The 72089-nt window shown below is 42.0% G+C and overlaps 2 protein-coding genes and 1 pseudogene across 2 annotated transcripts; 1 reads left to right on the top strand and 2 right to left on the bottom strand.

Moving 5' to 3' along the window:
• On the top strand, positions 1318–14210 carry LOC109840457 (annotated as a pseudogene).
• LOC109840449 (pentatricopeptide repeat-containing protein At4g31850, chloroplastic-like) lies at positions 21613–39438 on the bottom strand. The gene is given in 12 exon segments (XM_020409110.1): positions 21613–22203; positions 22327–22380; positions 22469–22658; positions 22875–22949; positions 23063–23158; positions 23882–25204; positions 25207–26316; positions 26449–26514; positions 28104–28163; positions 37146–37603; positions 37700–37886; positions 38193–39438. Coding segments are annotated over 7 exon segments (4359 nt in total). The 3' UTR covers positions 21613–22203; positions 22327–22380; positions 22469–22658; positions 22875–22949; positions 23063–23158; positions 23882–23972.
• Positions 57733–60951, bottom strand: LOC109840443. The gene is made up of 4 exons (XM_020409096.1): positions 60372–60951; positions 60093–60182; positions 59052–59105; positions 57733–58874 (listed from the first exon to the last, which is right to left on the bottom strand). The coding sequence occupies exons 1-4, from the start codon at positions 60949–60951 to the stop codon at positions 57733–57735; spliced, it is 1866 nt and encodes a 621-aa protein (XP_020264685.1).

The following is a 72089-nucleotide window of genomic DNA, read 5'->3' as shown; positions in this document are numbered from 1 at the left end:
CTTGATCTCAGAGGGATCAGCTGCAGTCATGTTGACCATGAGGTTCTTGAATAAGTCTCCCACGTTGACGTCTGAATCCCACACCGAGGACGTCGATGACCGATCATCAGAATGGGCGTCGTCGGAGCCTTCGCCGAACTTGCAGCACAACTCTGACGAAGAGGAAGTGTAACCCAAGCCTCTCCGGGTCTTGCTAAAGTAGTTTAGGGGCCTTCCCTTAGGCACGTAGGCGGGTCGAACGATCATCTTTCTCCCTTTGCCGTAATTTAGGCGCTCTTCGCGAGTGAAGTCATAACCCATGCCTTTTCTTCCCATTCAGTTGTGTGAATAGGAGTAGGACCCATTCTTTGTTCTTTGATGGTCTCCGCAGGGTGCACAAAGTCCTTTTCTTCTTTCTCTTCTTGTCCAGAAGTTGCTCCAACATCTCCCTCATTGAATCGATGGCGGCCTGGTGCTCCTCGAATTTCTTAGTGATTGTTTGATCATCGGAGACTTCCACCATGTGTACCTTTGCATGTCTGCCCTGAATCGAGCTTGAGGCTTGAGATGTAGCCATTGCTGAGAATCCTCATCCTCATCGTCAGAAGGTGGCGCTAAGCGCGCGTAATTGAACGGGATGGAAACCCCCGTTTGAGTATGTGTGCGCAGGTAGACACCTTCATGCTCAACAAGGGGAGGTCTCGATCCCAGGGAAAATTCCGGGTCTGACGAATCTGAAGCCTTGGTTTTACCCTTCCATGCCATGTTAACCGTGGCGAATGGGAACTCTAAATCATCGACAACTCGTCTCCTTTGACGATTGCGTCTCCGGCGAGGAGGTCTCGATTGGGAATTGGTACTCATGTAAACCACCTTTCATTTTACATAAACCACCTTTCATTTTTAATTTATATGTAAACCACCTTTAAATTGTTCCAATCAACCACCTCTAAGTTAAAATTTTCACCAAACGCCCAAAAATACCCTTAAAAACTATCATTTAAGTGGATTTTTGTTCCAATCAACCACCTCCTGGCCAAATCTTCACTAAAAAACCAAAGATAACCTAAGAAAATGCAGGTTTAAGGAACGTGACATGTATTCTAACTTGATCGAAACATTAACAAAGTGAGTCACGTCTCTTAAATGTGAGTTTTTAATAGTATTTTTGGGTTTCGATGAAAATTTTGACTTAGAGGTGGTTGATTGGAACAATTTAAGATGGTTTACGTATGAATTGATGAAGAATATGCTATGCTTGTGAAATTCCCATTTAATCTTCTAATCATGAAAAACGAGTATTTTCTACTATATTGCTGCCTAATTATAGGCGCATAAATGATGGAAAGTAAACTATATATTTCTCGTCTTTTTATGTAACAGGAGGTTTCCGCCATGAAGTTTAACATACTCGTTACTACTTATGAGTTCGTGACGTATGACCGCTCAAAGCTGTGTAAAATTGATTGGAAATATATCATTATTGATGAAGCTCAACGCATGAAAGATAGAGAATCAGTTTTAGCTCGAGATCTCGATAGGTATCATTGCCAAAGAAGATTGCTACTCACTGGCACACCTTTACAGGTATGCTTTTTAGTTAAAAGCAGTGGATTAAGTTTTTGCTCAGCAAGGCATGCATATTTTCAACTATTTGTTATAAAAATGTATCTATATGAGAAAGAGTGAATCGTTCCTCCTAGTCTTTAACTTTTTGGTCTTTCTAAAGTAATTGTCTCATTTCTAGAATTTATCCCTCCAGAAATTCATAGATTTGAAGTATTGGGGGAGAAAAAGAGTGGGGATTAGGGTTTTGCTTTTAGGGCATAGATTTGGACTTAGAAGTCATATATCTTTAGATATGAGTTTAATAGCTTATGTTAGTTTTATCTACGGCTACATAATTAGAGTTGACTTATGCAGAATGATTTGAAGGAGCTCTGGTCTCTCTTAAATCTGCTTCTTCCTGAAGTATTTGATAACAAAAAGGCATTTCATGATTGGTTCTCTAAGCCCTTTCAGAAGGATGTACCTTCACATAGTGAAGAAGAGGATGACTGGCTTGAGACTGAAAAAAAGTGATCATAATCCACAGACTTCATCAGATTCTGGAGCCTTTCATGCTGAGGTGGCGTGTTGAAGATGTTGAAGGGTCACTCCCTCCAAAGGTCAGTATCTCCTTATTTTCATCCATTCATTGGCGTGTTGAAGATGTTGAAGGGTCACTCCCTCCAAAGGTCAGTATCTCCTTATTTTCATCCATTCATTTCTTTAGTTTTCTGGCAGTAATATTTTACTGGAATGCATGATTCAGGTCCCAATTGTTCTAAGGTGCAGAGTGTCAGCTATTCAGGGTGCCATTTACGATTGGATTAAATCTACTGGTACCATTAAAGTGGATCCTGAAGACGAGTTGCGCAGGGCACAGAAAAATCCAATGTACCAGGTCAAAACATATAAAAACTTGAATAATAGATGCATGGAGTTGCGGAAGGCCTGTAATCATCCATTGCTTAACTACCTTTATTTTAATGATTATTCAATAGACTTCCTTGTTCGATCTTGCGGGAAGCTTTGGATCCTTGATAGGATTCTTATAAAACTTCACAGAGCAGGACATCGTGTTCTTCTTTTTAGTACCATGACAAAGCTCCTTGATATACTAGAAGAATACTTGCAATGGCGTCGGCTGGTTTATAGACGAATTGATGGTACAACCAGCCTAGAAGATCGTGAGTCTGCAATTGTTGATTTCAATAGCCCAGATTCCGACTGTTTTATATTCTTGCTTAGTATTCGTGCTGCTGGTAGAGGCTTGAATCTCCAGACTGCAGATACCGTTGTCATATATGATCCTGATCCAAACCCTCAAAACGAAGAGCAAGCTGTAGCTAGGGCTCATCACATTGGACAGACAAGAGAGGTGAAAGTGATATATATGGAAGCTGTTGTTGACAAATATTCTAGTTATCAGAAAGAAGACAAGTTGAGGACTGGAGGTTCAGAAGAGCTGGAGGATGATCTTGTTAGGTTGGGGGTGGATACCAACCTCCGACGGCGGAGGAGCTCCGACGAGCTCAAGGAAGTCGCGGCGGCTTCAGGCGAAGTCGAAGACGCGCAGGTGAGCTCGAGAAGTTGAGCTCGAATTGGGAGAACGCGACCCTTAGCGAACGCGCACCTGACCATGACGTCCCAGCTTGACGACCCACGCGTTTGGGAGATGGCGACCCCCGCGTTCTTGGCGACGCTCGCGTCCAGTTTGAGCGCTGGCGACAGGCTGTCGCCAGCCCACCAAATCCAGCCTATATAAACCCTTGGGATCTAGGGTTTCGGTGCCGAAGTTTTTCCCCCTCTTCCGACTTTTCTTTCTGGCGGCGGAAACCCAAAACGTAGCTGCGTTTTCCCCTTTTAAATCACAGCAGTGATTTTAATTTTCATCTCCAGAAATCGCAGCAGCGATTTCCCTTTGTTCATCTCCAGCTTTCAACGACGGTTGAGGGAGATTAAGAAAAGGTTTAAGAGAGAGAGAGAGAGAACTAAGAGGGGTTTTATATTGTGGGGTTATTATTTAATCTCAAGTGAGATTTGAAAGGGATTATTCCCTTTAATTATTAACACTGTAGCTACAGTGTTCATTTGAGAAATCTCAGTTTAGGGATTTGCTCTTGACTTGTAATTTCTTGTTTGTTTAATAAGAAATTATCTGTGTGGCTCCCGAGGACGTAGGCAGTTGCCGAACCTCGTTAAAACTTGGTGTACTTTTTTCTATTCTGCGTTTCCGTTGCATTAGGGATTTCGGCGTTAAATTCCCAACAACTGGTATCAGAACGTGAAACGATCTAGAGGAAGTCAGATTCAAGTGGGACTCATGGCCGCAGATGAAGGAAAAATAAGACTTGAGAAGTTTGATGGAACAGATTTCGGATTCTGAAAAATACAGATAGAGGATTATCTGTATCAGAAAAATCTGTATTAACCACTATCGGGGAAGAAGCCGGATTCTATGAAGGAAGAAGAGTGGAACCTTCTAGATAGACAAGCCCTCGGAGTTATCAGATTGACGTTGACTCGCAATGTTGCGTTCAACATAGCGAAGGAGAAGACCACGGCAGGTCTTATGGCAGCACTCTCAAACATGTATGAGAAGCCATCAGCCGCGAACAAAGTTCATTTGATGCGGCGGTTATTCAATCTGAAAATGGCGGAAGGCGCGTCAGTAGCACAACACCTCAATGAACTTAATACGGTTACAACCCAATTGAGTTCAGTTGAGATTGAGTTTGATGAGGAAGTTCGGGCGTTGATACTTTTGTCTTCCCTACCAGAGAGTTGGAACGCTACAGTCACAGCTGTGAGTAGCTCGTCGGGAAAGAAAAAGTTGAAGTTCGGCGACGTTCGTGATTTGGTTCTCAGTGAGGAGATCCGACGGCGAGAGACTGGTGAAGCTACAACCTCTTCAGTATTGCATACAGAGTCAAGAGGTAGAAATTCAACCAGAGGAAACGGACGAGGAAAATCAAACTTCAGAGGTAGATCAAAGGACAGGAGGTCCAAATCAAGGAATCCAAGCAACAGCTCGAAGGCTATCGAGTGTTGGAATTGTGGAAAGACCGGGCATTACAAGAATCAGTGCAAGAGTGCACAGAAAGAGAAGGAGGCGAAGGCAGAGGTGAATGTCACCTCCACTTCAGGAGGAGACGACGCATTGATATGCTCTTTGGAGAGCAAGGAGGAATCTTGGGTGTTAGATTCAGGAGCGTCGTTCCATGCTACCTCTCAGAAAGAATTCTTCGAGAAGTATACCCCCGGAAATCTTGGATACGTATATCTTGGTGATGATCAACTATGTGCTATTGTGGGTAAAGGCATGGTAAAAATTAAGTTGAACGGGTCAGTATGGGAGCTGAAGGATGTCAGGCATATTCCCGACCTGAGAAAGAATTTAATATCCGTAGGCCAGTTGGCTAGCAAAGGATATACCACGACCTTCCATAGAGATGATTGGAAGATCTCAAAAGGCGCAATGACGATTGCCCGAGGCAGAAAGACTGGTACCCTATATATGACAACAGGTGCACGTTGTTTGATCTCAGTTGCAGCAGGCAATGAGACTTCAAAGCTGTGACACCAGAGACTCGGTCATATGAGTGAGAAGGGGATGAAAATCATGCACACAAAGGGAAAACTCCTAGGACTGCAGTCAGTGGAGATGGATATGTGTGAAGAATGTATACTTGGAAAGCAGAAGAGAGTCAGCTTTCAGACGAGTGGCAGAACCCCCAGGAAAGAGAAGCTAGAGCTCGTTCACTCAGATGTGTGGGGACCAACAACCACCACGTCCATTGGTGGAAAACACTACTTCGTGACTTTTATCGATGATCACTCTCGGAAAGTGTGGGTCTACTTTCTGAAGCATAAGTCAGAAGTATTTGAGGCTTTCAGGAGATGGAAAGCTATGATCGAGAATGAGACCGGTCTGAGAATAAAGAAGCTCAGGACCGACAATGGCGGTGAGTATGAAGACACCGGATTCAAGAAGTTCTGCTATGAGCACGGGATCAGAATGGAGAGAACCGTGCCCGACACGCCTCAGCAAAATGGTGTAGCTGAGCGGATGAACCGAACGTTGACAGAGAGAGCCAGAAACATTCAGGTACAATCAGGCCTACCGAAGAAGTTCTGGGCAGAAGCGGTCAACACAGCAGCTTACTTGATCAACCGAGGTCCGTCGGTTCCATTGGAGCACAGAATACCAGAGGAGGTATGGTGCGGAAAGGAGGTAAAACTCTCATATCTTAAATTTTTCGGTTGTGTAGCTTATGTGCATATTAGTGATCAAGGCAGGAATAAGCTTGATCCCAAGTCAAAGAAATACACTTTCATCGGCTATGGTGAAGATGAGTTCGGCTACCGTATTTGGGACAACGAAAACAAGAAGGTGATCAGGAGCAGAGATGTGATATTCAACGAGAAGGTGATGTACAAGGACATGCACAAGACAGATAACCCAGAGAGCGAGTCAATATTTATAGATGCAGATGATGTCCCGAGTAACCTCTCGGAAGAACCCAATGCAGAGGGTCCTCAGCAAGAAGAGCCTGTTGGACAAGATGGTGCGCAGGAGCCCGACGCACCAGCTCCGATATTAAGAAGATCTTCTCGTCCTCCTGTACCTAACAGGAGATACATGAACTATCTGTTGTTGACAGATGATGGGGAGCCTGAAAGCTTTGATGAAGCTTGTCAGTGTGGAAATGCGAGCAAGTGGGAGCTTACAATGAAAGATGAGATGAAGTCTCTCATATCAAACCAGACGTGAGAACTAGCTGAGTTGCCCATGGGTAAGAAGGCACTCCACAACAAATGGGTGTACCGGGTGAAAGAGGAGCAAGATGGTTCCAGAAGATATAAGGCCCGGCTAGTTGTCAAAGGTTTCCAGCAGAAGGAAGGAATTGACTATACCGATATTTTTGCTCCCGTGGTAAAGCTAAATACTATCAGGACCGTGATGAGTATTGTAGCGATTGAAGATCTTCATCTCGAGCAGTTAGACGTGAAGACGGCGTTTCTTCACGGAGATCTAGAAGAGGAGATATACATGCACCAGCCAGAAGGTTTCTCAGAAGAAAAGAAGAAGAACCTGGTGTGCAGACTCAAGAAGAGCTTGTATGGCCTGAAACAAGCCCCAAGACAGTGGTACAGAAAGTTTGACGGCTTTATGCACAAGGAAGGTTTCCAGAAGGGCAACGCCGACCACTGTTGCTACTTCAAAAGATATCAGTCCAGCTATATCATCCTACTGCTGTATGTTGATGATATGTTGGTTGCAGGAGCAGATATGGAGGATATCAAGAGTTTGAAGCAGCAGCTATCAAAGGAGTTTGACATGAAGGACTTGGGTCCAGCGAAGAAGATCCTTAGAATGCAAATCACGAGAGATAAGAAGAGAAGTCTCTTGCAGTTATCTCAGACGGAGTACATCAACCGTGTTTTGCAGAGATTCAACATGAGCGACGCCAAGCCTGTGAGCACACCCTTGACCAGCCATTTTCGTCTGTCGAAGGATCAGTCTCCTCAGTCAGAAGAAGAGAAAGAGAGTATGGCTTAGGTTCCTTACGCCTCAGCTATCGGAAGCTTGATGTACGCAATGGTCTGTACGAGACCAGACATTGGCCATGCAGTGGGAGTGGTCAGCCAGTTTATGTCGAATCCAGGAAAAGCTCATTGGGAAGCGGTCAAGTGGATTCTGAGATATCTACGAGGCACCACACAGAAGTGTTTGCACTTTGGTAAGGGAGAAGTGGAAGTGCAATGATACATAGATGCAGACTTCGGCGGTGAAGTTGATCACCGAACAAGCACCACCGGCTATGTATTCACCGTCGAAACTACAGCTGTTAGTTGGATGTCACAGATACAGAAGATTGTCACTCTGTCCACTACAGAAGCTGAGTATGTTGCAGTCTAAAATACAAATGGAGAGCATGTGAATGGAATCTACTGATGGATTGGGTTCAAGGTGAATATGTTGCAGTGACTGAAGCCAGTAAAGAGATGATATGGCTTCAAGGTTTGTTGACAGAGCTGGGATTCAAACAGGAGAAGAATGTTTTGCACAGTGACAGCCAGAGTGCGATACACTTGGCGAAGAATTCCACATTTCATTCTAGAACGAAGCATATTGCGCTTCGGTACCACTTCATCAGATCCCTGTTGAAAGATGACGTGCTAAAACTGGAAAAGATTCCAGGAAGTAAGAATCCAGCAGATATGTTAACAAAGACGGTGACAGTTCAGAAACTGGAGTTGTGCGCAACTTCAGCTGGCCTTCATGCATAGATGATGAAGGCGGAGCTACACAGGAGAGGAGCTTGATGGGATAGCCTGTTGACGTCGGTTTGGTCTCCAAGTGGGAGATTGTTAGGTTGGGGGTGGATACCAACCTCCGACGGCGGAGGAGCTCCGACGAGCTCAAGGAAGTCGCGACGGCTTCAGGCGAAGTCGAAGACGCGCAGGTGAGCTCGAGAAGTTAAGCTCGAATTGGGAGAACGCGACCCTCAGCGAACGCGCACCTGACCATGGCGTCCCAGCTCGACGACCCGCGCGTTTGGGAGATGGCGACCCCCGCGTTCTTGGCGACGCTCGCGTCCAGTTTGAGCGCTGGCGACAGGCTGTCGCCAGCCCACCAAATCCAGCCTGTAAAAAACCCCCTTTGGCCCTAGGGTTTTGGTCTGCTGAGCTTCCCCCTTTCCCGATTTTTTCCCTCTGGAGGCAGCAGTGAAAACCCCCCCTCAGAGCGCGGCTTCTCCTTCTCCGATTCTTCTCTGGTGGCGGCACAAAAATCGCAGCAGCGATTTCCCTTTGTTCATCTCCAGCTTTCAACGGCGGTTGAGGGAGATTAAGAAAAGGTTTAAGAGAGAGAGAGAGAGAACTAAGAGGGGTTTTATATTGTGGGGTTATTATTTAATCTCAAGTGAGATTTGAAAGGGATTATTCCCTTTAATTATTAACACTGTAGCTGCAGTGTTCATTTGAAAAATCTCAGTTTAGGGATTTGCTCTTGACTTGTAATTTCTTGTTTGTTTAATAAGAAATTATCTGTGTGGCTCCCGAGGACGTAGGCAGTTGCCGAACCTCGTTAAAACTTGATGTACTTTTTTCTATTCTGCGTTTCCGTTGCATTAGGGATTTCGGCGTTAAATTCCCAACAGATCTTGCTGGTAAAGATCGGGTATATGGGCTCCATTGAGAGCCTTATTCGTAGCAACATTCAACAATATAAGATTGAGATGGCTGATGGGTATATGGGCTCCATTGAGAGCCTTATTCGTAGCAACATTCAACAATATAAGATTGAGATGGCTGATGAAGTGATAAATGCTGGTCGCTTTGACCAAAGAACAACCCATGAAGAGAGGAGAATGACTTTGGAGACACTCTTACATGATGAAGAGAGATACCAAGAAACCGTGCATGATGTACCTTCTTTAGAGGAGGTCAACCGTATGATTGCTCGTAATGAAGAAGAGATTGAGCTTTTTGATCAAATGGATGAGGAGTTTGATTGGACTGAGGAGATGATAACCCACAATCAAGTTCCAAAGTGGCTCCGTGCTGGTTCTAGAGAATTGGATCTTGCTGTTGCTAAGTTATCTAAGAAGCCATCAAAGAATGTACTTGCTAGTAGTATAGAACTGGAAGCAAATGGGATATCTCCTAACAAGGCTGAAAGGAGGGGCCGAAGGTCTGCCCAAAAGAATTCTATCTACAGAGAATTGGATGAGGATGATTTTGAAGATTCTGAATCCAGCTCAGTTGAGGGAAATGCATCTTCTTTGCAGGAGGAAGAGAGAGAAGTAGGAGAATCTGAAGATGACCTCATTTGTGCTGTCGACATGCAACCTGGTAATGAAGATCAACTGGAAGAAGGTCTTGTTTGTGTTAGTGGTGGCCGTGAGTTCTCTCATGCAATGGTAGGCGACAGAAATGCACACCAGTTTGAGGAAGCTGCTGTTCGAGGGTCTTCTTCTGGAGCTCGAAGAGTAAATCAGTCTGCTACACCTTCCATCATGTCATCACGGAAGTTTGGTTCTCTTTCTGCTTTAGATGCCAAGCCAAATCGTCACTCAAAAGGAATCGTGAGTGCAAAATATTTTAATCTTCCTTTCTTGTATAATTGAACACATTTCCTTTGATCAGAGATAACTATATATCTGGTTTCCTTTCTGGCATATTCCAGGATGATGAACTAGAAGAAGGGCAAATCGCCGCATCTAGTGACTCTTATATGGATCATCAACTACCAGGAAGTTGGAATCATGAATGCAATAATGGCGATGATGAACAGGTTCTCCAATATGGATCATCAACTACCAGGAAGTTGGAATCATGAATGCAATAATGGCGATGATGAACAGGTTCTCCAATCAAAGATAAAGCGTAAAAGAAGTATGCGGATTCGCCCAAAACTTAATATAGAAAGACTGGAAGAAAAATTCAGAAACGAGAGAGGATCCTTGCATTGTGGATCGCAGTTAGCCATACAGGTAGACCTTCACTCTGATATGCAATCAAGGAATGATCCGGAATTTGATGAGCTCAGCAAGCCTGGTTTAGAGAGACATGATTTATCTAACCCCTTCTTAAATAGAAGACATGATTTTCCTTCAAGGAGTTCACACATCAATATACAAAAATCCAGCAGGTTGAGAGAAGATGCCATGAATAATTCTAGGGAAATTTGGAATTGCAAGGTCATTTATACTGATGGCACTAGCTCAACAGGATCAAAAATGTCAGATGGTAACCAGAGGAAGGTACAAAACCTTTTTTACATGCACTGTCATGAGTTGCTATCCTTATCAGCAGAATATCTATTTTATTTAGGACTAGAATTTAACTATCTAATGCTGTATACTTCTAACATTTCGTTCATGTCTAATGTATGAAGCATGACATGGCTGGTCAAGTATTTGTTTGCTTTCACAATATATCTCATACAGTCTGTTTTTGTGTTCTTTTTCTTTCCATATATTATGACCAATGTTGAAAATAACGAAAATAGGTTATGTAACACTTGGCCTCCTGTTAAGGGTTAAGGAAAAAATACAAAAAAAAAACATAACTCATAACATAAGTTATATTGTTTATTAATTATTTAGATATTTTATAAATACTAACAATTCATAATATAACTCATAACATAAGTTATATTGTTTATTAATTATTTAGATATTTTATAAATACTAACAATTCATAATAACTTTAATACTTAGAAATATTTTATAAATACTAACAATTCATAATAACTTTAATACTTAGAATCATCAAACTTTTCAAACATAACGTCACAATGCTCAAATATAAAAATATATTATTACAATTTTTTTTTTAAAAAGTTAGTCATATATGAGTAACAACCATTCCAAAAAGCATCATCAAATGATCAAATACATTAATGTCGTCAGGTTTAAGGCAATATGATTCCTAATCAAGTTCACTACATCAACCAAACTAAACATGATTACGTAACAACAATTAACCAACACAATTAACCCACTAATTAATCTCGGTACTCTAATTCTGTGGCATATCTTAAAAAATTATGTTAAAAGGTGAAGTAATGGAGCAACAAGTTCGATGCGATTTATGGTAAATTGACAATATAAAAGATTGGAATTTGGAAGGTAATTTCAGAGTTACTATTTATTTGAAGGATATAAACTGAGATGCTCGATGCATAACTGCATAACTGAAAAATAAAAAATTTACCTTAATGGAGTCATAGAGGCCGCCAATAGCTGGAAGAGTTTCAGAGAAGACAAAGAGCTAGGGTTTGGGTTAGAGAAGGCGAAGAGTCGCATATTCACATGAAGAGAATAGGGTGATCGGGACTAAAAGGGGTAGAGTTTAAATGATTTGGATGATGGAGATACATCAACGCGTCCTAATCTAAGATGCAATTTAACCTAAAAAACCCCATGTTAACTACTTATATAACATAAAGCACATTTAACGCAATATAACATGTTTTTTTCTGGGTTAAACTGTTTCAAGGTTAAATGAGTGTCTTACCTAACAAGAAGTACCTAACAAGAAGGCACCGTTAAAGTACAAAATGGGTTGTAACAATTTATGTAATGGGTTTTTTAAACACTGATGTGACTTATCGGCTTAATACTTTGCATCCAAATGGTGCATATAGTGCAAGCTCTCTTTCACTGAGATCCTAGGGAAAACGAAGAGTTCGACTGTTGAAATTTTATTAATTTGTTTCCATAAAATGCGGGTCATTGTACCTTTCGTCCTCCTATGATGTTAGTTTTTGAATTGTTGAAGGTATGAGACTCAGCTTGTTTCTGAGCAATGCAAGTATTTCAGCAACTGTTTCTATGGGTCAATAGATACAAACCCAGCGAACTTGTTGAATGATTGTATCACATGCTGATGCTGAGCATGTGAAGGTTATAAATGTTTCATTGAATTGACAAAAAGACAATTAATCTGTTGGTCAATAGATGTTATTTGTAGCCATTTCCTTGTGTCGCTACGTAGAAAATAACCCATTGGCATTCCAAGTCACTAGTCCACAAATCATAGGATATTGCTATGAGAGTTACTAATGTCACCTAGTCTGTGCCCTTGGAATGAGTTAAGGGTGATGAATGTTGTACTCTAGTCCTAGGAGATGTCATACTGGATAGCTACATTCCCTTTGGGGAAGACTGGATCTTTGAAATTAAAATTATATGAGCAAATATTTTGCCCAGCTAGGGAGGCTACTGAAGACTATACTGGCCAAAACTTTCCTTGTCTATATTTACTCTAAAATACCTGCTTGTGCTTCAGAGGAATTATATATTAACGACTCTTATTTCCTTAAATTATTGTAATGCATATAGTTGGCTGTCTCTGAAAGGTTTGTAAAATATCATGTTACTGCCATGAAAAGTATGCTAAAGGAAGATATATGTTGACTGATTCATTGTTTATGTCGCTTTCTCTTTATATGATTTTTTTTCTTTATCTTACTTATGAGTCTATTTTGTATTTGTCTTCCTTGTCGATAATTCCAGATAAAAAATCACTTTGAACTTCCTGATCTGCTGACGTGCATTTCTGGTTTCTTAGTTGGACACTGCTTGCGTAGTGTCTTAGTTGGACACTGCCGTATATAGTTGCTCAACTGTTTTCTTTGACTGAAACATTACCATTTTCTTGTTTACAGTGCAAGAACGTTATTAGTAAGCTGAAAAGGAAAATAAGCAAAGATGGGTATCAAACTGTACCTGTTCTATATGACTTGTGGAAGAGAAATGAAAGCTCTAGTCTGGCCAGCCCTTCTGTGACAGAAAACAACCCTTTAGATTTGCGGAGGATCAACCATTGTCTGGACAATTTAGAATATAGTGATCTGACAGACTTCATAGCTGACGTTCAGTTGATGTTGAGAAATGTGGTTCAGTACTGCAATTACTCGTACGAGGTACACAAGTTTCTTCCTTATCTTACTGCTTTCTCGACTGTTCTTATGGAAATATTTTAAATTGTAATACTGCTGCAAATCTACTGTATATACACCAAGTTTTTATATAACACCTTGTAGCCTGACTGTTTTGCTTCTATCTATTTTCCTGTCAATGAAAATCAAAATAATAATGTTTACCTCAATTGCCGTCACATAACTTTACAGTGAAGTCGCATACTTGCATATTCCCAACTGACAAAAATAAATACATAAATTAGTTTAGCATTAGTTTCAGCAGTGCATCCGAGGATTTTCCTCCTTTTTCGGACATATACTGTGTGGAACCATTTCTATTATCTACGGGATTGAGAGAATATTGATATGATCCATTTCTGCAACATCCAGCATGCTGACTGGAAAAAGAACCAACAACAGCTGACCAAAGGGAAAACAGAGAGGGAGCTAAAAATTATTTGTTGAAATTAACCATTTCTATTATCTACGGGATTGAGAGAATATTGATATGATCCATTTCTGCAACATCCAGCATGCTGACTGGAAAAAGAACCAACAACAGCTGACCAAAGGGAAAACAGAGAGGGAGCTAAAAATTATTTGTTGAAATTACAATTCAATGCTGATTAGTTTTGTATGTTATTTATTTATGCTAATTAGTTAAATAACATTCGGTGGTAAATCTTTCAAACTCTTATTTCCTTAATTTTTATTTCTTTAAGGACAACCTCGACAAGTTGCCAATTTGTAAATGCTGAGACGACTGCATATTCTTTTCTAATTTCTGAATCTTTCTCCAGGTGAAGCATGAAGCAAGAAAATTTCATGATATCTTCTTTGATATCATGAAGATAGCCTTTCCGGATACGGATCTCAGAGACTCCAGAAATTCGTTTACTTTTCCAACCTGCGGAGGATCTCCATCTGTTGCTGCTACTACCAACCAAAGCAAGCGCCAGAGAACAATCATCGACTTGGAGCCAAGCCTAATACCAGTGCCTCTGCAACTCCTGATGAAGAAGAAAGAATAACCTGGCCTCATGCCTCCAAGTTGAATGATGAGAGCCCCCTGGCTCATGCTGGTGATCTTGTTATTTGCAAGAAGAGGAGGCAAGATAGGAGGGTGGGGCCAGTATCTCCTTCCAGCCAAGGCCGAGCATCCCCGTTAAGTAGGGGTTCAGGTCAGCCGGCGACAAGGTGGACCCAGCAGCAGGGCAGTGGAGGAGCTGGTGGCTTTCACCAGGTGTGAAAGCTGTTAGTCTAAGTGTGTAGACCCAAAGCTGCAATCGAAAAGACGAAGAAAACAGTCAGAAGACTGTGCGGTCGACCGCAGTGGCAGAGCCGGTCGACCGCGTGCACTGCAGGAGACTGAGAAGAAGTTTTCGCTCTGGTCGGTCGACCGGCGTGGCCGCTGCGGTCGACCGCAAATGTGCACAGGACCCTGTAAACAGATTTTTCTCTGGCCGGTCGACCGGCCTTGGCACGGCGGTCGACCGCGAATCGCCCAGACAGTTTCCTGATCTGTTTAGGAATCTGTTTCAACCAGGATTCTATATATACCCCAAACGATTTTAGGGTTTGTAAGACATCAAAAAGAGAGCTTTTTGGCTGCAAAGAGAGAGAGAATCTCAGAGAGATTTACCCCTTGTTTGAGAGCTTGTATTTTCTTCTTCAATTAATAGAAAGATTGTGTGGTGTGGCTCCCGAGGACGTAGGCACGTTGCCGAACCTCGTTAAATCTGTGTGTTCGTCTCTTTTACTGTTTTTTACAAGGTTAGATCTTTATTTGTGGTTTATTCCTACTTTCCTACTTTCAACACAAGGTCCGGAAGGGCAAGGGTTCGATTGATTGTTTTGAATCCCCAACAACTGGTATCAGAGCTTCGTTCAGCAATTTGTGTGAAAGCCATGGCAGAGGAAAGCAAATCAAAGATTGAGAAGTTCGACGGATCGGATTTCGCCTACTGGAAGTCGCGGATGGAGGACTATCTGTACCATAAGGACTTGTATCGCCCACTTCTGGGCAAGGAAAAGGGAAAGAAGACGACGGAGTCAGATGGTGATTGGGAGGTACTGGATAGGAAGGCTCTAGGGCAAATCCGGTTGTCGCTCGCCAAATCAGTAGCCCACAATATTCTGAAGGAGAAGACGACGGTGGGGCTTATGGAAGCGCTCGCGAAGATGTACGAGCAACCGTCGGCAGCAAACAAGGTGCATCTAGTCAAAACTCTTTTCAACCTCAAGATGGCAGAAGGACGGTCCTTCACGATGCACCTCAGCGAGTTCAACACGATTGTTGATCAACTTATCTCCGTGGACATCACGTTCGATGACGAAGTGCAGGCCCTTCTACTACTATCGCAGTTGCCGGATAGTTGGGCAGGTTGTGTGACGGCAATCAGCAATTCGGCGGGGAAAGAGAAGTTGAAGCTGAATGAGGTTGTTAGCATGATTCTATCCGAGGAGGTTAGAAGAAAATCGTCCGAATCAGAAGGTTCAGGTTCAGCCCTAAGTTTCGAGCAGAGAGGCAGAAGCCAGAAGAAAGGGAACCAGAACAGGAATCGGTCGAAATCAGTGAAGAAGAGGCCGAACTCGAAGGTTAGGTCTATCAAAGGGAAGTGTTGGAACTGCGGCCAGGAGGGCCATATGTCTTCGGTCTGTAAAGCACCAAAGAAGGATGCGGGTGAGCAGGAGGCTCATATCGTGCAGGATGCCTTGATCCTTGCTATGGATAGCGATTCTGATTCTTGGGTCATCGACTCAGGAGCTTCTTTCCACGCCACTGCTAATAGGAAACTACTTCAGAACTATGTAGCAGGGGACTTTGGTAAAGTATACTTGGGGGATAATGAACCTTGCAATATTGTTGGAAAGGGCGACGTTCAGATACAGATAAAGGGCTCTAAGTGGAACTTGAAGAACGTGAGACACGTGCCGAAGCTGAAGAGGAATCTTGTTTCGGTGGGACAGCTTGGAGCAGAAGGCTACGTTTCGACATTCACCGGGGATTCGTGGAGGATCTCCAACGGTACGATGGTTGTTGCCAGAGGCAACAAAACGGGAACTCTCTACCTCACTTCACATGCGAGTGACACCCTCGCAATTGCAGCTGGCAAGGAGAGTACAGATCTGTGGCACAATAGGCTGGGGCACATGAGCGAGAAAGGGATGAAAATTCTACATTCACAAGGAAAGCTAACCGGGATCGACACCGTGGAAGTCGGGGTTTGTGAAGACTGCATCTTTGGGAAGCAGAAGAGGGTTAGTTTCCAGAAGGGTGGAAGGCCACCTAAGGCTCAGAAGCTAGAGTTGATTCATACAGATGTATGGGGCCCAGCCAGTGTGTCTTGGCTGTTCGAGATACTACGTCACCTTTATCGACGATCACTCGAGGAAGGTGTGGGTTTACTTCATGAAGCACAAGTCAGAGGTGTTCGAGATCTTCAAGAAGTGGAAGGCCATGGTCGAGAACGAGACAGAACTGAAGGTGAAGTGCTTGAGATCAGATAATGGTGGAGAATACGAGCTGGAGGAGTTCAAGAGGTTCTGTGCTACGAATGGGATTCGCTTAGAGAGGACTACTCCAGGGACGCCGCAGCAGAACGGCATTGCAGAGAGGATGAACAGGACCTTGACAGAGCGTGCGCGGAGCATGCGATTACATGCAGGTCTGCCTAAGACATTTTGGGCGGATGCGGTACATACAGCAGCTTACCTTATTAATCACGGGCCATCAGTTCCATTAGATTTTGGGATTCCAGAGGAGGTTTGGAGTGGAAAGAAGATAAATCTCTCACACTTGCGGGTATTTGGTTGCGTGGCTTATGTTCATATCAGTGACCATGTCAGGGACAAGCTAGAAGCTAAGTCACAGAAGTGCACATTCATTGGATACGGCATTGATGAGTTCGGGTATCGCCTTTGGGATGAGAAGAACAGGAAGATCATCAGGAGCCGGGATGTGATATTCAATGAGGAGGTGATGTACAAGGACAGGGACAATGCCAAGGATAGCCAAAGCAGTGGGAGCAGCACTACGGATACAGGTGGATCCGAGTACATGGATATAGAGGAACTTCCAGATAGGGGTGATGATGTTTGTTCTGACCGTAGAACAGGGGAGGCTCCAGGTGCAGAAGAAACTACCCAGGGCGTGGAGCTTAGGAGGTCATCCAGGGTACCCAAACCAAATCCCAAATACCTCTCGTCACTTGATTATCTACTCTTAACAGATAGCGGAGAGCCGGAGTGTTATGAAGAGGCAGTGCAAGTGAGTGAATCTCAGCAGTGGGAGCATGCGATGCAGGAGGAGATGGATTCTCTACTCACTAATGAGACATGGGAGTTAGCCCAGCTACCTGCGCAGAAGAAAGCCTTGCACAATAAATGGGTCTACCGGGTCAAGCAGGAGAGTGATGGAAGCAAGAGATTCAAGGCCAGATTAGTAGTGAAAGGGTTTCAACAGCGGGAAGGAGTGGACTACACGGAGATATTTTCCCCTGTTGTGAAACTCACAACCATCAGAGTGGTGTTGAGTTTGGTAGCTGCAGAAGACCTCTTCCTTGAGCAGTTAGATGTGAAGACTGCCTTTCTTCATGGTGACTTGGATGAAGAAATCTACATGAAGCAGCCTGTTGGCTTCATTGAAGAAGGAAAGGAAGAGATGGTGTGCAAGCTCAAGAAGAGCTTATATGGTTTGAAACAGGCTCCGAGACAGTGGTATAAGAAGTTTGATAACTTCATGCAGAACAATGGCTACAGAAGATGCAATTCGGATCATTGCTGTTATTTCAAAAGGTTCGAGTCCAGCTTCATTATTTTGTTATTATATGTTGATGACATGTTGGTAGCAGGACCGTGTTTAGAAGAGATAAACAGTTTGAAGAGGCAGCTAGCAAAGGAATTTGCAATGAAGGATCTGGGTGCAGCGAAGCAGATTCTAGGGATGCGAATCAGTAGGGATGAAGCTGAAGGGACATTGAGTTTGAGCCAAGCTGAATACATTGAGAAGGTACTTCAGAGGTTCAACATGCAGAATGCTAAAGTTGTTAGCACACCCCTTGGAAGTCAGTTCAAGTTATCTGAGGAGCAATCGCCTAAGACAGATGCAGATAGAGAGCATATGAGCAGGGTGCCCCCGACTATTTTAGCCTGCCCTTAGCTAAATAGTCGGGGTTGCCAACCCCGACATAACTAAATAGTCGGGGTTGGCAACCCCGACTATTTAGCGGCGTCATTTAAAAAAAAACCGACCCATTTCGTGGCCACGCTGCTGACGTGGCCCGAAATGGGTCGGTTTTGAGAATAAAATGTGGACTGGGTCGAATTTTTTAATAAAAAATTTAAAGGAGTTTAAATCGAAAATTTGTTCAATTAAGTAATTGTAGATTCATGTGAGATCAAGGACTAACTAATTAAGGATCAGCATTTCTTTTTTAAGAGGGAATTAAATCTATATCAATGGATCTGTAAGACTCTTGCAAGTGAACCACGAATCCAACAAGGTCAAGTCCTTGGTTTAGAAATTATAATTTTCCATAAAAAGAAGTGACATCAGTATATTACATCTTTTGTGACATCACTTTGATTTCAACTGCCAGAATTGTAACATTTTTCTTAATAAATTAAAAGCAGAAAACAATTTTTTTTCCCCCAAAAAATTCCATCTTATCCATCTACGCTATGGTCGGAAGTCAATATAACTAGTCGAATGTTGAATGCTAAATGCCTAGCTTTTTCTGTTAGTCTAAGTGTGTAGACCCGAAGCTGCAATCGAAAAGACGAAGAAAATAGTCAGAAGACTGTGCGGTCGACCGCAGTGGCAGAGCCGGTCGACCGCGTGCACTGCAGGAGACTGAGAAGAAGTTTTCGCTCTGGTCGGTCGACCGGCGTGGCCGCTGCGGTCGACCGCAAATGTGCACAGGACCCTGTAAACAGATTTTTCTCTGGCCGGTCGACCGGCCTTGGCACGGCGGTCGACCGCGAATCGCCCAGACAGTTTCCTGATCTGTTTAGGAATCTGTTTCAACCAGGATTCTATATATACCCCAAACGATTTTAGGGTTTGTAAGACATCAAAAGAGAGCTTTTTGGCTGCTAAGAGAGAGAGAATCTCAGAGAGATTTACCCCTTGTTTGAGAGCTTGTATTTTCTTCTTCAATTAATAGAAAGATTGTGTGGTGTGGCTCCCGAGGACGTAGGCACGTTGCCGAACCTCGTTAAATCTGTGTGTTCGTCTCTTTTACTGTTTTTTACAAGGTTAGATCTTTATTTGTGGTTTATTCCTACTTTCCTACTTTCAACACAAGGTCCGGAAGGGCAATGGTTCGATTGATTGTTTCGAATCCCCAACAAATGGTATCAGAGCTTCGTTCAGCTGGTGGGCTTTCACCAGGTGTGAAAGCGGAGGCCCAATGGGCCAAGCCTGTAAAGAGAATGAGAACAGACACTGGTAAAAGGAGGCATGGTCATATGTGATACAATTTCATATAATGTATGTGTGTGTATACCGTAATGTGACAGTATAGTTGCTAGTGCTTAGAAACTTAGAATCCAATTAAAGCTTATGCAAGGATGGGCTTTGCAAATGAATGCATCTTTTATCCATGCTTGTGTTCATACTGCAACTCATGATTGAAGCTTATACAGAAGGATCAACGATGAATTCTAAGTATTATCAATCATTATCAAACTTGTGCTGATATGCTTAACTGTTTTTTCTATCGGCTTGTTGTTGAGGGTCTGGCCATGTTTTTGATGTTCATACTTATTCGATGACAGTGAAGCTTCTTGTGTTGTTATGCTTAACTGTTTTTTCTATCGGCTTGTTGAGGGTCTGGCCATGTTTTCGATGTTCATACTTATTCGATGACAGTGAAGCTTCTAGATCAAGTTTAGGACTATTTATGGGATGTTTTAACTTCAAAATCCTCTTAATAACCCCTCTGTCGACCAGTTTGCTGTTATTTCTTGGTACAGTACATCTTCATCTCTGCTTCCCACCTAAAGTAACAATTCTTGTCCAAACCTCTTCTTGCTGAACTATGCAACCGTAGCACAGAAGTTAGCTGCGTTAAAATAGATTTAAGGACAAATTTTCAAAATCAACCTTTATGGCATTTTAAATAGCAAAACCGACCTCATATGACATTATTCAGCAAAACCGACCCTTTTCTTCTGAAAAGGGTCGGTTTTGCTGTTGTAAAAATTTTACGAAATACGCGGGACTGCTAGTCCCGTGTATTTCGACCCAGCTTTGAAAAACACGGGATTAGCAGTCCCGTGTTTTTTCGCAGAGACTTCGCCAGTTTTGAAAAAAAACACGGGACTAGCAGTCCCGTGTTTTTTTGCAGCTACAAAAACAAGTGCACGAAACTGCTAGTCCCGTGCACTTCCTGGGCACAATGAAATGCACGGGACTAGCAGTCCCGTGCATTTCTTGCACAAATTTGCACATATTTCTGCTGCGTTGTTGGAATTCCTTGTACAAACTCATATTTCAAATGCAAGTTTCATAAATTACACCATTTCATTTCATGTCAATTCCCTGTATAAACGCATATATCAAATCTAAAAATCATAAAATACACCACAAACTCATACAAATCCAACAAATCACGCCACAAACCCACTTACGATTCCAAATCCAACAAATCACGCCACAACTTACGAATCCAAATCCAACAAATCACGCCACAAACCCACTTACGAATCTAATAAGTCACACCACAGTCTCGGCTACAAATCCAAAAACCATCTATTGTCGCGAAATATGTTTATAATGTACATATCAAAATTGTCCAAACATTGTCAGCGCACGTGACAACTTAAAGTAACTGTCGTCAGTCTTGATACTTCAGTGAGACAAGTTCAGGGAGATTCTATGACTTATAAAGCTAGGGAGTTCTGTGCAGATATCTGCCAAAGCTCAGGGGGATTTTGTGAAATTTACCTTATTGACAATGTTTCTCAAATGAGTTTTGGAATCAGGAAGTAGTGTAAAACTGTGACATTTACCTGTATATAGAGTCTGTATTCTGACCCATGCAGCAAATTATGCTATTATCCCTAAAGTTTTTCGATATAGATTTCTCGAGTGCTTGCTGAAATTGATACGTTAAAGATACACGACCACCATAACCTTTCGCCAAAGTTTCGAGAATATTTTGTACGTCAACTTTAACACCATCAACTTTTTGTGAGACTAGATAAGCGCTTGTTTTTGTAGCTGCAAAAAAACACGGGGTTTTTTCAAAACTGCCGAAGACTCTTCAAAAAACACAGGACTGCTAGTCCCGTGTTTTTCAAAGCTGGGTCGAAATACCCGGGACTAGCAGTCCCGTGTATTTTGTAAAAATTTTATAGCAGCAAAACCAACCATTTAAAAAAAAGGATCAGTTTTGCTGAATAATATCATATGAGGTCGGTTTTGCTATTTAAAATACCATAAAGGTTGATTTTGAAAATTTGTCATGAATTTAAATAGAAGTATGACGCTCGTAAGGGATCTTTCAGAATAATTTGTGCCTTAGGAGATACCGGTGGACTCAATAGAAAGGGGATCTCCCAAGGAAAATATACATACAGTTGAAAAGATTTAAACTTTTAAACAGGTGATCTATGAAAGGAAGAAGTGGGTAATTTTCAAACGGTTGAACAAATCAGTCCAAAGATTCTTGTATGCTATAACATTAACTTTCCTCGTGTAAATTGGAATAATACTGGTGCACAATAAACATCAGAAATTCTTTCAGTCTCTAATTGTTTACAAGAAAAATATCACGTTGTAAACGTAAACTGATGCTCAATCAAAAGCAATTTCAAAATCACTGGGTAGTAACTCAAGCTCGAGCTTTCAAATTCATTAGATGTTGAAGGATGGGCGAGGTGGTCCATCAACTGGAGCTATGAATCTGAAGGATGGGCGAGGTGGTCCGCTAACTGGAGCTATGAATCTGTAAAACTCATCGAGGATGATATAAATATGAATTCCAAGGTTCATGCAGGAAATATCCAAATGATAGCTCCATCAGGACAATAGCTATGAAAGCTTATTCATACATATGGGACCAACACCAACAGAACGGAACAAAGCCTCCTTGCTGGTCCACCATAGAATCAACTTACCAGCTAGCAAGCCGCTCGATCTTTGATCTGCGTAGATTTTAGGATATGCTTAGACAACCGTTGCAGTGTTAGGTACCAATCTCAATGAATCATAACACGTCCTTGGGTATTACGACCTGCTAATACCATATTTTACATTGAATGCAACATGATACCTAACGATATAGATTAATTCAAAAGAGAAGAAGCTGATCTCCAAATAAAAGATAAAAACGCCAGAAGGCAGAAAGATGACATACCAAAGAACTGACTGACGAATGGCAGGTGGTCCAACTATAAAACTCTGACTTGATCTGCAGAGAGACGCACAAACAGCTAAAGAAAAATGCTTATCAAATAAAAAAGGAATCAAATCACAAGATCAGAGAGATGAAATCTCACCTCCATTGTTTTTACAATTTCACATTTTCATGCTTGAGATGCTTTTTCAATAAGGTGCATGTAGAACATTGATTAAAGATTCAGTGAAACATCCATGAACGGTACAAAATTCATGATGCACGGCAATCTGCATCAACTGAAACTGAAATTCAAGGAATAAGTTGAGCTATGGATGGGTAAAAGAGACCACCTGAAAAAAGAAAAAGTTTTATCAATTACTGGCAACATTTTGAATACTTGAATTTTCCATGTTATTCTCCAAGACTTAGTCAGATGCCTGCCCACTTGTTCAACATATGGTTCAAGTGGAATAAACTCCAAAGCACAGGAAAAGAAAAGAGTTGGCTACACTCTTGGTAAAGACAAATTTGTTTGGATCTGCTACTCTGAAAGAACAAGAATGCACCTAAGGAAGGATCGTTTCAATTGTCGCCTCGGATTACCACATGGTTCTGCACCTATTGAACTGAATGGCTGTTTCCTGGGCATTAGCATACAAAGTTTTTTTTTAAATTTAAATGAGTCTTTCAAAATAAAAACAAAATACAGCTAAATATTAATCTGGGGAAATGACCGACCGACAGGCAAAATTACCTCTCTTTCTCATCATCTTTCGTCGAAGACTACCCTCTTTCTTCTCCAAAAACTGCCTCGTACCCTTAGTTTCCCTCTCACTTATAGCTGCAAGAACTTAAAACAGAAAGAAAATATAAATGATATGTGGAATGATATCATTGTTTTTACAGAATCAAGTTCCAAAAATTCAATTTAAACAATATTTTAAAAATAAGTTGCAAGATAATGATCAATTTAAACAATATTTTAAAAATAAGTTGCAAGATAATGATCATAATAAGAGAAGATTGTGAGATGAACTTTATTTCTCAAGGGTGGAATTAAATATGGATTAAGGAATCTTGTCACTCCTAATTCATTGATTAGAACAAGAAGCTGGAACATTAATTTTTTTAAATTTCTATACACTATAACTAACCAGCAGTAAAGCAGCCGCAGAAATATGTTTCATCGAGAAACAGTAACTTAAGATGAGAATTAAAAAAAAGAATAATCATGTAAGAAAATCTTAAAATGCTCTTGGAAGAAAACAAAGCATAAACCTAAAGCAAATTATTTAACTTTAAACAAGCGAGGGTTACCATCTTATAAAGGCCATTTTTGTTTATATATCTCCATGCAAATTAATTTCTACTAGTCTAGTTGCATATAAACAGTTAGTATTGTAATATATTGTATTAGAATTGAATTTTGATTTTCAACAAAAACTCAGACAAATTATATTTTCACCTACATGACATTATAAAATTAGAAATAAGCAGCATCTCTCATGGTGTGTGGGTAGTCACCTATAAATTGTCAAAAAAGGTACATTTCATTGATGTAAACTTTGCTTACCGTAATGAACCAGTTGGATTTGAGTGCAAATTAGTACCATCTGATTCCAGACATATATGCTGAGGTGATTTAATTGTTGGTATTTTCCAGCCTACTGATGTAAAGATTCGGGAAGCTGCGTCAGCATAGATTTATGCAACTCAAAGGCCTTCTCAGAGTAACCCATCTTACGATATCCATGTATAAGAGTTGTATAATTTATTGCCTTAGGAGTGAATCCTACTATAATCATTTTAGCCAGCAGCAACTCTGCGACGCTCATCACTGACAACTTGCTACATCTCTCTATTAAACAAGTATACAAATACACATCTGGTACTAAACCACTTTCCACCATTCTATTGAACAATCGTACAGCCTTCTTAATATCATTGCACCTACAATAAGCAGCAATTATTGAAGTATGCATACTTCTGTCAAGTCTGAATTTATGTCTCTCCAATTTATAGAACAGTTCCAAAGCAATCTCCTTATTGTTGGACCTGCAATAACCTGCAATTATCGAACTGTACACAATGCCATCAGGTTCAAACCCATCTGTCTCCATTGAATTGACAAATTCCAGAGCTTTCTTCATATCCTCGCATCTGCAGCAACATGAAATCATCGTAGAATAAAGAACCCTGTCAGGCTTGAATCCCTTCCATTTCATTTCCTCAAATAAGCCCAAAGCTGTAGGAAGCATTCTAGCGCTGCATAGCCCATTGATGAGACTTGTATAAGTAAAAATGTTTGGATTTATACCCCTTTGAGACATCATTTCATAGATCATAAGAGCTTTCTCCAAGTCCAGTGTTTTGACTAAACCATTGATCAGGATGGTATATAGAACTACATCAGGAACAAGAGCTCGTTTTATCATAACTCCAAAAATCTCCCATGCACCACAAGAACTTCCAATTTTGTATAGCGCATCAATGATTGTAGTGTAAGTAAATATATTGGGATTGATACCCAGCTCCCCCATTTCATTTAAGAACCGAAAAGCTTCTATAAAACACCCTTCCTTGCATAACCCATCAATAATAATGGTGCAAGTAACAATATTGAGCGCCACACCATCATTAAGCATGATTTCAAACTGATCTGTAGCTTCCTGCAATTTTTGGTTTTGGCAATAGCTGTAAATTAGACTGGTATGGCAGAAAACATCTGGAGTGAACTTGTCTTGGATCATTTCATGCCATAGCTCACGTGCACCATCCATATCACCATGCTGACAACATCCGTCAATGAGAATGCTATAGGCCATAAGATCTCTCCCATAGCCCTTATCTCTGAACTCACGAAACAACTTTATTGCAATTTCCATTTCTCCTAGGTATACGTGATCACATTAGGCATTAATTCTCTTCTATGCATTTCCTCAAAGAGATTCCAAACTTCAGAAACATTGCCCTCCTTACAAAACCCATCGACCAAGATGCTATAGCTATGAACATCAGGTGATAAGCCACACTTCTTCATCTCATCCAATACTGTAAATGCTTTGTTCAACTCCCCTTTACGGCAAAAACCAAGAATGACAGCATTACAACAATAGTTATCATACTCAAGTCCTCTATGCTGAAAGTCCTTAAGAAATTCCCAAGCACTCTCAACCTTCCCTATCTTACAAAGCCCTCGAAGGTACATGCTATATGTTACTGCATTAGGCCTGACACCATGATTTTCCATCTCTACAAGAATCTTGTTAGCTTCATCTACATCCAGTGTATTGCCTTTAGTGTACAAGTCCATCATAGTAATATAAGTGTAAATGTTTGGTGATGGCCCCAGCACCTTCATATACTCAAACAAACTCCTGACAACCCCAACATTATTCCTCTCGACGAAACACTTGAGCAAAGAATTGCACAGAGGGACGCCCATTTCAAGCCCAATTTCCATAGCCTCCAAACAAAATTCTAGCGCATCCTCAATCATTGAATTGTCCACGAGAGCTTTTATCAGATTTCCATAGGCTTGCAACGGCGTAATTGAACCACTAGAAAATCTCACAACTTCAGAAAGCAATCCCTTGTCAAAAACCATCACATCAAGAAGCAAATGCCTGACTTCTCTACGCATTTTCACCAGCGAGAAAATCCCAACCAGCATTGAGAATGACTCTAATGCATGAGAAATGCCATATATATCCACCACATTTGCAAATTTCATCTCACAGAAAATATCATGATTCAAAGTTTTCACAGAGACAGCAATGTAAGGGAAAAGGGTCGGGCTTCTCACAGTGCAAAAGCTGAACTGGTTAACCTGTGAAGTTTTGCTAGTTCTCTCTACGGAATCGACCAACGGGTCATCTCGAATTGTCGAAAGAGCAGCAGAGGAGTACTTGTGAACTCTTCGAATGAGGTTCCGGCGCGAAAATCCCAATTGAGGCCGAATCATGGAGACGCTTAATCGAGGAAAAAAAAATCTGTTCCATAATAAACCTTTACTAAGAATAATACTTATTTCAAAGGATGAAATACGATTTTTAAAAGAAAATTAAGATAAATGACCAAATTTGAAGTTGGTACTTCCAAAAACTATACAAATGCATTGAGTATTTTGCTGTTACTAACCTCTGTGATCCTTGTTAGGAACATCCAGATAAGAATCAGGTAACACCCAAAGAACACCAGGTAATCCTGCCAGATTAAACAAATTGCGCATGTTTACCATAGTAAAATTCATATATAAGCAACATAAATTTAAATGATCATATATAAACTAAACAGCTTTAGGACAAAATTTAAGAACAACTTTAGGACAAAATTTAAGCTGAAAGCTGCGAGTGAAGAATGTAACTATATGACAAAAATGAGTATGATTATAATTGGCACAATAATGCTTCTTTGTATAGATGAGTGATATTTTCCTTACTTTATACTCGGAGCGTCAAGATGAGGCTGAGCGGGAGGCGGAGGCGGAGTGGGACGCGTAGGCGGAGAGGGACGCTCTTGCACCAGCTTAAGATGTGGAGAAGAACCAGCCAGCCCGGATCAGAGAGCGAAAAATCTGAGATGTAAACCCTAAGCCGACGGGAAATCTGAGATCCAAAAAATCTGAGATCAAGTAGGCGCGGCGTTGGAGCGGGACGCTGCGGAGGAGGCGAAGCGGGACTTGGCGTCAGCTTGGAGGCGGAGGCGGAGGCGGAGGCGGAGAGCGAGGGAGAGGCGCAGGGTCGCCAGAGTAGGAGGCGGCTCTTGGAGGTGGACTGGTGGAGGTGGTGGGATTTGGAGAGAGGAATTAGGGTTTGAGTTGATATTGGGTCGGATGCGGATAACATGAGTATATGTTAACCCCGACCCAATACAAGTGTTATATATGACTATTTCAAATATCCGGATATCTGGATCGTATCCGCAATTTTGACCCGATAACCTTATCCGAAATCGTATCCGGATAAAAAAATAAAACCGTAACCGTTTTAGAAACCGTATCCGATCGGTTTTAATTTTTCTTTACCATATCCGCTTTCTAAATGGAGACACCTCTCGCTGATGAAGAGAAGCAAACATCCAGGTAGTTCCAAGGGTAAAAATTCCTCATCCACTTCTACGCTTCCAATTAATTCTTTAAATTAAAGGCAACTGGGTGAGATTTCTATTAGCTATGGTGTTCGAGAACCAGTTGACCCCTTAGGATTGACCTGATAACCTTATCCGAAATCATATCCAGATAAAAAAACAAAACCGTAACCGTTTTAGAAACCGTGTAAGACCGGTTTTAATTTTTCATTACCATATCCGCTTTCTAAATGGATACGGTTGTGGTCGGTCCGGATAAATCCGGACTTATTGTTTATTTTTAGACATTTAGAGTGTATTTTATTTTGTAAAGGCCGAGTGTCTTAGTACTATTCCATTTGACTCTATATATTGAGATATTCCACAATATTCTATTTTATTCAGTTGGAACATTTAGTACTATTCCATTTGACTCTATATATTGAGATATTCCACAATATTCTATTTTATTCAGTTGGAACATGATTTTGATTATCTGGATATCACTTCTTTTGAGATATTCCACAATATTCTATTTTATTCAGTTGGAACATGATTTTGATTATCTGGATATCACTTCTTTATATCATGTTCATTGCATTATTATTTTTATTTGTCTGTTTTGTACCTACACTTATTATTTGATTCCGTTAGAGATATTACTGTGATGGTGAAACGTGTTATTGCACAGTGTGGGTGCATGACAGGTTTGACCTCCTTGGGTTCACCTTGGACTACAGTCTTGTCTAAAACCAGGGGCGTCACAATAGATTCTTGGAAAGTTATAGCTATGTGAACCCCAGACAAAAAGAGCATATTACCATAACAAGGTTACCCCATACAAAAAGAGCATATTACCATAACAAGGTTATCTTTAACTCCATTGATAGTATTTTAATATGATCTTTTGCATTTAAATATCTCAAAGTTACTTTGTTTTTAACATTGATACACCAATGTTTTCTTTTGCCAAAAGTTACTCCAAAATTACTTCATTTTTAACTTTGATACCTTTTTTTGGTGCCCAAAAGAAACGTTAAAGTTCCACAAAATTTAACTTGATACCTCAAACTTATAGAAAGTTTAACTTTGATAGCCCAAACGTTAACAAAATTTAAAAAAAAGAATTTAAGCTTGGGATATTAAAACTAAGTTTTGTTTAACTTTAGGATAATTTATTAAAGTAAAAAATCTTCAGTGTATCTAAGATTAATTTTGTTAAACGTTGTTTGGGCAAAAGAAAAAGTTTAGGATATCAAAGTGAAATATAAGATAAAACTTTGGGGTGTTTTAAACGTAAATGACCTTATCTTTGTACTCCATTGTGAATGTACAAGTGAAGGGTAAATTTCACAAGAGAGGTTTTATTAACATAATAAGCAATGAAGTGAATTTAATGGGTGGGGTTTTGTGAAAAAAATCCCCTTCTTAAGCCATCAGTTTAAAAACCCTATGAACCCATCATGTTGTTTTCTCTCAGGGGCTGTTTGGTTGTATGTTTTTACCATGTAAAAGGATGTAAAGTGTAAAAAAGTAGGTCCCAATGTCAGCTTTCATCACTTTCAATTGTTTGTTTGTAGTTGTGAAAATAGTGTAAAGTGATTTCATATGCTGATGTGGCTTGTAAAGTAATTTCATGAAAAAAAGACATGATTTTAGGAAAAAGCTAACATTAAAGTTAGGAAAAAATAATAAAAAATAATTTCAACCAATATGATCATTTGAGCAGGGACCACTTTTTATACTTTCCAAACAAACAATTAAAGTTTCATTTTGCAAACCAAACAAGTGTTTTATGATTCCAATGAAATCAAAAACAAACAAAGAAAAGTATAAAAATGAAATTGATGAGGTGGACAACAACTTTCCAAGTTGTGTCATAAATACATAACTTTACCAACAACAACCAAACAGCCCCTCAATGTGACAGTCTGTCAGCTTTTGAATGAAAACGGGTTTTGGAGTGAATTCTAAATTCGTGACACTTCATCATTTGCAACACCACGTCAGCTCATTTTCTTCCTTTTGTCGTTGCCTCCAAACACCGTAAAAGGCGAAAACTGAACAAAAGTCTGACACATTTCTTTTGCTTTCCTAAGAAAAAACCACAACCAAACCGGCTCTATATCTAAATAACCCTATTATTTTTGTTGAAATATATCATCAACTAGATATATATAAACGTTTTATTGCGTATAAATATTTTTTTTCTAAATAGCTAAGTAATTTTAACCCTAACAAAAAGTATAATATTTTTAATTAGTACATTGTCTCTAAAATTGTGTGACTAAATCAAGATTCATAAAAATTAAAGTATAATATTTTTAATTAGTACATTGTCTCTAAAATTGTGTGACTAAATCAAGATTCATAAAAATTGTGTGACTAAATCAAGATTCATGCAATTTGTTTGCTCTAAAGTTTTCTTCAATATGGGAAATTTTGGAAGGGTATTCTCCCCTTGGTGAGAACAGACGTGTCTAAAAGTCTTGCCTAAATTTGTTTACGTCTGGGTTGAAATTCTCAACCTCCCCATCGATCTATGGGATTCAGAGTTTATTATGGAGCTTCTAGGAGACATCGGCGATGTTATCACAACATCAGACGATGTTATGATAAAGAAGAATGCTGAGGTATGCAAAGTTATGCTTCATGTTCGGGACCCTTCTGAAATTCCCCAAGCTATCACCTTTAGGTACCCACCCCCAGACGATCTCCTCACTTTCGTCAAAAGATCTCCACAAAGGACTCAACAAGAATCCTACTTCTTCAGTAGCCAAACAAACAACATTGGTTCCTCAAGATCTCCACAAAGGACTCAACAAGAATCCTACTTCTTCAGTAGCCAAACAAACAACATTGGTTCCTCCTCAAACATCAGATCCCAAAAGCAAAAGACCTATGGAAGAAGTGGATGGGCTCAACCAGTCTAGTCCCCAAGACCAAGGAAAAGAAGATGCGACAGAACTCATAGATGTTTCATTCAAGGGGATCCAGATCAAGATTTCTAAATCTTCCTGGGAGCAACTAAATGCAACATTTTCGCTCCTAGAAGGTGCGTCTCCTATCCCTCCCATTGACAACTCTGCAGATCGAGCTATCCCCATCAGCTCCTCTGACTCCTAGGACATTGCTTCTTCTTCAGATCCTCCCCCAGGATTCGAAAATGTGAAAAGACAGGCTAAGAAGAGATCCAACCGTGGGCTATTGTCTCACTTGCCCTATAGGAGACACCTCTCTTTGATGAAGAGAAGCAAACATCCAGGTAGTTCTAAGGGTAAAACTTCCTCCTCCGCTTCTACGCTTCCAATTAATTCTTTAAATTTAAGGCAATTGGGTGAGATTTCTATTAACTATGGTGTTCAAGAACCAGTTGACCCCTTAGGATTGAAAGATATCCAAGACATGGAGAGATCAGCGGCAAATCCCTCATGAGTGTCCCCCCTTTATCTAGTTGTTCATCTATTTGGTTCCAAAGAGGATTGGTTCATGGAACGTAAGGGGGCTTAACAACCCTGCTAAACGTAGATTGGTGAGAGACTGTATTAAGTTAGCTAAAGTTAATCTAGTGGGTCTGCAAGAAACAAAACTCAACTCCAACAGACTTAACATTCTAAAGAATTTGGGTGGGGGTAGTATTTCTTCTTGGATTTCATTAGAAGCTACCGAGTCCATGTGGGTATTCTCTTAGGTTGGAATGAAGACACCTTCTCTTGTTCATCTTCTTCTATTGGAATATTCTCAGTCACTACCATTTTTACTCATAGACCTTCCAACTGGCAGTTTGCAACCACTTCAGTTTATGCCCCATGTGACTCAGATGATAGAGAGGTATGATGGTGGGAACTAAAAAGAATTAGATCATCCCACTCTTTGTCTTGGGTAGTTTTTGGTGATTTCAACATGACTCTGAGCTTAGCAGAGAGGAGTGGTCGTTTAGGTTCTCTTAGAGACATAGCAACTTTCAAAAACCTCATTAACTCAATCCAACTCATTGACCTCCCCCTTAGTGGCAGAAAATTCACATGGTCCAATCATAGAATCTCCCCAGTGTTGGCCAGGCTTGATAGATTCTTAGTGTCTCTGGATTTCGAAGCTCATTTCCCTCTTCTTATCCAATTTGCATACCAATCACCATGTTTGGACCACTGTCCTATCATCTTAGACTCCAGCTCTCCTCATCAGTCACCTTTGTTCAGATTTGAAAAGTACTGGCTTTCATTCCCTTCATTCACCCCTTTCATCCAACGCTGCTGGAATTCATTCACTTCCAAGGAAGCTCAACCTATCCCTCTCCCCTTCAAACTCAAACTCGTCAAGGAAAGAATTAAATGATGGAAAAGAAATTGCCTTGGCTCTACAAATCAACTCCTATCTAAATCTATGGCTCAACTTGACACCCTCAACCGTCTAGAAGAGGCCAGAGGTTTATCCCCCCAAGAATCCCAGCTTAGAAATGGACTAAAAGATCACCTCCTCTTCCTTTGATACAGGTGTATCTTCTCTTCGGAACTTAGCGATCCTTATGGGAGCTTGAGGATAGATGATTCTCATAATAGCATGAGAATAGGGGTGTAAAACAGTAAAGTGGAACGCAGGTAGAAGCGTGGAACGAGACGACGAGCAGCAGATTCAAAGAATCCAGATTTTGTTTGTCTCGCTGCGAGAACTTCCGCCGCGCAAAACACTTATCAGCAGAATATCTATTTTATTTAGGACTAGAATTTAACTATCTAATGTTGTATCCTTTCTAACATTTCGTTCATGTCTAATGTATGTATGAAGCATGACATGGCTGGTCAAGTATTTGTTTGCTTTCACAATATATCTCATACAGTCTGTTTTTGTGTTCTTTTTCTTTCCATATATTGTGGCCAATGTTGAAAATAATGAAAATAGGTTATGTAACATTTGGCCTCTTGTTAAGGGTTTAAGGGGAAAACGCAAAAAAAAGTAACTCATAATGTAAGTTATATTGTTTATTAATTATTTAGATATTTTATAAATACTAACAATTCATAATAACTTTTAAACTTAGAATCATCATACTTTTCAAACATAACATCACAATGCTCAAATATAAAAATATATTATTACTGTTAGAATTAATATAAAACTATAATTTTCGATCCTTACAATAACTTAGGAGTTTTGGTGTAATGGTTAGGGGAACTAAATTTAAGATGGTATCAGAGCAACCCAGGTTCAAATCCCACCGGCCACGAATTAATTACGGATTTTCTAAAAATTGACACCACTACGTGAGTCCAAGTTTCGACCCATAAAAAAGGGCGCTCAACCTGCGACCATGAATTAATTGTGGGTTTTCTAAAAATTGACACCGCTACGTGAGTCCAAGTTTCGACCCATGAAAAAGGACGCTCAACCTGCGGGGGCATATTAAAATTAATATAAAACTATAATCCTTGATCCTTACCATAACTTCGGAGTTTTGATGTAATGGTTAGGGGAACTAAATTTAAGAGTTACAATTTTTTTAAAAAGCTAGTCATATTTGAGTAACAACCATTCCAAAAAGCATCATCAAATGATCAAATACATTAATGTCGTCAGGTTTAAGGCAATATGATTCGTAATCTAGTTCACTACTCAACCAAACTAAACTTGATTACGTAACAACAATAAGAAATTTTACATATACAGAGATTGCGTGCAAACTTAATTTCACAAACTCTAGTATTAACTAAAAACTAAAAATTAAAACCTAATCAAAATTTAGTAATAACTAAAAGTAATTATCTAACTAACATAATTAACCCATTAATTAATCTCGATACTCTAATTCTGTGGTAGATCTTAAAAAATTATGTTAAAGGGTGAAGTAATGGAGCAACAAGTTTGATGCGGTTTATGGTAAATTGACGATATAAAATATTAGAATTTGAAAGGTAATTTCAGTCACTATTTATTTGAAGGATATAAACTGAAATGCCCAATGCATAACTAATTAAAAAATAAAAAATTTACCTCAATGGAGTCACAAAGGTCGCTAATAGCTGGAAGAGTTTCAGAGGAGACAAAGAGTTAGGGTTTGGGTTAGAGAAGGCGAAGAGTCGCATATTCACATGAAGAGAATAGAGTGATTGTGACTAAAAGGGGTAGGGTGTAAATGATTTGGACAATAGAGATACATCAACGCGTCCTAATCTAAGATGCAAGTTAACCTAAAAAAACTCATGTTAACTGCTTATATAACGTAAAGCATATTTAACGCAATATAACGTGTTTTTTTGGGTTAAACAGTTTCAAGGTTAAATGAGTGTCTTACCTAACAAGAGGGCACCGTTAAGTTGCAAAATGGGTTGTAACAAGTTATGTAATGGGTTTTTGTAAACACTGATGTGACTTACTGGCTTAATACTTTGCATCCAAATGGTGTATATAGTGCAAGCTCTCTTTCACTGAGAACCTAGGGAAAACGAAGAGTTCTACTGTTGAAAATTTATTAATTTGTTTCCATAAAATGCGGGTCATTGTACCTTTCGTCCTCCTATATGATGTTAGTTTTTGAATTGTTGAAGGTATGAGACTCATTTTGTTTCTGAGCAATGCAAGTATTTTAGAAACTGTTTCTATGGGTCAATAGATACTCACAAACCCAGCGAACTTGTTGAATGATTGTATCACATGCTGATGCTGAGCATTTCATACATAGTCATTTGAGTTGATTTGCATCATTTGGTTTTGATTTGCATTGATCATATATTGGGGAATCAGTGATCTAACTTGAATAAATACATTGTTAACTGAAATGAATGAAATGGAGTCAGAACGTAATTTAAAAATGTTAATGTTGATATTTTAGATGGTTTGGACTTGTCCAATACAGTGTATTTATAGTTGTTTAAGATTTGACATGATATTGATGAGCTTTTTCAACTCTTGAACTAATTAATAGCAACATTTATATTATCAATTTGGTCATAGTTCTATTCTCAATATTGATTGATTAACAGTCACAATGTTATTGGCAGTCCACTAATATAGGCCTGATCCTAACCTATTATTTATAAGAGTCCCCACTTCTATATATATTCACCCATGCACCAATGAATGTTGATAATATTTTATATGGTGAATTTACAATGCAATATAACTAAAGATTTGAGATGCAGGAAAGTATCTGATGGCAGATTAAGATGCAGGCAGACTATATTGAAGATTACAAGCTTCTGCAGCTAACTCGACGGAGTCAAGTTTTCTCCCACCCGGGGAGAATTATGATGAGGAAAAGAATGACATTTCTATATTTGTATTTGAATTTTAATTATTTTAGTTTTTAGTATTCAATTTCGAATTTTGAATTTTAGTTTAGATTTGAATTTTCAAATTAAGTTTAGATTTGGTAGTTAATCAGTTTTAGTAACTGAGAGATTTGAGTGATTGATTATGAGAGATTTTAGGGATTATGTATTTTCTCTTTTATTTAAACACTCTTGTAATCAAATGAAAAAAAATTAGAAATTGAAGAAATGAAATATTGTTAGCCAATTTTTGGAGTGAAACCTGAGTCTTGGACGTGAAACCCTAGGCTAATATTACTCTCTTCTCTTCTCCCAACCGTCAGCTCAGAAATCCTTCCGCTCTTCTCTTCCACAAAGCCGACGACCAACATCTCCAGCCCCGCGCCCTTCTTCCTTCATCCCCGATCAGTCCCAACCTCATCTCCACAGCTGTCTCCCCCTCTTCCATAGCCAAGAACTTCATCAACTTCTCCAAACCTTTTCCTCTTTCCTCAGCCACCAGTCTTACGACCCTCCCGCGTTCCCACTTTCCAATCAGGCCGGCGCCAAACCCCCTACAACCGCCAAGAAGCCTCAAGCACCGCCTTTTACCTTGTTCTCAATCTGGCCCTCAGGCGCACCCGAAAACCCCCCCCCCCCCCCTCTTCTCTCCGTCCTGTCTGAGCAGCCCCAGGTTCCCCGCTGTCCTGCACTTCCGAACAGTCTCGACCCCGCCGCCGGGTCACTTCGACGCCACCTTCGTCGTTGCTTAGCAGCTTGTACCTTCCTTCTCTGCTTCAGCACCTCTCTGAAGCCTTGCTCCATGGTGATGCTTGTTAGTCCTCTCCAAATGAAGCTAGTTCCTTAGCAGCAGAGTCTACATTCTTGAATGTGCCAGGGCGTCTTGGGAAGATGACAAGCTTAACCTTGTACTTCTTCAGCCTCTGCACGTTAGTCTGGAGCCCCTCCAGAGATTGGTTCTTTCTCCTGTGATCCACTAAAATACCAACAAGAAACCCTAGTTTGTTGACGTTGTCACCCGCGTTGCTGCCCAGTTTGACACCACCCTCTGCCCACTCAGTTGCTGTCGCATCACCTCCAGAGGTTCTTCACATCGAGTCTGTTCAGACCGACGAAGGTTTCGTTTTCTCTCTATTTTCTTATAATTTCACTTTATTAGTTGATTGCACGAGTATATCACCTCTAAACTCTTATCTTATAGAGTGACACTACGGTCACACTGCCCACCACACCATGGGACACAACCCCCCTCACAGCTATAGTGCACAGCCCACTTTAGATTTTTAAAAAAAATCTAAAGTGGGCCCGTGCACTGTAGCTATGAGGGGGGTTGTGTCTCATGGTGTGGTGGGGAGTGTGACCGTAGTGTTTTTTTATCTTATATTCACTGTGTAGAGTATAATTGTGAGTTGAGAGAAACTGAACATGTGACTGTTGTAATTTTGATATTGATCTTAGAATTTGTGCAATGATAATTAATCTATTAATTGAATTGTTTGAGATTGAAATTGTTCATGATTATCATTGCAAGTCTTATTAAAATCTATATGTCATATTAATCGTTTTAAGTTAATTTCCTACCGAATATCATGAATTTTGGCGAAATGGTGCCTTATTAAATTTAAATCGTTGATTCTGATAGACTCCCTCCCTCATTTCGCATCACTTACACTCCTTAACACAAACAAACAATTTCAATGTGTCTACTCACTATGTACTCCCTCCATCAACCTCTCTTGGCCATACAATGGCTCTTCAGAATTCAGTTTACAGAAATGACTACTATAGGCACAGCCACAGTTATCCACTTATACAGATCAAAGCAGCCACAAGTTTTGCTGCCTCCACCCAATCAATACAATATGGATTAAGGAATCTTGTCACTCTTAATTCATTGATTAGAACAAGAGTCTGGAACATTAATTTTTTTTAAATTTTGTACACTGTACACTAACCAGCAGTAAAGCAACGGCAGAAATTTGTTCCATCGAGAAACAATAACTTAAGATGAGATTTTTTTAAAAAAGAGAATAATCATGCAAGAAAATTTTAAAATGCTATTGGAAGAAAACAAAGCATAAAGCTAAAACAAATTATCTAACTTTAAACAAGTGAGGGTTATCATCTTATAAAGGCAATTCTTGTTTATATATCTCCATGTAAATTGATTTCTACTAGCCTAGTTGCATATAACAGTTAGTATTGTAATATATTGTATTAGAATCGAATTTTTATTTTCAACAAAAACTAAGACGACTTATATTTTCACATGCATGACATTATAAAAAATAGAAATAAGCAGTATCTCTCATGGTGTGTGCGTAGTCACATGTAAATTGTCACAAAGGTACATATCATTGATGTAAGCTTTGCTTACCGTAGTGAATCAGTTGGACTTGAGTACAAATTAGTATCATCTGATCCATGCATATACGCTGAGGTGGTTTAATTGTTGGTGTTTTCCAGCCTATTGATGTAAAGATCCAGGAAGTTGCGTCAGCATACATTTATGCAACTCAAAGGCCTTCTTAGAGTCACCCATCTTACGATATCCGTGTATAAGAGTTGTATAATTTATTGCCTCAGGAGTGAATCCTACTATAATCATTTTAGCCAGCAGCAACTCTACAATGCTCATCACTGACAACTTGCTACATCTCTCTATTAAACAAGTATACATATACACATCTGGTAGTAAACCACTTTCCACCATTCTATTGAACAATCGTACAGCCTTCTTAATATCATTGCACCTACAATAAGCAGCAATTATTGAAGTATACATACTTCTGTCAAGTCTGAATTTCTGTCTCTCCAATTTATAGAACAGTTCTACAACAATCTCTATATTGTTGGACCTACAAGAACTTGCAATTATTGAACTGTACATAATGCTGTCAGGTTCAAACTCATCTGTCTCCATTGAATTGACAAATTCCAGAGCTTTCTTCATATCCTTGCATCTGCAGCAATATGAAATCATCGTAGAGTAAAGAACCATGTCAAGCTTGAATCCCTTCCACTTCATTTCCTAAAATAAGCCCAAAGCTGTAGGAAGCATTTCAGCACTGCATAACCCATTGATGAGACTTGCATAAGTAAAAATGTTCAGATCTATAGCCCCTTGAGAAATCATTTCATAGATCATAAGAGCTTTCTCCAAGTCCAATGTTTTGACTAAACCATTGATTAGGGTGGTATATAGAACTACATCAGGAATAAGAGCTATCAGAGCATCTCCAACAGCTTCCCCATCTTCTTGAAATACTCAAATTTGGAGAATATAGAGCTGTTTTTTGGTCCAACAGATTCCCCATCTCATTCCCCAAAATAGGGAAGGAGGAGAAAAAATAGGGAGCCTTCCCCAAATCTGCAGCATTCTCCAAATTTTTGGGGAGAGCTTTATTATTGTAATAAATGCGATTTTTCAAAATGGAGAAGCTGTTGGAGTTGGAGCAAAAATAATTTGGAGAATATGACTTTTGTTTCTCCATTTTGAAGAAAATTTTGGGGAAGCTGTTGGAGATGCTCTCATAGCTCCAAAAATCTCACATGCAACACAAGAACTTCCAATTTTGTATAGTGCATCAATGGTTGTAGTGTAAGTAAATATATTAGGATTGATACCCACCTCCTCCATTTCATTTAAGAACATAAAAGCTTCTATAATACGTCCTTCCTTGCAGAACCCATCAACAATAATGGTGCAAGTAACAACATTGCGCACCACACCATCATTAAGCATGATTTCAAACTGATCCGTAGCTTCCTACAATTTTTGCTTTTGGCAATAGTTGTAAATTAGACTGGTATGATAGAAAATGTCTGGAGTAAACTTGTCTTTGATCATTTCGTGCCATAGCTCACATGCACCATCCAGATCACCATGCTGACAACATCCATCAATGAGAATGATATAGGCCATAAGATCTCTCCTGTAGCCCTTATCTCTCAACTCATGAAACAACTTACTTGCAGTTTCCATTTCTCTTGTGGAACATAATCTATGCAATAGAGAGGTATACGTGATCACGTTAGGCATTAATTCTCTTCTATGCATTTCCTCAAAGAGATTCCAAGCTTCAGAAACATTGCCCTCCTTACAAAACCCATCCACCAAGATGTTATAGCTATGATTATCAGGTGATAAGCCACACTTCTTCATCTCATCCAATACTGTAAGTGCTTTGTTCGACTCCCCTTTACAGCAGAAACTAAGAATGACAGCATTACAACAGTAGTTATCATACTCAAGTCCTTTATGCTGCAAATCCTTAAGAAATTCCCAAACATTCTCAGCCTTCCCTATCTTACAAAGCCCTTGAATGTACATGTTATATGTTACTGCATTAGGCCTGACACCGTGATTTTCCATCTCTACAAGAATCTTGTTAGCTTCACCTACATCCAATGTATTGCCTTTAGTGTACAACTCCATCATAGTAGTATAATTGTAAATGTTTGGTGATGGTCCCAACACCTTCATATACTCAAACAAACTCCTGACAACCCTAACATTATTCCTCTCGATGAAACACTTGAGCAAAGAATTGCACAGAGGGACACCAATTTCCAGCCTAATTCCCATAGCCTCCAAACAAAATTCCAGCGCATCCTCAATCATTGAATTGTCCACGAGAGCTTTTATCAGACCGCCATAGGTTTGCAATGGCGTAATCGAACCACTAGAAAATCTCACAACATCAGAAAGCAATCCCTTGTCAAAAACCATCACATCAAGAAGCACATGCCTAACTTCTCCGTGAATTTTCGCCAGTGAGAAAATCCTAACCAGCATTGAGAATGACTCTAATGCATGAGAAGGCCATATATTTCCACCACATTTGCAAATTTCATCTCACAGAAAATATCCCAATTTAAGTTTTCATGGAGACAGCAACGTAGGGGAAAAGGGTCGGGTTTGTCACAATGCAAGAGCTGAACTTGTTAACCTGTGAAGTTTTGCTAGCTCTCTCGACAGAATCGACCAACGGGTCATCTAGAATTGTCGAAAGAGCAGCAGAGGAGTACTTGGGAACTTTTCGAAGGAGGTTCCGGCGCGTAAATCCCAATTGAGGTCGAATCATGGAGACCGCTTCATCAAGGAAAAAGTTTGCTTCGTAGTAAACCTTTACTAAGAAGAATACCCATTTATAAAAAAGGATGAAATATGATTTTTAAAAGAAATTTGAGATAAATGACCAAATTTGAATGGGTCTAGTCGATGTAAGTTGAAAACATCCTAATGCCACTAGGAAAGAACCCTAGAGGGAATAAAGGGGCGGTCTAAATGACGCACTTTAGTAGGTGACTTTTTCCCTGCTAACGTGCTCCCCCGCCTAGTTTTTCATGGCGAAGAAGAAGAATATCAGAGGCAAGAGAGTTCAGAGCAATGAAATAAGAGATTCTATCTTCGTTTTTTCTCCTTCAGTTGTGCTCAAGGCTGGAGCTTCTTCATCTGAAGCTGGAGCTTCTTCATCTGAAGCTGGAGTTGAAATCAATGGAACAGTTTCCTCTCTAATCCAACAGGAAATGGAGAGTACTGATCCTAAGGGAGCTAAAAAGAAAATGCTTATGGAGGAGATTCTTGCTAGATCCAATCCACTGACAGCCCCTCAGTCCCCTCAAATGAGATCTGGTGTGATGATTTCTCGTCGTTTAGGTAAAACACATATCTCTGATCTATGGTCTAATCAAGTTGAAGATATTTCTGATTCAGATCTAAATAAGATTGCTGAGGATAATGTCGAAGTAAATACTCGACAAATGATGAATGATAATATTGTTGATACCAGTATTGTTCTAGAGGAAGAAAGTAAAAAGGATACTGATGCTGAAAAAAGTTCCAGATCTGAGAAATCTAGATCTGAAGATTCAAGATCCTTTGCTAGCCTTTTTTCTAAAAATAGAAAACATGGTAATGGATTATCATTAAAATTTGTTCCATCTTCGCAAACTAATGATGTTTCTTTCACTGAGAAAGAATGGAAAGAAGGAGAGGAACTTTGGAAATTTGCTCTAATAGGACATGTTATTGGATTAAATGTTACGTTTAAATCTATGGAATCATATGTCAACAAGACTTGGGGGAAAATCTCTATTCCAAAAGTTTACTTAATTAAACAAGGTGTCTTTCTCTTTGAATTTACTGTTGAAAAACAGATGAATGAAGTATTAGAGGCAGGGCCATGGTTTTTTAGGGCCAAGCCTTTGATTTTGAAGCAGTGGAATATTGATACTGATATTGAGAAGATTCAAGGTTGCAGCTACCCAATGTGGATTCAATTCCCAAATTTAAAACTAAATTTGTGGAGTTCTTCAGGAATTAGCAAGATTGCTAGCCTTATTGGTAACCTCATTACTACCGATAAACTTACTGCTTTGAGACAGAGACTATCTTATGCCAGAGTCCTGTTAGAAGTTGATTTGCCTCTAAGAGAGCCACTGCCAGACCAAATAGTTATAAAAGGGCCTGATGGGAAAAGTTATATACAAAAAGTGGTCTATGAACTAAAGCTACAATGGTGTGCAAACTATAAATTGATGGGACATAAAACTGAACAGTGTAGAAGAAATGTTGTTAAAAAAAATCTGGGTTCAAAAATCAATAGGAAACATACATGCACAAACAGTCCAGAAAATACTTGTTATAGGAAACCCTGCACAAGATGAATTGAAATTTCCCTTACCTGAAAAACATGAAGTGTTGAGGAATGCTACATCTATTCTTCTATCAGATAAGGGAGAAACTTTGGCTGAAAAACATGCACAAGACAAAGCTACCATGTCTAGGTGTGGGTTATCTGTTCAGCAAACTCATGATGTTGCTAGTTGTGGAATGCAAAGTCCTTGTAAGCAGAAATAGTATTGCCAGAAGATCTAAAATGAATGTTGGTGATATTATCACCCATAATCAAGCTTCACAATTCTCTTCGCTGGATCATTCAGATTATCTTTTTGACCCCTCAAATGTTGATAGGGGGAAATCATAATAAATATGCAATTAGCCATCTGGAATGTTAGAGGATTGAACAAATCCTCTAAACAAATGATAGTGAAGCAAATAGCCCATGAATATAAGCTTTCTTTCCTTGCACTACTGGAAACTAAAGTTCCTAGCAGTAAGATGCAAATTATTGCTAAGAAAATGACTAGAGATTAGGACTAGATCTCTAATGCTCAACAAACAAATAGAGGGAGAATATGGATTCTTTGGGATAATGATGCTTTATATGTTCAATGCATCTCCTCCTCTGAGCAATTTATTACATGCAATGTCTCTTCTAAGGATGGCAAGTTTTCCTGTATTGCTACTATTGTATATGCTCTAAATGATCAAATAGGCAGGAGAACTCTATGGCATGATCTATCAATGTTCAAGCAAGGTGTTAACTGTCCGTGGATTGTTGGTGGAGATTTCAATGCTATCATTAGTAATGAAGAAAAATTGGGTGGATCTCAAGTATCTGAATCTGACACTGAAGACTTTCAAAATTTTATTGAACTGAATCAGCTTTATCATCTCAATGCTACTGGATGTTTTTTCACCTAGTGCAATAAACAGGATGCAAATACCAGAATTTGGAGCAGATTGGATAGGATTTTGGTAAATGAGGAGTGGATTCTAAAATACACCTCTAGTCAAGTTGATTTTTTAGTGTCAAACTGTTAGGTCTCATGTTATGAGCCTACATCTTCTAATTTTGTTTTGATGATTACAAACAATTCCTAATATTGTTTGTCTAATGTTTGTGTTTCTTATTAGGTATTCTAGACAAATAACGATATTGGAGGATGGATGGAATTGAGCTTCAACGATCATATCTAATGGAGGTTGGCGAAATATCGGTATGAAGCCATTGTACATCAAGTCATATTCAAGATCAAGCTTCATCTGCAACCAAGTCGAGCTTATTGAAGATCATATCATCGCTTGGTATATTAGTTTAGGTTTTATATTATGTGTGTTAAATACTTCAAACTCAATCATATACACACATACACATTTTGTTTATATATATATATATGTAGTTATATATATATACAAGTTTATATACGCAAGTTTTGGTTTTATGATTTTCAAGTTTAAATATGAAACAAATACTTTTTTATATACATATATACATGTTTCATAGTTAACATGTTTGGTTTTGATAAACAATATGTTTTGTCACAAGGGGGTAAGAATTCTTATCAGAACTTGAAGATTGACTTCAAGGTAAAGATTCCTGTTTATGATGGGAGTGTTGACGTCGAGAGGCTTGATGACTGGATCGAGCGGATGGAGACGTATTTTACTCTTTATGGCTATTCGTCAAAAGAAAAGATTGTGTTCGCGACTTTAAAGCTTTCAGGGCACGCGTTGACGTGGTGGAAATCCTACTGCAAGCAGGAGAAGAAGACGGTGTCGTGGAACAAGTTTAAGGAGTTACTGAGGAAGCAGTTCAACCCGATGGGATTCCTTGAAGAGCGTTGGTACAAGTGGTACGGCTTATGCCAAAGGGTCAATCAAACCGTTCAAGAATACACCACGGAGTTCCAGCAGCAGGCGATGGTCCTCAACATTGCGGCAGAGGAATATTCCGTGTTTATGAAGTATATGGCGGGATTGAGCGATTACATCCGAAATGAGATGAAGCTATTCATGGTAGAATCAATTGTAGAGGCGAGCGTGAAGACTATTGCCCTCAAGGGCAAGCAAAAGAAGGGCAACGAGGCTAAGGGAGACTCTAAACAAACGGGAGGCGAGTCTAGTGGTTCTCAATCTAAGGAGAAGAAGAAGAAGGGTGATCTAGGGAAGGCAGGGCAGATTTGTAGTCACTGCGAAAAGACAGGGCACACAGCTGATCAGTGCTGGGAGAAGTATCATCATCTCAAGCCAAGAGGGTTAAAGAAGAAGGAGGAGAAAAATACATACATGATAGCTCAAGGTCCGAAAGAAGTCCCGGGGATGACAGAGCCCAACAGCAGTCTTAACCTTATGACGAGGAAGCAGACCACAAAAGAGGACAACGACCCGAGAGAGCAACTCTTTGTTCTTAAGTTGCAAGTGAAGACCAGTTTGGTTGATGCCATTGTTGATTCGGACAGCGAGAAGAATTTGATATCCGAGGTATTGGTTCAGAAGCTGGGTCTGAAGACGGTCAAGCATCTGAAACCCTATCCATTGGGGTGGATTCAGAAGGATGAGAAACTGAGTGTAGTTGATCAATGCACTGTCAGATTTGCGCTCCATGAGTCTTATATTGATGAGGTTACGTGCGACGTCATTCCATTAGATGTTTGTCAGATTATATTGGGCAATCCGTGTTAGACCCTAGAGGGGGGGGGGGGGGAATTAAAAATAATTATCAAGTTATCCTAGCAAGTATGAAATACAACAAGATATATGAGCTAGGATAAGCAATATGAACAATGAGATATATCCTATATGATGAAATATATATGCAAGGATATATAAACTAACACAAGATGATATATCCTACCAAAGAGATATACAATATGATATATGCAAGGATATATAAACTAACACAAGGGTAAAAAATATAAACAAGATAGTGGATGAAATAAATGAGCAATGCACAATTAGCGATATAAGATAAATGCAAAAACAAATACGCCAAAGATAAACTCAAACAAGCAATATGATCACGGAGTTCGGACTTTTCGTCCTACGTCTCCGCTCCCCACTCCCGGGGAAAAATCCACTATCACAACCGGGTTTTCTATGCTCACCCGAATAACGTTTACAACCACACTATGTCGGTTTTCAACGATCACCGATCAACGTACACTCCTCACACTCGGTTTTCTAGCTAACCGAAAACTTTACAATCGACACTCTTGCAATCACACTCTACACCCTCATAAGTATTGGACCTAGCCGTGTCTCCCTCAAGTGCTCGGTTACAACCTCTCCCTAGTCTCGTCAACCGACGCCACTCCTCTTGGAACGATCCCCGACTCTCACCACACACTCCTCTCGGTGTACAAGTGTATTACAAAGTGAATCTCACAATAAGCTTAATAAATGTTTGTTCTCTACTATGGATAAGAATACAATGAAAGCTCACACTCAATGTTACAACTCTCACAATCCTAAATATATTATGAATGCAAATACAATAAGCTCAAGTGGGTGTGTGTAACAATGAGATAAATCAAATCTAACTCAAATAGCAAACTAGCAATAATAAGAATATGAAAATCAATAATAATATTGCTAGAGAAAAGAGTTAGAAAAACTTTTCTATAAACACAAAGAGAGGATGAGAAGATATTGAAGATGAACTCCTCAATAGATGATGCAAACTCCTCTTTGTAACAGCAAACCCCAAAAACAAACTAAACAAACTTAAACTCTTTTAAAACTTGTTAAAACATTCTCTTGGGTTAGCTTGAAAGAGAACATCAATAGGGTATTTATACACACTCAAAATCTCAGCAAAAACCCCAAGCAAATAACAAAAACAGCCTAAGGAGAACAGCTCAGAAAATAGCCGTTGGAGCTCAAAAAAGAGAATAATCATGCAAGAAAATACCTGTTATAGGAAACCCTGCACAAGATGAATTGAATTTTCCCTTACCTGAAAAACATGAAGTGTTGAGGAATGCTACATCTATTCTTCTATCAGATAAGGGAGAAACTTTGGCTGAAAAACATGCACAAGACAAAGCTACCATGTCTAGGTGTGGGTTATCTGTTCAGCAAACTCATGATGTTGCTGGTTGTGGAATGCAAAGTCCTTGTAAGCAGAAATAGTATTGCCAGAAGATCTAAAATGAATGTTGGTGATATTATCACCCATAATCAAGTCTATAAAATCAGTTTATGTAGTTTCAAAACATGGTGTAGTCAAAAAGTCAAAACAAGTATATTTACATTTTCATGTTTTGGACTATTTTGTAAAATGAAGAGATTTCTCATTTGGAAGGTGATTTTTGAAAACCGGTTTTTGTAACATGTATATTATCATGTTTACAATCATTTCCCAAAGTTTTATATTTTTCTGATTTTATTTGCTATTTTTAAAAGAGGTTTGAAAATCAGATTTCTGTTTTAAAACAGGCTGATAACATGTTATCAGTCGACTGGTCAGTCGACTGATGACATCAGTCGACTGATGTGTCGACTGAAAAAATCGCCTGGAACAACAAATAGTTTCTGTTTTGTTTTGGTCGACTGACCAGTCGACTAATGAGATCATTAGTCGACTGATAAGGTCGTCAGTCGACTGATGAGCTGGAAAATACCTCTAACGGTCAGCTCATCAGTCGACTGATGGAAGCCATCAGTCGACTGATGACATAACGGCTAGTTTTTTCAGCCTTTGTCATGTTTTGGTTTTTTAGTCTTTTTGCTGGAGTTTCTTGATCTTTGGGGTTTCCTATAAATACCCTCTTATACCCAGCTCTATTTTAATAACTAAGAATATTTTAAACAAGTTTAACAAGGGTTTAAAGTTTGTTTTAGTTTGTTTAAAAGAGTGTTTAAGAGTTTTGTTTGTGAAGAGAATTTCACAAGAGCAAGTGGTGATCATCTATTGTGTTTGAGCATCCAACTCTTCTCCCTCTTTCTCTTGATATATAGAGAAGTTTTTCTAAACTCTATTTCTAGGAATTTATATGTTTGAACTTAATTTCCATAAGGTAGATTTACATTGAGTTTAGTTTTGATTTATTTATCTCTTTGTTCACACACAACCTATTGAGCTTATTGTATTTACATTCATAGTATAATTTGGGTTGTGGGTTTGTGACTTAGAGTGTGAGCTTATATTGTGTTCTCACCTTGTTTAGAGAACAAATCATTTCTTGATTTGAGTGCTTAATTGTGAGGTTCACTTTGTATTGCACTAGTACACCGAGAGGAGTGTGTTGTGAGAGACGGGGTCGTCCCAAGAGGAGTGGGGTAAGTGATAATGCCTAGAGAGAGGTTATAATTCCTAACATTTGAGAGAGACACGGGCTAGAGACCAACACTTAAGGTGGTAGTTAGTGTAGTTACATTATGAGTGATTGTGAACGTTGATCGGTGATCGTTGAAAACTGACATTGTGAGATGTAAACGTTTTCGGGTAAGCGTAGAAAACCCGGTGTGATAGTGGAGATCTCCTCGAGGTGAGGAGCGGAGACGTAGGTTGTAGGGACCGAACTCCGTGAAGATATCGTTTGTTTGTGTTTACATTGGCGTACTTATTTTTATGTTCATATCTTATATCGTCTTTGTATATTGCTTGTTGTTTATATTGCTCACTATCTAGTTTAGATTGTTTACCCTTGTGTTACTTGTATATCATTGTACATATATCTGTAATATATCATTCTTACTAGGATATATTTGTTAATTAGTTTTAATTGATATAAAATCGGATTAGATTAGCATAAACCCTATTCACCCCCCTCTAGGGTTCTTTCCTAGTGGTATCAGGGTACTTTCACAAACTTCTCTGATTATTCCCCAGCTTTAGTGACTATTGGTGATGATGAGATTTGTGAAGGAAAAAAACCATTCAAATTTTTCTCCATGTGGATTAAGCATCCTGAATTCAATACAAAGGTTAAGGCTATTTGGGAACAAGAACTCAGGGGCTATTATATATATAAACTGGTTACAAAACTGAAAAATCTCAAACCAGTTTTAAAAGAGTTGAATAAAAGGCATTTTATGAGTATCAGTGAGCAGGTTATAAGAGCCAAAGGAGAGCTTTCTGAGATCCAACAACACTTAGCAAATGATCCTTTTAATTCTGATCTGATAACTAAAGAGAAAACATGTCTGAATACATATACCAGGCTGATTGATTTTGAAGTTTCCTTCTATAGACAAAAGGCAAACATCAAATGGGGTCTACATGGAGATAAATGCTCCAAATTTTCCCACTCTGTTATGAAGACAAAAGGACACCATAATAAGATCCTATCCTTATATTCTGATAATGGAGAAAGACTTACTGATATGTCTGATATCACAAAGGAATTCATTACTTATTTTAAAAACCTCCTGGGCTATTCTAGTTCCTATACAGAGATTAACCATGAAGTGATATCAAAAGGACCTGTTATCTCCCCTGATCAAGCAATTAATCTGGGTGCTCCAGTTTCAAGAGAAGAAATTAAACAAGCATTATTTTCTATGGATAATGATAAAGCACCTGGTCCTGATGGCTACACTGCTATTTTTTCAAGGAAACCTGGAATTTGATTAAAGATGATCTTCTTCTTGCTATAGAAGAGTTCTTTAAATCTGGTATACTTCTTGGAGCTCTTAATAGTACTTCTATTACTTTGGTGCCTAAGATTCTCAACCCTAAGTCTCCTTCAGATTATAGACCCATTTCTTGTTGCAATGTTGTATATAAAATCATCTCAAAAGTTATAGCAACCATGATTCAGGGGGTTATGGGATATTTGATAAATGAAGCTCAAAGTGCTTTTGTTAAAGGAAGGCTTATCTCTAATAACATACTTCTAGCTCATGAATTGATCAAGCATTATGGCAGGAAATTTTCAACTCCAAGAGTTATCCTTAACATTGACTTAAGGAAAGCTTTTGATTCTATAAATTGGAAATTTATTGAAGATATGCTTACTGATCTGGGCTTTCCAAAAAAAACACGATTAAATGGATCATGCAGTGTATCAGTACACCTAAATACTCTTTATCTTTAAATGGCACACTACATGGCTATTTTGAGGGAGCTAGAGGTTTAAGACAAGGAGATCCCCTCTCTTCATACTTATTTGTTCTAGGAATGAAGTATCTTTCAAGAAGATTATGCATGCTCAAAGAGGATAATCTGTTCAAATATCACCCAAAATGTTCAAGGCTAAAAATTTCTCTTCTCTTCTTTGCTGATGATTTATTGCTTTTTTGCAAAGCTGATCTATACTTTATTGTAAGATTAAAGGAATGCCTTTTAGATTTCAGTTGTGTCTCTGGATTAGAAACAAATCCTAGCAAATGCTCTATATATATGAGTGGTATTGGTGATGACTTAAAAGCTCAAATTTGTGCTCTCCTTAATTTTTCTGAAGGAGTACTGCCTGTGAGATACCTGGGTGTACCATTAATCTCTAAGAGGCTTTCTTATGTGGATTGTTCTCTATTGATTAACAAGATATCTACTCAATTTCAAATCTGGCAAAAGAAGAAAGCTTTATCCTATGCAGGAAGATTGCAGCTGATCAAAACTATTATACTAGGTATCCAAATTTTTTGGAGTAGCAACTATGTCCTCCCAGTTAAAGTTCTGAAAAAAATTGACAGTCTCTATTCTGATTTTTTGTGGAATCATAAAATCCATCTGATCTCATGGTCTGCAGTGTGTCAAAGCAAAGAGCATGGGGGTTTGGGGATCTTCTCTGCTAGAGCATGTAATCTTGCAGCAGCCATGAAGCTCCTTTGGATGATACATCTCAAGAAGGACTTGTTGTGGATCAAGTGGATTCATGGACTGTAGGCTGTCTAAAAATCACAATAGATAGCTTATTCAAACAAGCTCCGACAACGGAGGTCACAATCAGACGACTTCCCAATCACTGCATCCGCAACTCCACAATCGCCACAAACGCGACCTCACTTCTGAGATGATTGATCTTGATGGCTGTGACAACAGCATGGCTAATATCATAGCAACTATTAGAGATGCTGATGAGCAGTGGGACGATTTCAGAAATAAAAAGTTGGACTCAGTTGGTGAGTTGCTTGGTAGAGAGCTATGGGCGAATATTCATCTTTAAGACACTATGGATGTTGATTCCCGTCTAGCTCCTACAACGAAAGCTACAATCAAATAGCTTTCGGGTCGATGATCGAAACATATAGTCGAATAGTTGCTTGGTAGAGAGCTATGGGCGAATATTCATCTTTAAGACACTATGGATGTTGATTCCCGTCTAGCTCCTACAACGAAAGCTACAATCAAATAGCTTTCGGGTCGATGATCGAAACATATAGTCGAATAGTTGCTTGGTAGAGAGCTATGGGCGAATATTCATCTTTAAGACACTATGGATGTTGATTCCCGTCTAGCTCCTACAACAAAAGCTACAATCAAATAGCTTTCGGGTCGGTGATTGAAAGCGGCAAATAGAGGACTTTTCACATAGATCGAGAAAGGTTACAATTTAACGACACTTCCGACAACTGATGAAAACTCTATGCAGCAGTCTTCACAATCTACAGTGAAAGTTACAATCTGACGGCTTTCACACCCCACAACAGCTAAAGCCAGGATTACTGAACAACGGTCCTTGCAACGCTCTACAGAAGAAGTTACAAATCAGCTAACTCCTTCTGAAACGCGGGTGTCATCCCCGCGTCATAACTTTGGAAATGAAGGCGACCCTCGCGTCGTCAATGCACAAGCCAAACGCGAGCGACCCTCGCGTTCAATGGTGTTCAGCTAACACCCAACTTCGCGTCTCAATCCTAAGAAGCGAAGTTGGGTTCTGAACGCCAGATTGGGCGTTTGACTTGTTCAAACACGAGTCGAACGGTTTCAGAACCGTTTATCCCACGTTCTGAGGGATTTTCGCCCACGTAGGAGCGGATATAGGAGTCAGTTACAATCTCCTATCCCCCTATAAAAACTCAACGAACTCAACTGAGTTAGGGGTTGGATTTTTGGCATCTGAACCACACAGGTTGGATTAAAAAGATCTAAACCCAACAACAGCAACGAAATCCTTGGAGATAGGATTTTTGAACCAACCTCAGAAAATCAAATCTGAGAGAATCCTTCAACAACAGAAAAACAGCTTGATTATTAACCGAATTTTCGGTTCCAACAACTCTATTCACAGAGTTCAAACTCGTTCAGAGTTCTTAAACTCATTCAGAGTTATTCATAAAACTTTCCACGAAAGTTCATCGTTCCCACGAGATAAAGACGGTCGGATCGTCAACGGAGAGCAAGTTCGACGCAATCAATCGAAGGAAGCACTCCATCGCTGCCAAGAAGAACCCAGTTTTAAACAAAGGGGAAAATCAAATTCGTTTTCCTCTCTTTTGTAATCAAGTTGTAACCGAGATCAAAGGAATCAAAGTCACATTTTCTTTATTCTCTTCTTTACAATTTTTCCAACAAACAAAAGATGGCGACTCCGCTGGGGACTAGCTTTTCCGACGATGAAGTGGTGGCTCAGTCCGACGTCCACCTCTTGGGAACGACTGTAGAAACTCTCGTCGTAGAGTTTGATCAGGCGAAATACGAGGAAGCCCTATCCTCTGGATCGCTTAGCCCCAAGGCTAAGCATGGTGTCCGCAAGATCTCCAAGGAGATCAATTCTGTTGTTGAAGAGCCGAAGAAAGCCCTCTCCTTCGGCCAGGAACTCAAATTGGCTCTGCTGGCTGAAAAGCCCACGTCCGCGTCAGCACAGCGTGCTTCGGGCCACAAACGGCCTCTGGAAGAGACGAGTTCCATAAACGTCAACGACGTTGCTGCTAAGGCTTTGAAACAAGCCAAAAAGAACGCCGCTCGCCGACGGAGAAGATCCATCCGACGAGCACACTTACGAGAAAGCCGATTGTTGGCCCAACGCGAAGATCGCGTTTCTAAAGATCCAACCGAACTTGGCGTCCCCAAAGAAGAACGCTCACTGCGTGGTAATGAGCCCAACTATCAGCCTAGGCTGATACAGCTCAAACGCGACCCTGAGTGGCGCGTTGTTCACTCAAAACGCAGCCCTCAGAATGGAGCTGCCAAAACCAAACGCGACCCTCATAGGCGCGTTCCAATTGAACATGACTCTCAGGAGTCTGTTTCACAAATTAAACGCGACCCTCAGGTGCGCGTTCAAACGAAGCATGACTCTCAGGAGTCTGTTTCACCAACCAAACGCGACCCTCAGGGGCGCGTTCAACCAAAACTTGACCCTCAGAGGTCAGGTTCATCATTTAAACGCAGGCCTCGGCCTAGTGTTTACAAATTTCAACGCGACCCTCGCGTTATTTCTCAAGAACGCGATCTTCAAGAGGTCCGTCAGGTTCAAAAAAGTCAGCGTGGCTTTAAAATTCACGTTCGACAAGAACCAATCTCACCTACCCAAGGGCAGGGGGTTCCAACTCCACCTCCAAGTCCGGGGAAAGTTTCCTCCCAAGTTCGTTCCAACTCCACCTCCAAGCCCGGGGAAAGTTTCCTCCCAAGTTCCTGATCTGCGGGAACTGTTGTCGAGAGGAAAATCAGCAGCACAAGCAGCTCACTCATGTCAGTGTGAGAGGCTTATCTCGGCAGTCTTGTCAGAATGCCCTTGTTGTGCAACAACACCTCGGCAGTCTGTATTCGACAGGTTGACGAATGTCGTTAGACCTGCCAAACGACAACGCCGCAACAGAAAGAAGACAGTTGAAGCGGAATACCCTCAGGTCACTATCAACATGATCGGCCGAGGGAAGGCCTCGCATACTGATTCCGACGAGTCACAAGAGAGTCATCCGCCAACTGTCCGAGAAATTTGTGACCAGTTCGAAGGAGTATATCAGAATACTCGGACTCGGACAGGAGCTATTCGCCCGGTTGACTATCAAAAGTTAGCCAAAGGCATTACAACAAGTGAGGAGCATTCGGCAATAGCCGAATCTCAATCTTCAAGCTCTGTTGGAGCACGTGAGGTCTCGATGAGTCGCAAGAGAGTCATCCGCCAACTGTCCGAGAAATTTGTGACCAGTTCGAAGGAGTATATCAGAATACTCGGACTCGGACAGGAGCTATTCGCCCGGTTGACTATCAAAAGTTAGCCAAAGGCATTACAACAAGTGAGGAGCATTCGGCAATAGCCGAATCTCAATCTTCAAGCTCTGTTGGAGCACGTGAGGTCTCCGCTTACATGTCAGGGAACCACGAAGACATCGCCAAAAGAGTGGACGAACATCATGTCATGCTCCAGGCGCAACAGGAGACACTTCTCCAATTGAAGGATATGTTGGCTCAGCTTCTTGCTGAAAAAGGCCACAAACCTGAGTCTTCCCGGAGAACAACTTCAAAGGGAAAACAAAAACTGCATGAATATTCAGACCGTGAGACTCACAACCTGGGATCCTCTTCCGAGGGTGAGAGGGAGATCGAGAAAGCGCAATCGCCAACAGAAGCGAACTTCGCGAAGAGGGAGTAGTGCGGCCTTACCCTGCTGAGTGGGATACAGCTCCCTACCCACCGAAATTTAAGGCCCCTACCTTACAACCGTTCGATGGCACAGGCTCGCCAAATCAGCACATTTACTACTTCAAGTCCCAAACTGGGGATGTAGTAGCAAACGACGCCATCCTGACCAGGCTGTTCATCGGTACCCTTAAGGGTGTCGCCTTCGAATGGTTCATGAAATTGCCTGCCGGATCTATCCAGAAATGGGTAGACCTAGAAAGGCTATTCTTGGCCAGGTTCTTTGAGGACGACACGGAGGTCTCGGCTAGATTCTTCGAGGACGACACGGAGGTCTCAGTCCCAACTCTTCTTGCCACTAAGCAAAGGAAAGGAGAGTCCATCAAAACCTATGTGGAGAGATTCCGTAGCATGGCATTACGATGCCCCTCAGGTATGATCCAATCAACTCTGGTTGAAACTTGCAGGCACAACTTGCAGACCCAGCTCCTTGCTCAGATAGGAGTAGCAGAGTGTCGCTCCTGGAGACAATTAGTTTCACAAGGAGAACAAGCTGAAGAGATAGTGGCGCGTGTCAAAGCTGAAGAAGTGCCACAACCCAAGCCAGACCTTGGCGGCCGACTACACGCGAGTTCCACCGCCGAACAAGCAGGGCAAAGCGCCAAATCAGCAAAGAGCGCCCAAGCAGTATTCGTTCAAAGAGGAGCACGTGGATACATTATTCCAATTGCTTCGAAAGAACAACAAACTGCAACTGCCTGAGATCAGGAAGCCGGATGAAGCAGGGAAAGTAGATGACCCCAACTATTGTCGTTATCATAGATTCCTAGGACATCCCACCAAAAAGTGCTATGTATTTAAAGATATCCTGCAGAATTTGGTGAACGCTAATGTGCTCACACTGAAGCCAGAGCAGAAGACCGTATCTACTAATATGATAGCGGTCCAATTTGGTAACTTCCCCCCGGTCGTAACCGCAAACGGTGTTGTACCCATCCGCAAGGGAGAAATGCGCCTGAAGAATGCTGACCTGCATAGTCAGAAGGACAGGGGGTTGGTGCCCCTCACTACCCCAAAAGGGGAAATCATGTGGGTCCACCCTGATCTGCTAGGAGATCAACAATGGATGAACACCCAGTCCAAAAAGAAGGGAGGCAAGGCTAAGTCTTCCAACATGATTAGCCCCTCCATTACTGAAAATGATGACCACCTCAAACCTCTTACTGATTCAGAAGAGGAAAGGATTGTCCTAGCAGCATACCCAGAAGGCAATCCTGGCACTCGATCAGGGAAAGCTTACCTGAGGGATTATGGCCAGAACGCTCCAGAGGTCGAGGAACAGCCCCAAGACACTGGGGGTTCTGTTCCGAAAAAGCCAGTGGACAAAGGAAAACAGAAGGAGCTCCGATTCCACAGAAATCTCCACCAGGAAACTGGAGAGTCGAGCGCTCCCTTCCAATTCAACGTCATGGCGCAGCTGGCCAACATACCGGCCAGGATTACTTTATATGAGCTCCTAAGGTTATCCAAAACTACCAAGGAAGCTCTGATTGAAGCCCTGAAGAATACAGAGAGCTTCATCACCCAAGTCACCCCGGCTCCCGAAGCCTCTGATGATCAAACGTGTCTACAATGTCTGCAAGCGGCGAGGAGTCTACCCTGCATATCGTTCACGCAAGAAGACATGCAGGTCAAACATGAACATGACCGACCACTGTACTACACAGGATATATCGGATCCTCCGAAATCAGTCGTGTTCAAGTTGACCCGGGCTCAGCACTCAGCATCATGCCCTACAGGGTCATGCAGGTCCTAGGGATTCCCATGCACCGGCTGCACACCACCCAGACTACTATTTTCGGGTTCAATGCAAACAGTACCCGACCCCTGGGAAAGATTAAACTCAGATGCCAGATCGGAGATCTCAAGTCTGAGGTAGCATGCTACATCATAGATGCGGACACGTCCTACAACCTTTTGCTAGGACGACCATGGATACATGCAAACCGCATTGTCCCATCTACTTTGCATCAGGTTATGAAGTACGCCAATGACAAGGGCGAAGTCAGAACCTTGATCGCAGAGAAATACCCCTTCCGAGGAGTAGAAAACTTCCACACCGACTCCGTCTTCTATTTGGAATCCCAAGAGAAAGAAGATGTGGACAGCGGTAATGAAGCTGACATCGAGCCAGACCCCGATGAAGATTGTCCTTGGGAGTTAAACTTTGATGTAATGGGTCAGGGTGAGAGTAATAATGATGTACCGAGTGGGGGCGAGTGGTGCATTAATGAAGATTTCATTTTAGCGTACTTGTCTGATGTCTCTCTTAACAATAAACAAATAGAGAATGATTCTAGTGCAGGTACCAACCCATGGCACGTACTGTGCACCGAGGCGTCACTCACCTTACCAATGGAATATCGTCATACGAGTCCGACGTCAGCATTGGACCCTTCTTTAAAAACTTGACTGTGAACATGGTTTCAACCAGTCATCCAGATGAAGACGCAGGGGGTGACGAGGAGTTAATGGAATCGACCGATGATCCTTGGATCAAGCGTCTCAATATCCTGTGGGATATGCGTTTCGAATAACGCGAACCACCCACTAAAGATAAAGTGATCCAAGTCAACATGGGAGATGAGTCTGACCCCAAGCCCATTTTTATAGCCGAAGGCCTATCATCCACCGAGAAGGAAGACCTTATATCTCTCATCCGAGAATATATAGACGTCTTCGCTTGGAACTATGAAGATATGCCAGGTCTTAACCCCTTTAGTTGCCCTCCGATTTGTGTACGAGCTCGACGACCAAATCCAAGCGACACGTTCTCCTTCTCCTTCACTATGTCGAAGGTCAAACCCCGACGGCAGCTCGCATTCAGAAAGTAGGAGAGAGGGTACATCCTCTTCATGCTAGGGAGAAATAAAAAGCGATTATCAACTCTCCGCAGCAGCTTTGAGTCTTCCATACATGTGAAATGATCATTGGCTGGTATGCGATCTCCAAATATGAACGCTGGTTTAGGAAACTGGGCATGACCGACCGGGGTCTCCAAGTCCAAATCAGTTATCAAAATCCTGAGAGTAGAGCATTGAGGGAATTTAATCATTTCCGCTCTCTCAGAATCAGGAAAAGTACACAATGGAATTTGGTTCTGAAGACTGAATAGTTCATTCGCGTCAGGTCCCCCGATGCATCCAAAATGATGCTCTTGTGAAAGCGGCACATTCGGGAAAAGCACTGCACAATCAAAAGCGGAAGTTAACGGCTAGAAACGAGCTATCAACATAAAGACATAGCCTGAAAATAAAGGGTTAAAGGCTCATGTCGAAATCTCCCACGCGAAGTTCGAACCTCGCGTCAGAAGTCTCAAACGCGAAGGTCAACCTCGCGTTGAAAAAACTTGAACGCGAGGGTCGAGACCCACATGGGATCCCAACCCCGCGTTTTCATTGAGTTGAAACGAGTCATCTTCCTCGTTATCAAGAACCCATCTAGGGTTTTCAGAGAACTTGCCAAGGCAAGTTATTTCGGTTGGCACTCACCACGACAGGGAAGCCCCCGCAGCAGCGGTGACGACGACGATGTTTCCGCATGAACAAGAACGCCGCCGGCGTCCTCAGCCGACGGCACTTCGGAAGTCGCTCCGGCGACTTTCTTGGAGTTTGAACCTCTTCTCCGAGGCGCCATCGATGCAGTCGATCGGAGGAAATTCCTTTGAATGAGGGAGACGAAGACCGTCGGAGATCTCACCGGAATCAAACGAGAATTCTCGTTCTTGAAAATAGTCGAAAGTCTTGAAAGTCAAGTGACTTTTGATATGCCCACTCAGGTCTTTTTATACCAGCCGCCAAGCTGTTAAGATGGCATAGGATTCTAGGAATGAATCCCAACCATCTTTCAAAACGCGAAGCTCACATCCGCGTTCAAATTTCCCAAGTGCAAAGCTCAAGCCAACGTCACAAGGCCTGAGCCTCGCGTTTCAAATATTAAACGCGAGGGTCACCTCAGCGTTGCAAATCTTCTAAATGAAGAATATGCAGAGTGTTAATCAAAACCTCTGTATCTCTTCAGCAGAATTCAAATTCTCATTGGGTTAATACTGCACCCCAAAATCCACTTATCAATTCTCAAAAATAGAATGATAAGTCTCCAATTCATTGTCGATTTATTTGCTCTCCTCAGCAAAGCAATAAATAACTTATTCTCAGTAGGGTAATAAACTCCCCCAAAATCTTGATCAAATCACAAGTCTTATAACTCATCACTCCGATGATAAAACATATAGCAGTTCTCCCCTGTGAGACGCTATAATATTCTTTCCCCACAAATGTCACGTTAAAATTACACCTCTGACAAAATCAACTTATCGATTCTCGTCAATAGAACGATAAGTCCTCAAAATTGCCCTGATCGCAATATTTCAAATGTCACGTTAAAATTACACCTCTGACAAAATCAACTTATCGATTCTCGTCAATAGAACGATAAGTCCTCAAAATTGCCCTGATCGCAATATTTCTTCTGTCACGTTAAAATCACACCTCTGACAAAAATCAACTTATCGCTTCTCGTCAATAGAACGATAAGTCTTCAAAATTGCTCCGATCGCAATATCTCTCTTGCTAAGTTAAAACTACACCTCTAGCATTTATAGACTTCTTTCAGTGTTTAAAGCAAAACATAACACAGGAAGAATTCTATTAGTCAACCCTATTATGGGAGTATTCGTCCTCAGCAGTTTGAAACTTTCTAGAGTTGTCTTAAATGATAATAAAGAGAGTTCTCTGCAACAGAACCATTGTGGAGGTATATTCTAAGTCAGGAATACATCTCAGGCATTTCTCGTGACTTGTATTTAAAATCAAAAAATGATAAATGCAAGAAACAATGAGAAGTCAATATCACTTTTTATTCAAGAACCAAAAGAAAGTGATACAAAACAAACTTTGTTCTTGTCAAAAGAACATTACAGAAGCCAAGCTCACTCATGCATTAAATCAAAAGAGATGAGTTGAGCCTTGAGTTCAGCTAGCTCCGCCTCGTGGTTAGCTCGCACCATAGCTTCAGCCTTTGCTCGGAGTTCATCCTCGCTGGGTATGATGATGGCCGCCATTTCCTTTCTGACGTCTTCCAGAGCCTGAGCTTGTGCATGATACTCCAAAGTACTAGCTGCATTCTGGGTACTAAGGATGTTGACAATGCCTTCTTCGCGGGAGAGTTCAGCTTTCAATCGCAGGACTTCGGCTTCAGCTTCAACCAGTCTGTCCCGAAGCGAATTCATAGAAGCAGTTGAGCGTTCTAGTTCTTCTCGCTTCCGAGTGTTACGCTCACGAAGCTCTGCAATCTGACGCTCTTTTTCAGCTAAGTCCCGTTCTAGCGCCTCTCGGTGTATCACTTCAGCGACCTGAAGACTAGCCAAAGTGGACATAATTTGCGGCTGAAGGTCACTATGGCCCATGGTCTCGAAGCGTTGTAATTTCTCCTCCAAACGAAGGATAATCTCTGAGCAGCGTTCGAACCATTGAGTTTCGCCCACACTCCTGACCCCGTTTAAGCCTGCTTCCAGCAGAGGTCGAAAGGAGTTCAAAGTTCCTTGGCCATTCATCAGGGACTCAACTACCGTCTTCGCAAGACTGTTTAGATACACCAAGGAGATTTGAAGGAATTTAGGTGCATTAGCGAGACTGACAATTGCACCTGAAGATACCCCTTCAGCAGCTGAGATGGAGGCGTTAAGATGATGACTAGCAGGCGATCCAGGTGCTGAAGCTGCAGAGGCGATTGAAATGTTCAATTGCGAAGGGCTTGAGGTCAAAGCCATCAATGCTTTCGCTTGAGAAGAGCTAGGCCCAGCCTCCGTTGGGGTGAGTGAGATCTTCATCACCGCTTTTGGTGAAGCAGCTACTACAGAAGAGTCAGGCAGGGGTTGCTCTTGCGTAGGGGCTGATACCTGCACGAGCTGTTGTTCCGGAGGAGGAGTAGCGGCAGTGGTTTCAGGCAACGCTACAGGCGGAACAGTCGCCGTAGGAGAACCAGGTAAATGTTGCTCTTCTAAAGGAGCCGACACTTGCGCAGGTTCTTGCTCTAAAGGAGCAGCGGAAGTAGTCCCGAGAGTGGGTGAACCTGCACGAAAAAACGGTCGGAACGCAGAAAAAGCATGTGGAAGAAGTCGAAACAAACCAAGCTTACCGGTAAGATAAAAAGGAGTATAACCTGATGCTTTATCAGACGGGACCTTGGGAGCATCATCATCAAAAGTGGTGACGTCATCGAGGGAATCATGCTCATCGTCATCTTCACCTTCACCTGACATGTTACCAACATCGGCGTCCTCATCACCTCTATCTTCATCAGCTGCATCACCAGTTGGGGAGTCGTCATAATCAACTCGCTCCTCATCACCCGGAACAGCTGAAGACTCCGGAAGACTTGCACCAGCGGCTGGTCTTTTCATAAGTCCCGTTGTAGGACTAGGCATTAAATCATCAGCTTGTGACATTAATGCTGAAGGAGAAGGAGGTGGATTATCTTCGAGACCCCCTGGCTCCAACGCAGGAGACCTAGGAAGATCCATCACCGGAGCAGATTCTGCATCTGCAACCATTAATTCATCTTCTTCGTCCTCAGGAGGATGATAAGAAGAACCTTCGCCCGACAGAGCTGGACCATGAGAACGAAGTCCCGCTCTATGCGGCAGGCCAGCCACAGATGATTCCTGTGGTTCGTCATCTTTAGCAGCTTTAATGGCCTCAGCCATCAACTTGGATTTTTGTTGGCCTCTGGGGGGAGAATCCACCAGCAACTTTCGACGGATCTGCTTATCATACTGGCCAGCTTCATCAGCAGAAAGTTTTCTTTTCCCCGCTGCTCTTGTCATAGGAGGATCAGCCGCTCGTTGTTCTTCCACTGGAACGGGCTCAGCTCCTTGTTCCTCTTCCTGTTCGGCAGGCTGACTCTCGATGGATAGAAACTCATCGATCCCCCTCAAGCGAGACGTCTTAGACCCCTTTCTTGAATTATACATATGCCTAATGTCCTTCAGGCAAGATGTATTCAAGTTGAAGTTGGGAGTCTGAGAAGCAGCGTAATACCAATTGCAGAAGCTGATGGAGGTATAGGAATTAGCAGTTTTGTGGGGAAGCTTGAAGATGGCTTTGGTACAACCTGCCACAGAATAATACCAAGCCCTGGCTCCTTCATATAAGTTGGCTATAACTGAGAGTTGAGGACGAGGGTTCCCGACATACAACTGATCATACCCAAATTGGCGAGCGAACGGAGGAGGAATAGCGGCAGTAGTTTCAGGCAACGCTACAGGCGGAACAGTCGCCGTAGGAGAACCAGGTAAATGTTGCTCTTCTAAAGGAGCCAACACTTGCGCAGGTTCTTGCTCTAAAGAAGCAGCTGAAGTAGTCCCGAGAGTGGGTGAACCTGCACGAAAAAAACGGTCGGAACGCAGAAAAAGCATGTGCAAGAAGTCGAAACAAACCAAGCTTACCGGTAAGATAGAAAGGAGTATAACCTGATGCTTTATCAGACGGGACCTTGGGAGCATCATCATCAAAAGTGGTGACGTCATCAATGGAATCATTCTCATCGTCATCTTCACCTTCACCTGACATATTGCCAACATCAGCGTCCTCATCACCTCTATCTCTGTCAACTGCATCACCAGCTGGGGAGTCGTCATAGTCAATGGATTCTCTTCAAGACCCCCTGGTTCTAAGGAAGGAGACCTGGGAAGGTCCATCACTGGTGCAGATTCTGCGTCCGCCTCCAATAATTCATCCTCTTGATCCTCAGGAGGATGGTAAGAAGAGGCTTCGCCCGATAAAGCTGGGCCGTGAGAACGAAGGCCAGCTCTATGCGGCAGGCCCGCCACGGACGATTCCTGTTGTTCTTCATTTATAGCAGCTTTGATGGCCTCAGCCATCAACTTGGATTTTGGCTGGTCTTTGGGAGGAGAATCCACCAGAAGTTTTCGTCGAATCTGCTTATCATACTGGCCAACTTCATCAGCAGAAAGTTTTCTTTTCCCAGCTGCTCTTGTCATGGGAGGATCAGCCGCTCGTTGTTCTTCCACTGGAACAGGCTCAGCTCCTTGTTCCTCTTCCTGTTCGGCAGGCTGACTCTCGATGGATAGAAACTCATCGATCCCCCTCAAGCGAGACGTCTTAGACCCCTTTCTTGAATTATACATATGCCTAATGTCCTTCAGGCAAGATGTATTCAAGTTGAAGTTGGGAGTCTGAGAAGCAGCGTAATACCAATTGCAGAAGCTGATGGAGGTATAGGAATTAGCAGTTTTGTGGGGAAGCTTGAAGATGGCTTTGGTACAACCTGCCACAGAATAATACCAAGCCCTGGCTCCTTCATATAAGTTGGCTATAACTGAGAGTTGAGGACGAGGGTTCCCGACATACAACTGATCATACCCAAATTGGCGAGCAAACCTATAGGGTTGGTAAGGCTCGACGAAACAGTTGACGCCTTGCCGAAAGATCAGATAGCCTGGCCTGATGGATAGAAGCCAGTGGAAAACACCCCCGCTCAGCTGAGTGAATCCATTAGGACCTGCCGTATCCTGATATTCTGCTCCATAGACACCGCCCTCGAAATCAGGGAAACAGCGGTAGATATGGAAATTGGAATCCCGCGTTAAGATTTGGCGGATCCTAACCATGTACCCCCCTTCCCATTTCGCGGACTCTAGTCGCTGCACAAATGGGATGAATGAGTCTCCCGGGGGAGAGGCTGCACTCATTATAGGAGGACAGTGGAGCACGTACCAAGCCATCAAATATGTATATGGCATCGGCACCCGGGGATTGGGAGTCTTGAAGGTCTTGTGGCCCTCAGACTCCACCTCTGTAACATCAACAAATTCAGAGGCCAACTCCCGTAATCCGTACTGAAGACAACCCACCATAGCGCTGAGGAGGCTCACAGGTCTCCCGTGTGCCAAGAGAACAGCCGGGTAGACCACCTCAATAGCAAGGGCATCGATCGGCCTGGTAGGAACGACGCAACGTTTGAGCCACAGCATCAAGAATCCAGCTAGCAACGCCGCGTCGGAAATTGGAATCAGAGCTTGATAATGAAAGCTCTCAAACTCTGTGTGAGCCGGGAAAACATCTTCCTTGGCCTCGTTAGTGTAATGGGAGGTAGCGTCGTCAATACGAGCCTGAACCTCCTCCAAAGTACTGGCAGGCAAGCGGGTCACTGAAGCTCCCTTAGTGGTCAAGTTATGGAATAAATATTCCGCCCAAGACACTTGCTTAATACCGCCTCCACGGACCCCCGTCAGCTGCATGCAAATGTGGAAGTGACACATGACTTCCCAGAGAGTGGCATAAATTTCCGGACTGGTCTTCTTTAAAATCTGGAGTTCCGCCGAGCCCGGAACGAACTCTTCATACGGCAAATCCCCGAGAATAAGACCCGAGACTTCGTGCATCTCGTGAAGGGCGAAGCCTAGCTCCCCCACAGGGGTGAAGAAAGTGCAACTATCAGGATTATACTTCTCCAGTATGGAGAAGAAATGAAAGTGGCTCTGGACGATCCCAAATTCAGTAGCCCGCACAGGAACCAGCAACCCAGCTTGAGCGAGGGGAGCTTCTAATTCCTTCAGAACAAACTTGGTCATCTGGGCCCCCCACCCCGCCGATGGAGAATGAACCCAGCCAGGAGTTCTAAATCCTTGCGCAGGGAACTCTCCCTTCTTTTCCAGGAATCTCTTAACGAAGGTCTTTGCCGGACTGGGTGCTTCGCCAAGGGGATACTCCTTAGCAAATAAACTCGGCCGTAAAGCTGTCACCTGCCGATTATAACCAACGGGGCGAACCCCATAGAAAGTCAGAGCTCCTAGAGCAACCCCATCTTGATCCTTAACCAGGGGCCAATCCATACGCCTCGGGACGGAAGCGCATTGGAAATAAGATAGGGGGAACATCCTCTCCATGTTGGGCAAGAAAAGGTTGCGTTCCTCAACTCTCCGCAGCCACTTATAGCCCCCATCATAAGCAGTGCTTGCGTTGAAGTCAACAAAGTCCCCGAAGAGATATCCAGGTTTGGTTATGGGCTTACGGCTTGGGCTTTCAAGTCGAGCGTCCGAAACCAATATCCTAAGAGTGTCGGAAGAAGCTTGGGTGATCAGTTCCATGCGACTCTTCTCCCTCATCCGGAAAACCGGGAGTTCTAAACGCGAGCTGAAAGTTATGTTCATGTCTGCACCACCTTCATGTCCAAAGTGGTGGCGAAAAAGAAGAGGCTCGCTGGTATGGCGCACTGCAAAAAGAAGAAAAGAGTTAGACAACTCAAAATCAAAGTTACAACTCAAAATCAAAGTTCAGACGCGAAGGTCGAACCCCGCGTCAAACAAGTTCAGACGCGAAGGTCGAACCCCGCGTCAAACAAGTTCAGACGCGAAGGTCGAACCCCGCGTCAAACAAGTTCAGACGCGAAGGTCGAACCCCGCGTCAAACAAGCCCAGACGCGAAGGTCGAACCCCGCGTCAGACAATCTCAGACGCGAAGGTCGAGCCTCGCGTCAGAAAAGTTCAGACGCGTGGGTCGACCCTCGCGTCAAAAATCTGAGACGCGGAGGTTAAACCCCTCGTCAAGAAGATTAAACGACGGGGTCCAGCCCCGCGTTATGGGAACGAGTTTCCTCGTTAATTTCAAGATCAGAACTTGCCGGAGCAAGTTTAATGACCACGAAGGTCGTACTCACCACCGATCAAGGGGAGTTGGGGCGTCACATTCGCCTGAGCAGCGGCGCCGCCGGTCGGCGCCGACGGTGCAGATCCTCGAGCCACGGCGGCATCAGGCTTGGAAGCGACGTCGGACTTGGAGGACTTCTTGGGTGCCATGGGATCTCGTTGGAGAAGATGAGCAGTTGCCGCCGTAGAAGAAAACGAAATTTTTTCGTTAAATTTTCAAGAAGAGTCGAATGACTCTTGGTTTGACCCCTAGCGGTCTATTTATAGACAGCTATGAGCTGTCAAATCCTAACGGACGGGATTCGAGGCCATCAGCCCGCCCAAGCTCGACCCTCGCGTTCGAGTTGATTCAGCTTCCAAACGCGATGCTCACCTACGCGTTCCAATTCTCAAATGCAGAAGGCATCTCTGTGTTGAGACCACCATGAACAGCAATTTCTTGGTTACCAAAGCGATCAAAGCCAGGAAGAAACAAACGACTCCACTGGGGAGTCTGTTGGAGGAGTACAGATAGATTACAGTCAACAACGGCGAAATCATCTGACTCGATCAGGCGGGAAGAGCAATCAATCCACCAAATTCTGGGATCCAAAGTATTCCGAAAATTCGTCCCAGTCAACCGCGAACTTTCGAAAACTTTGGAGGGGGTTCTGTAGGCTGTCTAAAAATCACAATAGATAGCTTATTCAAACAAGCTCCGACAACGGAGGTCACAATCAGACGACTTCCCAATCACTGCATCCGCAACTCCACAATTGCCACAAACGCGACCTCACTTCTGAGATGATTGATCTTGATGGCTGTGACAACAGCATGGCTAATATCATAGCAACTCTTAGAGATGCTGATGAGCAGTGGGACGATTTCAGAAATAAAATGTTGGACTCAGTTGGTGAGTTGCTTGGTAGAGAGCTGTGGGCGAATATTCATCTTTAAGACACTATGGATGTTGATTCCCGTCTAGCTCCTACAACGAAAGCTACAATCAAATAGCTTTCGGGTCGATGATCGAAACATATAGTCGAATAGTTGCTTGGTAGAGAGCTATGGGCGAATATTCATCTTTAAGACACTATGGATGTTGATTCCCGTCTAGCTCCTACAACGAAAGCTACAATCAAATAGCTTTCGGGTCGATGATCGAAACATATAGTCGAATAGTTGCTTGGTAGAGAGCTATGGGCGAATATTCATCTTTAAGACACTATGGATGTTGATTCCCGTCTAGCTCCTACAACGAAAACTACAATCAAATAGTTATCGGGTCGGTGAACGAATGTTGCGAATGGAGGGCTTTTCACATAGATCGAGAAGAGTTACAATTCAACGACACTTCCGACGACGGATGAAAACTCTATTCAGCAGTCTTCACAATCTACAGTGAAAGTTACAATCTGACGGCTTTCACACCCCACAACAGCTAAAGCCAGGATTACTGAACAACGGTCCTTGCAACGCTCTACAGAAGAAGTTGGTTGGATTCTTTATCATCAAAACCACTCAGGTTTGGTGATTCGGCAACAACAGCAACGAAATCCTTGGAGAGAGGATTTTTGAATCAATCTCAGAAGATCAAATCTGAGAGGATTCTTCGACAACAGAAAAACAGCTTGATCCTTAACCGATTTTTCGGTTCCAACAACTCTATTCACAGAGTTCAAACTCGTTCAGAGTTCTTAAACTCATTCAGAGTTATTCATAAAACTTTCCATGAAAGTTCATCGTTCCCACGAGATAAAGACGGTCGGATCGTCAACGGAGAGCAAGTTCGACGCAATCAATCGAAGGAAGCACTCCATCGCTGCCAAGAAGAACCCAGTTTTAAACAAAAGGGAAAACCAAATTCGTTTTCCTCTCTTTTGTAATCAAATTGTAACCGAGATCAAAGGAATCAAAGTCAAATTTTCTTTATTCTCTTCTTTGCAATTTTCCCTACATACAATTATAAATTAAATTGTTAAACTAATACTTGAGCGAGTGCAAATTAAAATGAACGATTCATGGATGTGGAAGCAAGTTCTTAAAGTGAGAGATAAAATGATATTCAAGTTTGGCAATGCCTCAAATGTGCAAAATATTATCACCAGGTGCTGCTTGGGAGGTAAAATTCAGATATCTTCTATCTATAATGAAATCAAACTTCAAAATGCACCTGTTGTTTGGTCTAGAACAATCTGGGATGGGTGGCTATATCCTAAGCACTCTTTCATCCTTTAGCTTGTTGTTCAATCTAGATTATTAACAAAAGACAGGCTGTATCACTTGAGAATCCTTGACACAAACATTTGTGTGTTGTGCACTTATCAAAATCCAGAAACCTGCAGACATTTTTTCTTTGAATGTGAATTTTCAGCCATGTAGGCTGTCAAAAAATCACAATAGATAGCTGATCCCCATCAAAACACCGATGATGGAAGTTACAATCTGACGACTTCCAGAAGGCTACAATTTGAAGACTTTCACGTAGATCGCTGAAGGTTACAATTTGACGACCTTCACGACAACCGATGAGAGCTCTAGTTCAATAGCCTTCACAATCAACATCGAGAGTTACAATTTGACAACTCTTGCATATCAAAGAGCTAAAGTAAAGATTACAAAATGACGATCTTTGCAAAACTTCGATAGAAAGAGACTACAAATCGACGGTCTCTTCAAATCAAGATGTGGAAGTCCTCCCCGCGTACCAGCATCAAGATGCGCCGCGTTCATAGCCACGAACGTAGCTCAAATGCAGCTCCAAAAGTTACAAACGCAGCTCCAAAAGTTGCAAATGTAGCTCAGATTCGGCCGCCAACGCAGCTTCCAAATCGCTGTAAACGCAGCCTTCAAACACTGTAAACACAGGTCACATCCAGCTCCAAACGCAGCTCAGATCCGCTGCCAAACGCAGCTCTTAAATCGTACAAACGCAGCTTCCAAATTGCTGTAAACGCAGCTCAGATCTGCTGCCAAACGCAGCTCTTAAATCGCTGCAAATGAGCTTCCAAACGCTGCGTCCGAGCTTCCAGATGCTGCGTTCAAGCTTTTAGGCATTGCGTTTGAACGCAGAATTCGCATCAGAACATGGATTTTGCATTTGACTCATTCAAACACGAGCTGAACGGTTTCAAAACCGTTTCCCACGATCTGAGGGGATCACAACTCCACTCAGGAGTGATTTAAGGGACGGTTACATCCCATTAGCCCCACTTAGGAGCGAATTAAGGAGGTGGTTACACCCCTTAATCCCCTATAAATAACAAAAAATCAATTCAGTTAAGGGCGGTCGGTTGGAACTTCTTGGCTCGTCAACAGGATCCTTAGAGCATTTCTGGAGCTTGGGAGATCTGCAACAAGAGCTTCTTCCTTGGCTTATAACCGACTTTCGGTTAAATCAACTCTTTCATAGAGTTTCAAACTCGTTCAGAGTTCTATACAACGTCAAATCGTGAGGAGAAGACCACGTTCCAGTGAAACAAGACATCAGATCGTCAACGAGAAGCAAACTCGACGCGAGCATTCGAGGGAGGCATCCCATCGCCACCGTGAAGAACCCAGAATTAAACAAAGGGGAGAATCCAGATCATTCTCTTCTCTTTTGTAATCAGGAAATCCAATTGTAACTGAGATTAAAGTTTTACTACAAATTTTCCACAAACAAAAGATGGCGACTCTGCTGGGGACGAGCTTCTCTGACGAAGAAGTGGTGGTGCAATCCGATGTTCATCTCACTGGAACAACCGTCGAAACTCTCGTGGTAGAGTTTGATCAAGCCAAGTTTGAGGAGGCCCTCTCCTCTGGATCCCTTAGCCCTAAGGCTATGTGCAAGATCCACAAAGTCTTCAAAGAGACTAAAGCTCCAACTGCTCCAATTGCAGCCGAACCGCCTAAGGAAGACCGCTCGGACAGCCCCTCCCCCGATGGAGTGGGCTCAGCTTCAGCCAAACCCACGCCAAGACGACGGGTATCGGGTCGAAAGATGCCCATTGAGGCGACAAACTTGATCAACACAGATGGTGACATCGCTACAAAGGCCTTGAAGCAGGCTAAGAAGAATGCCGCTCGACGGAGGAGGAGATCCCTACGACGAGCTTATCTCCGAGATTGTCGATTCTCAAGTCAACACGAGCTTCGTGTTTGTGAGCCTAAACGCGACCCTGTTTCTGTTTTAGAACACAAGCCTCGCGTCTATGAGCCAAAACATAGGCTCTGTGTGAGTAAGATTGAACGCAGCCCTAAATGGCGCATTATACAATCGAAACGCAAAGCTCAGGCATGCATTACTGAGCCAGAACGCAACCCTCAAAGGAGCGTTACAAAACAAAAACGCAGGTCTCCAGACCGCATTAACCATCCTGAATGTAGTCCTCAGCAAAGCATTCCAGAATCCAAATGTGGACATCAGACATGCGTTCGGGTAAGGAAACCCAATATAGAACCTGGTGTATACCGTGGAGCTTCGGGGCGCTGCCCCGAACCCCGCCGGGGAGACCCCCGAAGACTCTGCGTAGCGCGACTAGATTGAGGGGCGGATGTCAAAAGTCCATGGATTCAAGGCATCTCAACCAGATCCATGTTCACCAAGAGCCAGTCCTGTCCAATCATGGACTAGGATTTCCAATTCAAACCTCACGATCAGTCAACGCCAAATAAGACAAGAGTTCGAGAGGACCGGATCTCAGATCTACGCAGGTGTACTCCGGATCAAAGCTTGGTCTTTGATCCCGAGAATTAAAGGCTACTATTTCCTTGACGAAATAGTACCCTCGGCAATTATTTCCTTGGCGAAATAATACCCGTCGTATTGCGTAGATCCGACCGGATCTAGATCTCGCGGTGGTCCACGGATAAACCCCGGCGCAGGTGAAGAACCCATCCGACCGGATCTAGATCTCGCGGTGGTCCACGGATAAACCCCGGCGCAGGTGAAGAACCCACAAAGCAAGCGACCGCAAAACAGGAGCTCGTGATTTGTTCGACAAGCAAGGATAAAAAGTTGTAATCTTTCTTTTATTTTCTTTGATTTTCATTGTAACCGGATCTTATAAAAAGACCGGATCTTTGTAACTCAAAAAGCTGTTATTTAAGATGACAATGGAATCAATTACAAAGAACACGATTTTTCCCGCGAACAATGCCGAGATCGGAGCGTCGCAGCCACGGATCTCAATCCCGGTCGTGGAGGAGATCGAATACGAGTTCGACCAACAGAAGTTCGAGGAATACTTGTCGTCCTCGTTCGAATCAACCTCCCCCCGCAAGTCCAAGAAGTCCAAGTTCTCCTCCAAGAGAAAAACTCGTTGGTATGAAGACGTTGAAAACACCAACGAAGATCTCGCCCCGTTTGATGCCAAAGTTGCATCGGGTGAGATTCTTCCAATTCCCAACCAAGGCAGATCTACTCTGACCAACCTTTCTGCTGCAGAAGGTGTCGTGACTCTCTCGAAGAGAGCCCGCCAAAGGCAACGTCAACGCCTTGCGAAACAATTCGCAAAGGCCATGGAGTCAGTTGACGGGATCCGCTACAATGCGGATCTGAAGAACAAAAGAGGCAATCAGCCTCAACAATCAATGAATGGTGGTTCCTCCAAGCCGCCAACAATGGAAGGGGTCCGTGTCAAACGGAACCGATCAACGCTGGAGGAGCGCATTCGCAAGCGCCGCGCACTATCAGCGCAGGAATGGCTTCTGTTCTTGATTCCTTCAATCCTTCAGGCTATTCGGTGCTTTGTCGAATGCCTGTAAGGTTTCCGGTGCTGCATTCACTGCTGGAAACATAACTTTTAGCGACGGAAAAATCCGTCGCTAAAAGTAGAAAATCCGTCGCTAAGGGCTCAAGCCGAAGAAGCCCGTAGAAAGCTGCAGAAAGAGGTAGCCAAGAAGCCACCATCAACCAGCAAAGTTTGGAGTCCGAAGTCTGAGGTGGTGGTTCAAACCAAAGAGCGTCAACTGCAGCCGTCGAAAGTTTAACTTCCGACGAATCAATCCAAACCGCCGATGATCTCCACAACTGCTCCGGGAGATCCCGCAGGATCATCCCAGAAAAGGAAGTCAGTCTTGGAACGCCTCGGTCCACTTCCCGAGGAGCGAAGCAAAGCTCTAATCCAAGGATGTTTGGGCCCACTAAGAAAGCCCTGAACGAATCAACATGCTGGGGGTCGCCGCAACCCTCAACATGACAAAGAAATCATGGCACCCAAGCGCACTACTTTGCGCATTAAAGTCCAGGAGCCCATTGAGAATTTACGCCCACAAAGGCGCGTTTCGAGGCGCGTGACTCTCGAAAGTTCGAAGAAGGTAATTCACTCTCAGAAGGAAACGTTATCGTCTGATGATGATTACGTTATACCTGAGAAATCGTGCCAATACACGATAAGTTGCTCTGACTTTCAAACGGAAGAGCTGTACTATCGTGCTGGGGGTACGAGCAAAGCCAGAAAGAGAAGCCCTCAAAGGCTAGAAACTCAGTGCCCTTGTTCAAAGCTCATTCGGGCGGTGATGTCTGAGTGCAACTACATCAAGGCAGTCCCCGAGAACAGAAAACTCAGTGCCCCTGTTTCAAACTCATTTGGGCAGTATTGCCTGAATGCAGCTGCATCAAGGCGGTCCCCGAACGAGTTTTGATTTTCGAAAGACTTAGTACCGAAACGCCAAAACCAAGGCCTAGGCGTTTCCGACGAAGAAGAACGGTGGTTGAAGATGGAGAATTTCCGAGGGTCACCACCAACATGACCAGCAGAGGAACATCGGCGCGGGACAATATCGATTCAATTCTGAAAGCATCCCAGCCTAGAACCCGTCTGTAGTCCGGAACCATCAAGCGAGCAACCTATGGTAGGGTTTGGACAACACTCCCTTCAGAAGATGAAGAATCTGATGTTGGCTCAGTGGTTGCATCAGATAATACGGTATTCAGCGAGGGACAACCCCGCGAGGCACTTATGATAAGTGCGGAGCAGGTGGCCAAGATGCTTGAAGACGCCTTAGCTAAACAACAGGATACCTTCAGGTTCGAAATGCAGATGGCCATGCAGAACATGAGAGAAATGCATGAGCAACAAATTCAAGCACTGACGAACCAGCAAGGCGAACCAAGTCGTCGCAACCAAGTTCATCAGGAGGACGAGGATACGAATGAAGCTCGTAATACTAATAACCCTCCCGTCAACGCAGGGGGTGGTAACGAGAATGCTAGCGAAAACACGGGTGAAAACTTGAAGATTAAAAATCTCAAGAGCAAAATCAACACGTTGATTTCCGCTCAAGAGATGAAGAAGACAGGCATTCCTTGTCCATACCCAAGAGAGTGGGAATCAATCCCATATCCGGCGAAGTTCAACCTAATTAACTTCACGCCGTTTAATGGGATGGGTTCACCCACTCAACATTTGATTTACTTCAAATCACACCTGGGGGTTATCTCTGGTAATGAGCCTCTGATGGTACGGTCCTTCTCAAGCCAGGTAGCGTAAACAGCTGGGACGATATGGAGACTATGTTCCTCACCAATTTCTTCGACGACGACACCGAGATATCTATCGGATCATTGCTCGATGAGAAGCAGAAGGACGGGGAGTTAGTTGACACCTTCGTCAAAAGGTTTCGGAACAAGGCGATGAATTGCCGGGACCCGATAACCGAGGAATTCATCCTCCAGACCTACCATAATAATCTGTCCTTGGACGTGCTGGAAGCAATGGGGACAGCACCGTCCAAGACGTGGAAGGATCTGAAGGTCCGAGGGGAGCAGGCTGAGCGATTCCTTAGGAGAAAGAAGGCGGAGAGAGGCCAACAAGCGGTGAACGCAACGCAAAATTTCAACCCAAGGGGGAAAGGTAAGGCATACGCTAATGCAGTTGATGCTAATCAGACTTTTCAATTGTAACCTCAGCAACAGCAGCAGCAACGAGCGCCACAACAGTCGCAGTCGCAATGGCAACAACGACCTCAGAAGCAGAAGTCTTTGGAGCCGAGGTTTCCTAAAGTGTACTCTTTCAAAGATGATGAAGTTCCTGGCATCTTTAAGCACCTGTTGGAGAACAACAAAATCCAATTGCCGGTGATTGTGGATCAAGAAGGGGCTAGCAAAGTGACGGATCCGAAGTATTGCGCATACCATAGAGTGGCCCATCACCCTACGAAGTCGTGCTTCCATCTCAAGGACAAGATCCAGGCATTGATTGATGTAGGTGTCATAACCCTAAAGCCGTCCAAGAATGTCGGAGCCAATGTGGTGTCAATCAGCTTTGGATCAGTGCCCACAGCGTGGTTTGAACCAAAATGCATCCCCAAGGTAGGAATGAAGACAATAAATGACGACCCATACGGACAACGCCAGAAAGGACTTGTGCCACACACAGCCCCGAATGGTGAGATTCTTTGGGTTCATCCAGATTTGATTGGAGATGAACAATGGACTGGAGCCCTTTCCAAGAAAGAGTCAAAAGGAAAAGGTAAGTCTTGTTATGGAGCCTCGGCCATCCCAGAAGAAGACGACGAAGCAATCCCTACCTTCTCGTTTCTTGATAATGAACATGCAACTCTTATAACCACCGGAGAACCAATACTCGCCACCAGAAACGGGAACGAGTATCGTTCCGAATATCCAAGTACCTCTGATCGACTAGCTGAGGTAG

Source organism: Asparagus officinalis, chromosome 1 (genome assembly GCF_001876935.1).
Source record: "Asparagus officinalis chromosome 1, Aspof.V1, whole genome shotgun sequence".
In the NCBI taxonomy this organism is placed as follows: domain Eukaryota; kingdom Viridiplantae; phylum Streptophyta; class Magnoliopsida; order Asparagales; family Asparagaceae; genus Asparagus; species Asparagus officinalis.
This window is presented reverse-complemented; position numbering and strand designations above follow the sequence as displayed.

What these genes read in the sequence shown, in the direction of transcription:
- LOC109840443 (XM_020409096.1), bottom strand. Translation starts at nt 60,951, where the DNA reads ATGTATAATTCAAGAAAGGGGTCTAAGACGTCTCGCTTGAGGGGGATC. An exon ending in AGAAGAGCAACATTTACCTG is followed by an intron (nt 59,106 to 60,092) that starts GTTCTCCTACGG and finishes CTGGTGATGCAG; the next exon opens with CTGATGAAGATAGAGGTGAT. An exon ending in TGGTAACATGTCAGGTGAAG is followed by an intron (nt 58,875 to 59,051) that starts GTGAAGATGACG and finishes TTTTTCGTGCAG; the next exon opens with GTTCACCCACTCTCGGGACT.